We start from the raw sequence: 72,089 nt of genomic DNA on the forward strand, positions 1-72,089 counted from the left end.
TCATCCCAGCACCCACAAAAGCTGAGACAAAGAGAAACCCTTGAGCCCAGGAGTTGGGGGCAGCTTGCACAACACAGAAAGATCCTACCTCTAAACACAAACAAACCAACAACAACAAAAGAAGAAAAAGAAAAAGGAAAGGCATCAGGTATATTGAGTGTTAATCTGAATTGTGAAATTGAGCTGAGTAAGGAGAAAGTGTTGCTCCTTAGTCTGTACATTTCATCCCCTTGGAAGACATTTGTTCAGCTAGTCCAGGATCAGGACCTGGCTCAGCCTAATGCAGAAGACCAAGAGAAGGAAAGCCACACGTCAGATAGAGAGCCACGCCTGAGAACTGCCTCAGTGGCCTCACCATTCCAGGAAAGAATCTCCAGCCTAAAGAACGGAGAATAGTGGTGGGATGTCATTCAGTGGTAGAGCACTTGCCTGGCACTCACAAGAGCCTGAGTTCCATAACCAGCACTATAAGCAATAAAAATGAAATGAAAAATAGGAATAAATCACACTCTACTCCTAGAGAGAGAAGACCAGTCCAAGACTTTCTTCCTCAGGGCCATCAAGTTAGGCAGTGACAAGAACAGGTAAAGAGAATGTCCAGCATGATGGTTTATTCCTGTAATCCCAAGGACTTGAGAGGCTGGGGCAGGAGCATGTCAGGGCTGAAGTGAGCCTCAGAAAGTGACCAAGACCTCCACTCTCGATGAAAATAAAAGGGATTGATGGTGCACCACAGTGGTGAAGTGTGCCTGGATCAATAATAAGTCATCATTAATGCAAATAAATCAATAAATGAATATATAACAACAACAAAACCCAGAAGAGGGAAGGGGGAAAACAAGTGCTTATTTTTATTCTTTTTTCACATTTACTTTAAAAATGTCTATAATGTAACCTAATTAGCATTTCTATTCTGACCATGAAAGCAGCCAATGCAGTCTTCCTCAGGGGGAAATGAACTTGATTGAACTCTGGATGGTGTTTCCCATCAGAAGCAATGTCTTTGGAAAAGCACGGAGTTGGCAAGAGAATGAGGTTTTCAGATAGACAAGGACTCATTTTCCTATTCAGGTGGCAAACTTATGCTCTTAGGAGAGATCATTTCCTTTCATCACTCTTGCCATCTTTGGAAGAACAAACTTGTTCCTTTGAATCCAGCTTCTATGAACCTGATGATCTCATTGAAGACACTTTGTATCTACTTCATAAAGTTGCTAGAAAGTGAAGTGTTTTCAGGTGCTGGATGCTCTAAGGCAGCCTGCAGCTCTTCAGGAGGTGATGCTAAGGTGAGCTCAGTCCTGAGAGCTGAGGTCAAGACTTTGACTTGTCCATGAACCAAATAGTCTACGTGAATTAGACATACCAAGCGTCTTTTAGAAGAGGAAGCTTTTCATCTTTAGCAAAGCAGTTTGTCATTATAAAAAAATTTCTAAAACAGGAAAATGTTCTCTGAATAAAAGTTGCCCCTCAGTTACATACACATCAGGACTTTGTTGTCAGCAAAATCCACCAACTCTGAGGGTGCACCCATTCATCATGGCTATGAATTAGGGTGGAAAAGATTGGCCCTGGACCCTCAGGTCTTTAAACATGAGGACCAGTGTAGTTGTTGGGGAAATCCTAGCCTCTTCGTGGGAACTAGGTGCAAAAGATCATGGAAATGCAGAGCAAGAGGGACATGTCATAGTGTTCAGTCCCTCCCCACTTATCAGTTGGGCCCGGTTGAGTCTCCCCCACTTGAATTCAGATCCTGACTCTCTGTTTGTGGGAGGGAGATTGTGAAAACAAAGCCTCAGTTTCCCATCAGTGTATCGGGGATGCTCATTTTCTTCCCATTGTGAAAATGTCAAAGTTTGCGTTACAGTAACTCACATGGGGGGACAGAAGGGCCTGAAAGGAAACAGACAAGGTGGCTTCTGCTTCGATCACCCCAATACAGATGTCCTGCTGCCGTGAACACTGGCCTCTGCCCACTCTGTTCCTTCTGCTGGGCAGGCTTGGCTTTGTCTAACTCTAGTCTTCTTCCTGGAATCCTGTCTCCAGCCCCCAGTGGGGCAGTTTCCTGAAAATCTGTCTTGACACTAGATTGACTTGTAGGTATGGCGCATGTAACATTTTGAGAGTTTTGTTTTTCATGGAATTTCACAAGCTAACTCTCCAATTCATATCTGTGAACTGGAGTCAGGGGTTCTAAAATATGCTCCAAAAAATAAATTGGAGGGTTTTCCTACAAGTTGTGGAGAGCTGTTGTAAAGCTGCTCTCACTGCAATGGGATGCTCTGCAGTGGCAGGCCCACATCTGTGCAGAGCCACCTCTGCCCAGTGGCTGTCAGTTGCCAGTAGCTGCTGCAGGTCTGCAGAGCAAGTTGCTTAGGGCCTTGCTAAATTACTGAGGCTGCCTTTGACTTAGCTTCCTGAGTCACTGGGACTACAAGTGAGTGCCAACACACCAGATCAAATTTTTTTAAAAAATTAAAAAATAAAAAAATCCTTTTTCAAAAGGCCTAGTATATGTAATCCAGTTGTTAAGTGCTACAGGGATTAATCTCCAGTACCAAAAATAAAACAAAAAAAATCAACATTAATTTGATGTAGTTCCATGAACAACCACATATGCATTATTAATAGTTTTATCTTCAATTTTTAGACCCCCTCACCCAAGCTCATCCATACCCAGAATCTGACTCAGAAATGAACAGACTTCTAGTTGAAAAGATTAAAGATTTAAAACCAGCAGTTGAGGTGGTTCATTTACTAAGGGACCACAGCCAAAATAAATAAAAGTGACATCAAATTTACTTCAGGTAGGTAGAACCCAAAATTAAGAAAGGAAAGCTTCAGTTTAGAAGCAACACAGCACTGGCCTGTTTCTACAAAGAAGCCATTACCCAGGATTCAGATCCTAAGAGTCACGTGCATTACCTTTCACATTAAAGCTTTTGTGGTTGCAAATGTGATAGTTTGGGCTGGGTACAGTGCCTCTCACTGTAATTAAAGCCACTCTTGAGGCTGAGGCAGGAGGATTGCAAGTTTGAGCCTAGTCTAGGGAAATTAGGGAGTTCCTGTCTCCAAAACTTCAAAGTGCCTTGGAAACAGCCCATAGGTAGAGCTCCCCAGCTTCAACCCCACTTCAAAGGAAGGAAGCAAGATTAACAAACAAACAAACAAAAAACCATGATGCTCTGGGGGAACCACATGAACAATTGCAATGAAACACTAATGAATAATTTCTTAACAATGATACTTTTATTTTTCTTAAGTTTTAATTCATTAGAAAGGAAAACTGATTCTACATTGTTCAGCATAACTTGGGCTGGGTATCTATCTGATGTGGGCAAAAAGTTATGAAGGCGAAATCAAACAGATGTTGTCTGCAGTATGAAGGCCACTGTTTGAAATACATCTTCCCATAATACTGGTATTTTGAATGTTTTCAAGTGGGATTTCTTTCATGAAGACATCAGTGGAATCAAGTTGAATCAGCCATCTACCTACATACACACTTATTTACACATGCATTAGTCATCAGACTCGAATGGAGACAACTTTGCCCAAAAGGAATATTTTACTATGGCAATGGCCTCCCATAAATGTTTTTAACACAAAAATGTGCATAGATTTTTTTTTCCAATTAAGTTCTGGGGTTTGACAGCAGGATGAAAATGATCATTTTGTTGTTGTTTTCATTTTTTGTTTGTTTTGTTTTCCAGAGCTGAGGACTGAACAACACAGGGCCTGATGCTCATGCACACTACCACTGAGCTGCACCTCCAACTCCTTACTATTATGTTTTAAGAATCCTTTCTATAGTTGCCTGCCATGGTGCTGCTGCCCTGTCTCACAGATTCCCTGCCAGTATCTCTGCTTAGCTTCAGCCTGGAGCCTAGCTTTTCCCTGACAGCTGCCACAGGGGGAGTGCAGGTGAGTGGCAGCCAGCTACATGGGGAGCAGAGGTTGCAGGGCAGGGACTGCTTTTGCATCCCTGCACCAGGGCTCTAGTGACCCACTCTCGGGTCCTGCGGTGTTAGTTGGGGACTGAGCAGCTTCACTGCCCCTCCTCATGCCACTGCCTCTCCCACCAGCCCATCTGGCCACCACCTCTCCTTGCCCTACTCCCCTGCAAAGTGAGGAGCAGGGGAGCAAGAATCCACCTTCTGGAAAACGGAAGGCAGATTTCCATGCTTTAAAAATATATATCCAGCTAATGGGTGGCACACGCCTGTAATCCCAGTGACTCAGGAGTTTAAAGCAGGAGGATTGCAAGTTAGAGTCCAGCCTGGCAATGTAGTGAGATTTTGACTGAGAAGAAAAGAATACCAAAGTCTGTAAGTGTCACTTAGTTGTAAAGCATCCCTGGGTTCAATCTCCAGTACCAGTAAAAAAGAAAAATATATGTATGTATATACATACATAATAATATATACACATTTATTTATTTCCAGGGATTAGCAATTTTAGGAATTTAGCTCAATGGCTGACCCCTCACCTAGTATGCACAAGGTTTTGAATTCAATCCTCAGCACTGGAAAAAAATAAATATATCCAAGCTGGGTTGGATGGAGTCGGTGGCAAGAGAATCAAAAGTTCAAGGCCAGTCTAGGCAACACAGGGAGGTCCTGTTTAAATAAATAAATTAAATTAAATAAATAAGTAGATTTCTTCCCCTGAAAAATTTTCCACCCTGTACACTTATAGGGACATATACTGTCAATCATGAAAGTAGGGATATTACATGTACCTGGCAGGCTGATGAGGAATAAGTGCTCTCAGATTATTTTTCCAAATTAATATAGAATTTTAATATGCATAGCTATGTTTTAATAGTTTGAATTCTCATGTTTCAATGTGCAGTAACATTATGGTGCTAACCACTGAGCATTGGTTATATACAAGATTACAATTATTATCCTGGTTTGTCTTAAACAGGCTTGGTTTTTGCCTTTTATCTTGGCATAATTATTAATAGTGCTTCCTTTCACTTTCAAAAATCCCGTTTTGCTTGACATGTGCTCACTTAAGTTTTGTATATTGTTTCTAATTTTTCCCTATTATGAACAACACTTTTCTAAATATTCTTCCAGCCAAGTCTTTGTGTGGAACTTTTATATGACTTGATCAAAGAATGTGTTACATTTTCGGTTTTTATATATATTGCTTTTCCTTTCAGAAACATTATGTAAATGTATGCCTCCAAAACCTTAACAAACTGGGTAGTGCTGTTAATTTGTGTCAAATGCATAATTGTCCTCTAAGAGGAGGGGGTTACCAGAGGGATGCACATAACTAATTACCCTGAGCTAGCTGCCAGGAGCAACTGCTAATCATGGGGAACTATTGCACATATTTTTTTTTCCTATTTTTTTGTGGCTCTGGGGATCAAACCCGGGGCCTCTGACATGCTAATAAGCATTGTACCACTGCTCTATATTCCCAGCTCTTTGGAAAATTTTTTATTTTTTAGTCAAGTTTTCAATAAAATGCCAAGGCTGGCCTTGAACTTGTGATCCTCCTGCCTCAGCCTCCTGAGTAGCTGAGCTTATAGATGGGAGACTCAGTGCTGAACTAAGATGTTTTTTGTTTTGTTGTTTAAATCTGAAACTTGCTGACTGGTGGTGCATGCCTGTAATCCCAGCAGCTTGGGAGGCTGAGGCAGGAGGATCATTGAGTTCAAAGTCAGCCTCAGCAATTAGTGAGGCCCTAAGCAACTCAGCAAGACCCTGTCTCTATCTAAAATATAAAAACCGGCTGGGGTTGCTGGGTTTATGGCTCAGTGGTTGAGTGCACACCTAGCTCATGAGAGGCCCTGGGTTTGATCCTCAGCACTACATATAAATAAACAAAATAAAGGTATTGTGTCCAAATACAACTAAAAACCAAATATTAAAAGTGGGGGCTTGGGATGTGACTAAGTAGTTAGTGCCCCTGGGCTCAGTTTCCAGTACCAAACACCACCCTCCCAAACCCAAAGAATAACAACAACAAAAACTGCAACAAGTAGTTTATTGATTTTACAAGGGAACAGTTGTACACATCAGTAAATGACTCAATAAGAGTAAAAATACAATGAGACTATCAAAATTTATAGGATACTCAAATTAAGTTACAAAGTCCAATGACCATAAATCTCATCTTGAGTTCTTTGACAAAACCAGGAATTATCATTCAAAATAGCAATATTTATCTGCTAATACAAGGAATAAAAATTCTTATTATCACTGTGATGTTGCTAAACTTTTCAAAGATAGGAACTATCATGAAGTTTTCATATTTAATTTGAATATTGCTATAAATAGCTATGATTCAAACAAAAAACATACCAAGAACAGCTCTGTCCCAAATAGATAAAAGAATGTAGAATGAATCAGCATGGAGCTAACAGAAGTATCCACACAGTCACTTAGGTCAGTTCTGAAACTGTCCCATAAAGGCCTAAGAAGACTTACTTGGCTTGCTAGAGGGAAGCTGTGGCACGAAAGCCTATGTAAATCCTTCCAATAAATCGCTGCCTCAACCTGTATAGCAGTGAGGGGCTGGAGCTGGGGCTCAGCAGTGCAGCGCTTGCCCATCAGTGCAAGGCCCTGGGTTCGATCCTCAGCACCACATAAAAATAAATAAATAAAATAAAGGTATTGACAACTACAACTAGAAAAAAAAAACAAATAAATAAGTATTTTTTAAAAAAAATTATGGCAGTGAGTTCCTTCTTAGCTTCTTCAAGGGCTAATATGAGATTTTCCTGGATATCTGATACTATAAGGGCTCCACCCAGGTGGCCACTACTTTGCCATCTTTGAGGGTAGTGTCTGCCTGGGACAGTCTCAAAAAATGTTATGTACCTCCACACCCTTGGTGTAGGTTCCAGGATAGCCTGTACTTGCCAAGACAGATATGGTGTGGCTTTCTAGTCAAAAGGGCAGAGAGATGCACAGCAGACCCTCTAAGGTTTGAAGAAGTGAGAGGAAGCTGGGTGTGATGGTGCACCCCTGTAATCCCAGTGGCTCCAGGAGGCTGAGACAGGAAGATCCCAAGTTCAAACCCAGCCTCAACAATTTAGCAAGGACGTAAGAAAGTTAGGGAGACCCTGTCTCAAAATGAAAAATAATAAAGGGCAGGGGATGTTGCTCAGTGGTTAAGCACCCTGGGTTAATTCACTGGTACAAAAAAAAAAAAAAAAGTGAGAGGATTATTTGGCACTCTGGCTCGCCAACACAGCAATTGAACTTCAGAACTTTGGGACTTAAGCTGATGTAATTCTGTACTGCAATCAATAAAAATCTAAGATTTGGGGGTGTAGCTCAATGGTGCAGCACTTAAGTGCCCACCAATGTACGAAGCCCTAGGTACAATCTCCCTCACTGCAAAACAAAACAATAAAAATTGAATGCCTATAGCGTCTGTGTGATATACGACTACATGCAAAAGGAGCAGTAAATCAAATTGTTTTTGTGCCCCTGGCTGCGACATGAAAGAGTGACAGGACCCTCAGTTACTATGGAAACACAAATAGAACTGACAGTCAATATAGTCCTTCTTCCTTCACTGCAACTTAGAAGTTTTATGTGTGGAAGCCTTTTTATTCTTGAGTCTTTTGCTGCGCTTTTGCTCAGACAGTTCTTTCATGTACTTCTTCCTCTTTTCAGAAAACCATTGTTGTATCTGCAAAAAATGAGGCAGGTGGGGTGATTAGTACAGGAATCAAGATGCTGGTTATATGCATAACAGTGCTACAGAAGTGACTTTGTGAAGAAATAGGTCGTTATACCTGTTTATCTGTCATGCTGAATTCAAATGAGAGTGACAGCCTGTCTTGTACTGTGGGCCACGCGCTTAATTTAAACTTTGCCCAAAGAGTGTCCATGAGGGATTTGCTGACTCGTCTCTTCCTGGGACACAGCTCATCATGTTCCTCTGCATTTTTCAGGGTGTCTTTTAGCTTCGTTTCTTCTTCTTCTTTTTCTTCTTCTCTGGCTTCTTCTCTCCAGTTGCGCTCCTCCTTTCCTTCATCTTCACTAGGACACTCGGGCGAATGCTCTGGACTTTGGCTCCGTGGCGTAGCTGGTTCTTTGTGAGTGACAAGATCTGGGAATAAAACCAACAGACACATGGGAATGTGTTTGATTTTTGTATCAATGTTGTGTATTGGTGGAAAGCAGAGAGGAAAGGGAAAGTCCATTTTCAAAATCGTGGAATATTTTCATAAAAGGTACAAATAAAATTAATTCACTTATGTTTTCTTTATTCTTCCCCCCTCCCCTTTTTTGTTTGTGATTGTGTGTGTGTGTGTGTGTGTGTGTGTGTTGTATTACTAGGGGTCTAACCTAGAGCCCTGTGTGTGCTAGACAAACACTCCACCACTGAGCTATCCCCCCCAGCACATCTCCTTTTTAAAAATTTCCACTTTGAGACAGGGTTTCACTGTTGCCCAGGCTAGCCTGGACCTTGCTATGCTCCTGCCTCAGCCTTCCAAGTAGCTGGGACAATAGGCACACCTCCTCACCCAGATCTTTCTTTTCTGGGGATTGAACCAGGGAGATTTTACTATGAGCTACATGCCTGGTCTTTTTTATTTTTTAGTAAGACAGGGTCTTACCTAAGTTGCTGAGTAAATTGCTGAATATGGCCTCAAACTTGTGATCCTCCTGCCTCAGCCTCCTGAGCCACTGGGTTACAGGCATGCACCACCACACCTGGCTGCTGTTGGATTTTTAACTAATGTTCATAATGGAAGAATGCATAAGTATTTTATACTTATTCCTATTAAATAGGTGTTTTGCAAATTACAAAGTGTTTTAGTAGTATCTCATGGATGCAAAAGTTTTGAATAACATGACTGAATAAGTATGGAAGGAGAGTTGAATGACATCCACATAACTCTAACAGTGGTTATAAAATGGGAATGAAATGAAATGAAATGGAAGTGACTGAGGGACACTTTTGCACTGTACACCAGACACTTCTGTATTGTTTGACCCACATACAATGTCAGTGCATTTGTTTTTAGGTATATTAAGGAAAATGATCACATTAATGAGCCCCATACAATACCTGAATGTGGAGAAGCACTGGAGTGCTTTAGGAAGCCTTTTTTACGTTTCTTTGTGCTGTGGAGATGTTGCAGGCAGTCCATATATTGTGCATCTTGAGCTAAAAATTGTAGAACTGAACTCAGGGTCTCTTCAAAGCTCATGCTATTAACAACATCCTCCAAAGGCAGATTTACATTTTGGTTCAGGCCCATCCAATTATTCTGTGAACTGGATATGCCTGTGTCATCTAAAATGAGAGTAAAGAATTTCTACAAGTTGGCTTTATTATTATTATTAACAGTATTATTATTCTGGGTATTGAACCCACTGTCTTCCACATGCTAGGTGAGTGCTGTACACTCCCACTGATATATGCTTCCAGTCCTTTTTTTAAAAATTTTATGTTCATTTATGTTTTGCAGTACTAGCAATTGAACCCAGAGATGTTCTACCACTGACCTAATTCCCAGCCCCTGCCCCATTTATTTTTTTTAAATTTTGAGACAGGTTCTTTGTAAGTTGCACAGGCTAGCCTTAAATTTGCAGTCTCCTGGTCTCAGCCTCCTGAAACAATGGAATTACAGGCATGTGTCACCACATTTGGCATCTTCTCTTTTTTCTTTTCTTTTATCACCTATATTGCCATTTTTATATAAAAGATTTATAATAAAACCTGGAAAAATAATCAACTTGGGAGGCTGAAGCAGGAGGACCACAAGTTGGAGGCCAGCCTCAACAAATTGGTAAGAATCTGTCTGGAAAAACAAAAATAATAATGAGGATGTAGCTAAGTGTAAAGCACTGCTGGGTTCCCCAGTACTAAAAGACAAATACATAAATAAATAAGTAAATAAATAGATGTGTGGATTTATCTCAGGGGTTAATCTCCCCTGGGTTTTTATTTTTGAGCTGGTACTAGGGATTGAACTCAGGAGCACTTGACCACTGAGCCACATCCTCAGCCCTATTTTATATTTATTTTATTTTTTAAAATATTTATTTTTTAGTTGTAGTTGGACACAATATCTTTATTTTGTTTATTTTTTATGTGGTGTGGAGGATTGAACCAAGGGCCTCACACATGCTAGGCAAGCACTCTTCCACTAAGCCACAATCCCAGCCCCCTATTTATATTTATTTAGAGACAGGGTCTCTCTGAGTTGCTTAGTGCCTTGCTCTTTGCTGAGGCTGGCTTTGAACTCATGATCCTCCCTCCTCAGCCTCTCAAGCCACTGGGATTACAGATTTTTTTTTTTTTTTTACTTACTCCAGCTTTTTGGTTTTTTGAGGTTGTCATCAACTTCCAGCCCTTGCTGATAGTCATTCATGATTGCTTTGTTTTGGATCTTCTCTCCCAGAAGCTGATTGTTTTAGAGATAAAAATATTCTTAATACCAGATGCCTTTACCTAAGAAAAGTCCTAAAACAGATTAAAAGTAAATAAGTAAATTATAACTGTCCAATACATCTGTATTTGATAAAAATGAAAATCGTTGAATTTACTGAATTCCCAATTTGAAATTCATTTCTCTAATTTTGTTGAAAATGAATTTTCTTGTGGTTGCTGTTGGTGCTGGGACCAGGGCTTTATACACAGGAAACCTGTGCTCTACCACTGCAAAAAATAACCTGTCCAGCCTGTGTGTTATGCCTTAATTATTTATTCATTCACATATTCTGTTTCATAGTGTATATTTGAATAATCGGTAGTTCTTATTTTGAGAATTCCATGGTCAAAGTTCTATCATGTTGGAAAATGCACATGCACATCATAGAGTCAGTTTTGTTTGCTTATTTGTTTGTTTGTTTGTTACTGGGGATTGAACCCAGGGGTACTATATTATTGAGCTACATCCTTAGACTTTATTATTTTGAGAAAGGGTTTGAGTTCTTGAGGCTGGCCTTGAACTTGGGCTCCTCTTGCCTCAGCCTCCCAAATCATTGAGATTAAGGCCTGAGCCACTGGCCCCAGCCTTTTTAAATTTTTTAAAATTTTGAGACAGGGTGTCACTAAATTACCAAAATTGACCTCCAACTTGTAATCCTCCTGCCTCAGCCTCCCATGGAACTGGTATTACTGTGTCTGCTATCTTTCTTATTACAATGTACATGTTGAAGCCTGGTGCAAGCCTGAGCAACATAGTGAGACGCCATCTCAAAAAAACAATGAATAAAAGGGTTGGGGGCATTGCTCAGTGGTAAAACATTCTGGGTTCAATCTTCAATACAAAAAACAAATGTTTTTGCATGGTGACATTTCTCATTCTGTGGAACTTTAAAAAAAGCCAACAATATATTATAGTCATTTTGATCAGCAAACACGTTGTTAATCACACACCAGCTAAGTGAATAGAGAGTGTCACAGAATCAGTCTGAGAGATTGACTTTTGTGTGAGCCTACAGGGGATCTGACATCTGATTCCAGTTTGTTAATGCCTAAAGGAGAGACGCAATTGGATCTGTCCGCAGTAGCCGAATGCGCACAATTCCTTGAGGGTAGGGGCTTTGCTGGCACGCAGATCAGGTAAACCATGTGTGCAATCACCTGAAAGGAGCTAAACTGGGGCTGTCATTGGGCATGTCATTGCTGCCTATAGTGTAACAAGCCTTTCATCCCAGCAGCTCTTCTTCTTCTTCTTTTTTTTTTTTTTTTTGGCACTGGGGATTGAATCCAGGAGCACTTAATGGTTGAGCCACATCCCCAGCCCTTTTTATTTTTTATTTTGGGATAGGGTCTCCCTAAGTTGCTAAAGGCCTCACAAAGTTGTTAGGACTGGCCTCCAACTTGCAATCCTCATACCTCAGCCTCCGGAGTTGCTGGGATTACAGGTGTGCACTACCACACCCAGCCCAGAAGTTCTCCTTGAAAGGAACACTGACTTGATAAGCCTGGGTTTCAGAGGAAGTTCCACAGGCCGCCATGAATTCTGTAGGAGTAGGGATTGGATGGATAATCAATTTGCAATGGACCTGAGATTTTCTAGGTTTGGTTTTCTGGAAAACAGAAGCTGTCTCAAAAAGAAAAAAAAAAAAAAGCTAGAAATGCTGTTTAGTTGGAAAGCACACTTGGGTTCAATCTACAGTATCAGGAAAAAAGACACACACACACACACCCATACACATACACTACATATATGTATTTATTTCCAAGGGTTAGCAATTTTAGGAATTTAGCATTTAGCTCTGTGGCAGAGCCCTTATCTAGTAGTACTCATGAGGCCCTGAATTCAATCTTTGGCACTGAAAAAAAAATTCAAGTGGTGTTGGGTGGCATGTATCTGTAACCCCAGCTACTCTGCAGTCTGTGTCAGCAGGATCACAAATTCAAGGCCAACCTGGGCAACACAGGGAGGCCCCCTTTAAATAAAACAGACAAACAGATTTCTTTCACTGGCAAAATCCAGCGAAGTTGATACAATTTAACTACTCTCTTTAGAATTTTTTTTTTTTTTTTTACCCTGGGCACTCAGGGGACATATACTATCAATCCTTAAAGGAAAGCTATTTTCTATGCCCGGCAGGTTGGTAAAAATAAGTGCTCTCTGAATTTTTCCACAAATTGATATAGAATTTTAATATATATAACCATATTTTAACAATTTGAGTTCTGGTGTTTCAATGTGTGGTAACATTATAGTGTTAAGCCGTGATCATTGATTATACACAAGATAACAATTATTATCCTAGTTTGCCTGAAACAGGCTTGATTTTTCCCTTTTTTCTTGGCATAATTATTAATAGTGTTTCCCTTTAGTTTCAAAAATCCCATTTTGGATGATATATTATTTTTGCTTAAATTTACAATTTGTTTTTGATATATATTGCTTTTATTTCCAGAAAGATTATATAAATTTACACTCTCACCAGTAATTATAAGAAGAGTCATTTTCTAAAACCTCAACACACTGAGTAGTGCCATTAATTTTTAAGAATCTTTGCCAGTTTCATAAGTGAAATTGTGATTTACTGCTGTAATAGAAATTTATTTCATTGATACTGTGGGTAAGCATTTGGACAGATTAGTGTTCTTCCACTGCAAGCAACAAACAACAATTTTGTGTGACTTAAATCAACAGGAATGCAGAGAAAGGAAATCAGAGACATTTAAAATATTTAATGCATTTCAGGTAATATTTTTGAAATTGCTTTTGATTATAATAGAAACTTCACTATGAATGACAAGTCTATTATTTGAAGAACATATAGGCATTCTTTTATATGGCTGGGAATGTGGTACATTGGTTGAGCGCACCTGGATCCAATCCCTGATACCAGAAATAAAAAAAACAAAAAACAAACAACTTAGCTGGAAGCTGGGCATGGTTGCAATGCCTGTCATCCCAGCTACTTGGGAGGCTGAGACAGGAAAATCCCAAGCTCCAGCCCAGGAAGTTACTAAGGCCCTAAGCAACTTAGAGTCTTCCTTAATATACGGGCTGTGGCTGTGGCTCAGTGGTAGAGCACTCACCTAGCATTTGTGAGGCACTGGGTTCGAGTCTCAGCACACATAAAGATAAGAAAAGGTATTTCCCATCTACAACTAAACAATGAAGATATTTAAATAAAAATAAAAAATCCTGGGTATATAAAAGGTTAACCACTGAGATCCAACTCTGGGTTCAGTTGGCACTGGGGTTGGCCCTGGGGTTGGCGGGTACAACTCAGCTGGAGCAAATGAAAAGGAAAGGGCAACTCCTGTGCAAAACAGATCATCAGTACAATGGTGTCAGGAGGGCAGTTAGCTGCCTAGTGAAGTCCTGGGGATTTCAAGAACTGAGGGGGAGGGCTGGGAGTTAATGGTAGAGGTCTATCTAGCATGTAAGAGGCCTTGGGTTTGAAACCCAATGCCACACAAAACAAAACTCTGAGTGTCCCCTATTGGATGACCCAGCACCATACACTGGTCCTCATCATCCTCCTAGAAGTACAGGCTAGGAAAGTGCCAATGTTCCCAGCTTGCATTCTGAAATTTGGGGGAATGTTTTCTCCTGGGGTACATTGGTAACTGGTGGGGAATGCCCCGTAGGTGGTAGGATTTGGTCTCCTAAGAAATCACAGAGTAGTAGACATCAACAACTGGGGCACAGGACTGAACATCAATGTGGAGGGTGCAGTGAGTGGAGCAGGGCTTCAGCCTGAGAGTGAAACACATGCAGACTTTGCCTAGAAGCCCTCCTGCTCCTCAATGTGGTGCACCTGCTCTTAAGTAAGAGAGCAGGAGCTGGGCACCCTGGCATGTGCCTGTAATCCTGGCTACTTGGGAGACTGAGGCAGAAGAACTGCCGGCTTGAGGCCAGTTTGGACAACATATGGAGATCATGTTTTCTTTCTTATGAAAAAAAAAAAAAAAAACAGCCACACATGTGGTGGCAAGTGCACACAATCCCAGCAACCATGGAGGCTGAGGCAGGATTGAAGTTTCAGACCAGCCTTAGCCATTTAGCAAGAACCTCAGCAACTGAGAGACCCTGTCTCAAAATCTCAAAATTAAAAGGCCTGGGGATGTAGCTTAGTAGTAGAGCACACCTGGTTCAATCCCCAGTCACACAAAAAAATTTAAATTAAATATATTTTTTTTTAAAAGGCAGAGCATGGTGATACATGCCTGTAATCTCAGCAACTTGCTGAAGTAGGAAGATCTCAAATTCAAGGACAGCCTGGATAATTTAGCAAGACCCTGTCTCAAAAAACACAAGAGCTGAGCATGTAATTTAGTGGTAGAGTGCCCTGGGTTCAACCCCCAGTACCAACACACCTGCACAATTAAAAAAATAAAAGAAAAGAAAGAAAAGAAAGCAAGAAAAGGTAGGAGTCCAACCTCAGTTCAGCCTCGGGGAGCCAGGACTCACAGGAGAAATAAAAGGAAAAAGAAGTTTTTATGTAGAAAACCTGGACCTAAAAAGTGAAGTCCCAGAAAACCGACTGACTCAGAGTGTCACTATTGCAAATTTCTAAACTTAGCAAGAAGACTGGGCCACATTAGAATCCATCAGTAATTCATTCATTGAGTCCTTACTGATGGCTTAGTATATGCTCAGCACTCTCATAGGTCCTTGGAATACATTCATGAAAAAAGCTGACTGAGACCTTACATTACAGTGAGAAAAAGGTGTTTACAAGATTACTGGATTTTCTTCAGAATATGAGAAGCACAGGAACAAGTAATTGAAAGGAAATCTCATAGTGATTTTTAAATTTGGAGGTGGGATTCTTTTTCCCTGGAAAACTGGCACCATACAGATTTTTGTTTTTGGTAGGGCTACGGCTTGAACCTAGGGCCCTGCACGCACATGCTAAGCACACATTGTACTAAAGAACTCACCTCCTATCCCTAAAACTTCTTCTTTCTTTTCTTCTTCTTCCTTTTTTCTTTTTCTTTTCTTTTTTTTTTTTTTGGTACCAGAGATTGAATCCAGAGCACTTAAATACTGAGCCACATGCCCAGCCCTTTTTTAAATATTTTATTTTGAGACAGGGTCTTGCTAAGTTGCTTAGAGCCTCACTAAGTTGCTTAGGCTCACTTTGAGCATACAATCCTCCTGCCTCACCTTCCAAAGTCTCTGGGATTACAGGCATGTGCTATTGCACCTGGTTCTAAAATTTGTGACTTAAAACAATGCAGTGCTGGAACTAGAACCCAGGGCTTAGTGCTTGCTACACACTCCACCACTAAGTCACACCCTCAGCCCCATGGCTCCATTTTGAGTGTGAAGCCAAGAAGATCTTCCTCTCTTTTTCCTTGTCTCCTATTTACATGCAGTTATCACCATTTCTTTGCTATGATCTTTGTGGGTGAACACCAAATAGAGAAGACTTAAGCCTTAGGAAGAGTTTTGTTTGGGAAATGACATTTTCAAGAGATTGGTGTTATGATTTAAGCTGCTCCAGTGCTCAAGCACTTCTAAAAAATGTCTTGCTACTTTTTTTTAACTTTTCTAATGTAGCTATATTGAGTTGGGAATGTGATATTCTATGGAACTTTGAGAGATGCAACATATCAGAATCTAAGCAGCTAGGTTGTAGCTCAGTGGTAGAGAAGGTACTTAGCATAAACAAGACCCTGAGTTCCATCCTCAGCAAACCCCTAACACAAACATATATATATATTTTTTTACTGCATACGAATTTAAGGTGACTTGCAACAATATTAGGTTTTTCTCATGAGTATTTAGATATTCTCTCATCTTAAAAGAACAACACTTGGGCTGGACCTGGGGGTCAGCGGTAGAGTGCATCCCTAGCATGTGCTAGGCACTGTGCTGAATCCTCACCACCACATAAAAATACATAAATAAAATAAAGATATTGTGTCCAGATACAAATAAAATTAAATATTAAAAAAAAGCTCCTTCACAGCAAAAGTAACAATTAAGAATGTGAAGAGAGGGCTGGGAGAAAATCTTTGCTACCTACTCTTCTGATAGAGGCCTCATATCTAGAATACATAAAGATCTCAAAAATCTTAACATCAAAAAACCAAATAACAAATTAACAAATTGGAAAACAGACGCTTCTCAAGAGAATCTATGCCACTCCTCGGTTACTTATCCTGAAGAATTAAAGTGATCATACTACTGTGATACATACATACCCATGTTTACAGTAGCACAATTCACAATAGCCAGCCATGGAACCAGCCTAGGTGTCCATCAATGGATGAATGAATAAAGAAAATGTAGTTTAGCTGGGTGGGGTATGCTTGTAATCCTAGGGGCTCCAGAAGCTAAGGCAGAAGGTTTGCAAGTTCAAAACCAGCCTTAGCAATTTAGTAAGGCTCTAAGAAGTTAGGAGACTCTTTCTCAAAATAAAAAATAAAAAGAAAGGGCTGGGTATGCAGCTCAGTGATAAAGCACCCCTGGTTCAATCTTCAGGCACCCCCCCCCAAAAAAAAGGAAGAAACGAAAATGTGGTATATATGCACATGGAATTTTACTCAGCCATAAAGAAAAATGAAATCATGTCATTTATAGGAATCCGAATGGAATTAGTGACCCTTAGGCTAAGTGACTAAGCAAAACAGAAAGTAAAGGTAAAATGTTTTCTCTCATATGTGGAAGCTAGAGAGGAAAAAGGAAAAGTGTGTGTGTTGGCGGGGGTTGAGGAGGGACAGGGAATCTCATGAAAATCAAGGGAGAACAGTAGAGGAAAGGGACTAGGGGAGGTAGGTGGGAAGGGAGTAGGGAAGTGGTAGGGAGTGATATTGGCCAAATTTTATTTTTATATTTTGTTCATGTATGAACATGTAACAAGGAATGCCATCATTATGTACAAGGATAAAAAATATGGGAAAAAAAGAGCTGGGGATGTAGCTCAGTCATAAAGTGTCCCTAGATTAAATCCCCAGTAACTGCCCCCCACAACAAAAAAGTGTGTTCTATTTTATGTTAATTCATTCCCCCCTCCTTTTTTTTTTCTTTTTTAACTCTGGATGGAAACCAGGGGTGATGTTTGTCTTATTTATATTTCAGTAAGTTACATAGGGCCTCACTAAATTGCTGAGGCTAGCCTCAAACTTGTAATCCTCCTGCCTTGGCCTCCCAAGTCACTGGGATTGCAGGCTTGTGCCATCACGCCCAGCCTTGTTATGAATTTTTACATAAAAATTTCAAAAAGTGAGAACTTAATGTATTTGTGTTTGACACTGCTCAAAAGTTATCTGGAGTGGATGCAGGAGGGTGTATGCTTTTAATCTCAGCCACTACAAAGGCTAAGACAGGAGGATCCAAAATTTGAGGCTAGTCTGGGAAATAAAATGAGATGCTATCTCAAAATAAAATTGAAAAGGCTAGGGTATTAGGACATTGGTAAAGCATTTTGCTTGGTTTGAAGAAGTCCCATGTTCAATTACCATTATCATCAAAACAAAACATAACAAAAACTAGTCAAGAAATATGTCAGAAATAAAGGAGATCATATTTGTTTTTTTGTGGTATTGAGTGTTCCACTCACAACCTGTGCATGTTAGAGAAACCCTCTAAGTCACATCCCCCAATAAAAATATCAAAGATAAAGCAATAAGAGTGACACTGGAGTTCACTTTCATTGAATTCAGCAGTCACGGATTACCATTGACCAAAAAAAAAAAAAAAAAAATCATAGTCAGACATAGTGGCACATGCCTATAATCCCAGCTGCCTAGTAGGCTGAAGAAGGAGGATGGAAAGTTCAAGGCAAGCCCCAGCAATTTAGTGAGGCTCTAAGCAATTCAGCAAGCGCCTGTCTCAAAATTAAAAAAAAAAAACAGAAATAAACACTGCTGAGGATGTCACTTGGTGGTTAAGTGCACCTGGATTCAATTGCTGGTACCAAAGAAAATCAAACCAACCAAACAAAAATCCTATTATTTCTCAAAAAAATTCCAAGAAGTGGTGGGTGCAGGGGTGCATGCATGAATGCCCATCAGTTCAGGAGGCTAAGGCAGGAGGGTCAGGTTTGAGACCACCCTTGACAATTTAGCAAGACACACCCTCAAATTAAAACAAAAACAAAAAACAAGCTGGGCTTGGTGGCCTATGCCTATAATCCCAGCAGCTCAAGAGGCTGAGGTAGGAGGATCATGAGTTCAAAGCCAGCCTCAGAAATTTAGTGAGGTGCTAAGAAGTCAGTGAGATCCTGTCTCTAAATAAAGTACAAAAAAGGGCTGAGGATGTGGCTCAGTAGTTGAGTGTCACTGAGTTCAATTCCCCAGTATCCAAAAAAAAAAAAAAAAAACAAGCAAAAAAGAACACCCAAAAAATAACAAGAGCTGATGATATAAAGCATCCTGGGGATTGTTTTGCAAATAAAACACAATAAAAGAAAAATAAATTTTCAAAAAGTAATAAAATAATAGAGTAGCTATTTATTTATTTCTGTTTATTTACTTATTTTTCCCTGCAGTACCAGGTATTGAACCCAGGTATGCTCTACCACTGTGTTTCTCTATCCAGTTTTTAATTTTCAATTCTGAGGTAGGGTAGGGTCTTTCCAAGTTGCACAGATCTGCTTCAAATATGTTATCCTCCTGCCTTAGCCTCCCAAGTAACTGGGAGTATAGGTGTGTGCCGCAATGACGAGTTCACTGGAGCTATTTCTGAATCACATTTTTCTTCTATAAAATATCAACCAGGTAAACTTTGAATTTTTGTTAATGACCAAATAGGCATAAATTTTTAAACATGGTCTTTTAAAAAATGAGTGTTTAAGTTTTGAGAGAAAGAGACTATGCTCAGATTTGTATTTTAGGGAAAAACCCCTAAGGAGTACGGGGAGAATAAAATTGAGGACAAGACTGACAGTGACTAAACAGAACTATTGTATAAGTCCATTTTCTGTTGATAATAACAACACCACAGACTAAGTTACAAAGAAAAAGGTTGTTTTGACTCACAGTTCTGGAGCTCTGAGGTCCAAGTTCAAGTGTGGCTTATGGTGATGGTCTTCTTTCTGGCAGAGTCCCCAGGTGATATGGAACACCCAGTGTTAAGACACAGGAGCTCAAGACCTTATGCCTCTTCTGGTCTCTCTCCCTCTTCTTATAAACCATCATAACCCAATCAGGAAAGCTCCACCCTAATAGCTTGATCTAATCTTCATCACTTTGTGAAAGCCCCACCTCCAAACCCATGAGCAGATTAGTAGCGGTGGTGCATGCCTGTGAATCCCATCATCTTGGGAGGCTGAGGCAGAAGGATCCCACAATGAGGTGCTAAGCAACTCAGTGAGGCCCTGTCTCTAAATAAAACATGAAATAGGGCTGGGTATGTGGCTCAGTGGTAGAGTGACCCTGAGTTCAATTCCCAGTTCAAAACAAGCCTCAGCAACTTAGCAAGGTCCTAATTTAGTGAGAACCTATATCAAAATAAAAATAAAACAGGGCTGGTGATGTTGCTTAGTGGTTAAGCATCCTTGGGTTCAATCTCTAATACCAAAAAATAAATAAATTTTTTTAAAATAAATAGTTGCCTGAAGCTGATATAATCATAAATTTTCTTTGGTCAGTGAGATGTATTCATTTATGGAATTGGTTTGAGTGACGGTAAGATCTAGGCTGACCAAAAGCTTTATAGAAAATAGTAGTATATCTGACAAATAAAATAATAAATGGGCATTAAAGAAAATGGAGGAAACAAAAGGAAAATAAAATTATAAATCACCTTTACCTCACTAATCAGTTAAGAAGTCATTAATTTGTGTTTTTTCTCTTTGTTACTTTTAATATGTATATACAAACTTGTTTATATGTGCAATATAAATAACAGTGATAAAGCATTCTACACTCTGATTTTTATACTGCTTTGAAAAATGATTTTTAAGTGCTGAATATCTAATTTAGAATCCTGCCCATAATAGATACCTGTGGTTCCACAGTACCATCCCTGTGCCTCCCCAGAACTTTTCAAAATTATTTTTAGGAAGTACTAGGGATTTAAACCAGTGCCTTGAGCTTGCTGAGCAAATGCCCCACAACTGAGCTACATCCTCAGCCCTTTTTTTATTTTTTACTTCTTGTATATGTGTTTCTCTTGCCTCTGCCACCTACAATGACAGAGGTGTGCCACAATGCCCAGCAAGAATTTTTTTTGTATGTGCTAGAACCATTTTAATATAATTATACATATCTGCCAAATCCAGGAAGAAAAGGTTTATGCATATATAACTTCCAGTTAACATCTGCAAGCATAAACAACAATGATCTCAGTTTAAAATTTCATCAGGGTCGGAGCAATTGACCAATGTCTCTTTACTGCTAGGCTTACCAACAGTAAAATACAGATGAATTAATGTCCTTTATTTCTCTTCTCTCACTCTCCTTGTCCAGACATTTTGTTGTGAAGTTTCAGTGCAGCACACCTCCAGCCAAAAATCATCTTTTAAAAGCAGTACTCAGTTGCTCTGAATTTTGCTTATAATTATAACCCATTTAATCACGAAGAACTCCTGGAGAGGTGGAGTTCAAGGTTGCACACAATAACAGGAGATCACAGTTTTGAAGTCTAGCACAGATTAAAAAACACAGATGTACCATTTATATAAGACACACACTGATTGTCTCTTAAACTACATATTGACTACTTATGAACATTATTTTTTAAATAAAGTAGTGCATCTAGGACAATCAGTCCCACAATTCACACAGCCCTGAAGTTTTTCAGTGCCAACTACCAGTTGGTCATGAAACGTGAATGAGTTGAGACACTGTTCATTCCTAAGGTTCAACCAAAGATTGGCTAAAACATTGGATCACCTCTGCTTATGAAGGCTAGGACCTTCCCTCCCTTCCCTCACAACTTGTTGTGTGATTTTTTTTTTTTTTTGGTTGTGTTTGGTTGCACATGGCTGGAATGCATTTGATAGATCACTTGGTAAATCAGGAAAACCAATGATCTACAACTATGAGAGGATCTTAAGCAGATTGGTTTGTCCATTTCAGGTTGCTGGTTGGTAGGCCCCTTTAAGGTCCTTCATTTTTCCTTCTATGCCTCCTGGAACTTTCATCAGAGGAGTCTGAGCATCATCCCATCTAACTCTTTTAACCAATGCCTGGCTAAAACTGGAACGTCCAGCCCAGCATATTTAAAAATCACCCACAAAAAGAGGTTCTGTAGGTCTTCACAAAACCTGGAATTTCCATGAGGATGTCTGATCTTTATAATCCAAGCAGTCAGCATTGAAGTTAAGCTTCCAGGAGGCAGTTTGGTCCTTATAATCCAAGCAATAAGTGGTTGAGTTAAAACCCAGCTTGTAGCTCCATATTCCTGGGTGGAAAGAGAAGCTGGGGACTGATTGAGATGGCTGGTAACTGCATTGGTACCCATGGGACTCAGTGTGGCCCCTAGTCCAGGAAGCTGGTGATGCATAGGGGTCAAAGAAGATCCACAGTCCATGCCCTCAAAGTAGGAAGTTGAGCCAGCATATCCTTGCCTATAACCTGAAGCCTGAGTATAGGTCATGGGATAGGACCTCTGCATGCAGGAAGAGGAAGTGGACAAGGGATCTGACAGTGGGGAGATGGAAGCTGGGCTCCAGATAGACACTGGAGCATTGCTGCTGGCAATGGTAGGGACTGAGGTGCTAGAGGGGGGAGTGAACTGGCCACTTGTTCCACTCTCTGAACTCACTTCCCCAACTGGAGATGTCTTCTTTTTGGCAGGTGTCACTTTATTTTGACCTCCATTCTGTTGTTGCTGCTGCTGTTGGCGGCACTTTGCTCTTCACCATACCTGCACCCTGGATTCGGGCAAGTTGATTTTCAGCGCCACTTCTTCTTTCATGAAGATGTCTGGGTACCCGGTCTTGGCAAACAGCGCTTCCAGGATGTCTAGCTGAGCTCCAGTGAATGTGGTCCTTTCCCTCCACTGTTTCGGCTTGGGGGTGGGGGGAGTGGGGGGGTGGGGGTGGGGGGAGTGGGGGGGTGGGGGTGGGGGGAGGGGTGGGGGTGGGGGATGGGGAGGTAGTTGCAGGCCTGGAAGCCCAGGGCCCTTTAGGGTGGGGGAGCAGTTTCTCAGTCACAGGGGTTTCCGCGGGTCCTCCGACTATCCCACCTTCCCCCCTGGTCTCCCCTCCTCCTCCCAATGCTCTCCCCTCCGCTTCCAGGGCCTGGGCTCCTGAGACTCAGGACATACTGTCCTTTTCAGAGTAGCATCCAATTCTGAAATGCAGCAAGAATTTTTAAAATTAGGGATATTGGTGGGGGAATATTAATTAGTTATTTTTTATAGTGCTATAATTAAATCCAGGGCCTCAAGCACGCTAAGCAGGTACTCTCCCTGAGCTCCTTCCCCAATCCCTTTTTATTTTTATTTTGAGACAAGGTCTTGCTAAATGGCCTCCAACTTGCCCTTCTGCTGCCTCACCCCCAAAATAGCTAGTATGGAGATGTAGCTCAGTGGTACAGCACCACTGAGTTTAATCCAAGCAACACACACACACACACACACACACACACACACACACACACCAAGAGAAAAATTTTTTAAAATTAAAATTTGGCAAAATCTAAACATAGGATCATATTCAGAAGCACCAATGACCATTCTTTGTTAAACAGTATTATAGTGAAGGTAATCCTGTTATTTGATTGTTTGATTGTTTGTTTCTTTGTTTCAGTAGAGGAGATTGAATCCAGGGGTACTTTATTACTGAGCTGCATCTCCAGCCTTTTTCTTTTCTTTTCTCTTGAGACAGGTTCTGACTAAGTTGCCCAAGCTGACCTTGAACTTGAGATTCTCTTGCCTCAGTTTCCTGAGGAATTGGTAGGACAGGTATGTGCCACCATGTATAGCATTACTGCTACTTACTAAACACATTAAGTTTTTTTCCTCCTGTACCAGGGATTGAACCAGTGGTGCTCAACCACTGAGCTGCATTCCCAGCTCATTTTTTTTAATTGTTTTAATTTGAGAAAGGCTCTCAATATGTTGCTTAGGGCCTCACTAAATTGCTGAGTCTGGCTTTGATATTTTGATCCTCCTATCCCAGCCTCCAAAACTGCTGGGATTACAGAAGTGCAAAACCAAGTCAGCTAAACCCACTAGTTGTGTTTTATTTCAACACAATTCTTATTTATTACTTCAGATATCTTTAATGTCCAGATGTGAGTGTATTTGGTACTGGAGTTTAAACCCAGGGGGTTTTCACCAGTGCTCTACATCCCCACCCCTTTTCATTTTCTATCTTGAGATAGGATCTCCCAAAGTTGCTTAGGACTTCACTGAATTGCTCAGGCTGGCCTCAAACTTATGATCTTCCTGCCTCAACCTCCGAGTTGCTGGGATTACAGAGTAGTACTTATGCACCCAGCTCAAACATATTGTTTTTTAGCAAGTCAAAGTTTATTCCCTCCTTCATGAGGAATCTAATAAGGAGATAATAGTGTGTGCCTCTCACAGTGGCCTAGGAAATAAGAAGTTTCCATAAGGAATTAATATCTAGGTTTCCCCATGCAGTACTGGTCATTATTGACTGCTGCTGGCCTTTCCTTTCCTTTTTCCTTTTTCTTCTTCTTTTTAGTGAATCTGGGGATTGAACTCAGGTTCTCACTCTCACACATGCTAGGGAAACACTCTCTACTGAGTTACTCACCCAGCTTTCCATATATATATATATATATTCATTAAAATGTCATGTTTTTATTAGCTGATATAAAGTAAATTTAGGACATGATGATTTGGAGGTATTTTCCCAGAAATACCATTAGCAGAAACAATACATCATGTATCTGAGAAGCAAGCCATAAATAAATTGACCTGAGACTGTTTGTACATCAGTCGCAGGCATCAAGGTCCATCTTCCTGGCTGGGTGTTCATTATCTGAGAAGCACTGAAAAGTGACAAGGAGAGTCCTTCTAGCAGAGGCATGTAGTTTCCTTTGCTTTCTAGTAGCTTTCAATTTCTTCATTAGTCAGTATAAAATGTGAGACCACTAATTTTTCATTTATTTTGTTTTAATTTGTTATATATGACAGCAGAATGCATTACAATTCATATTACACATATAGAGCACAAATTTTCATATCTCTGATTGTACACAAAGTAGAGTCACACCATTCGTGTCTTCATATATGACTTAGGGTAATGATGTCCATCTCATTCCCCCATCATTTCTACCCCCATGCCCCCTCCCTTCCTCTCCCTCCTCTTTTCCCCTTTGCCCTATCTAGAGTTCATCTAGTCCTCCTATGCCCATCACCACCACATTATGAATCAGCATCCTTAATCAAAGAAAGCATTCAACATTTGTTTTTTGGGGGATTGGCTAACTTCACTTAGAATTATATTCTCTATCTCCATCCATTTACCTGCAAATGCCATGATTATATTCTGAATGCTGAATAATATTCCATTGTGTATATATACCACATTTTCTTTATCCATTTCATTAATCTACTGAAGGACATCTAGGTTGGTTCCACAGTTTAGCTATTGTGAATTGTGCTGCTATAAACATTGATGTGGCTGTGTTCCTGTAGTATGCTGTTTTTAAGTCCTTTATTATAGACGGAGGAGACGGATAGCTGGGTCAAATGGTGGTTCCATTTCCAGATTTCCAAGAAATCTCCATACTGTTTTCTATATTGGCTGCACCAATTTGCAGTCTCACCAGCAGGTATAAGTGTGCCTTTTCCTCCACATCCTTGCAAACACCTATTGTTATTTGTATTCTTAATAGCTGCCATTCTGACTGGAGTGAGATGAAATCTTAGAGAAGTTTTGATTTGCATTCTTCTAATTGTTAGAGATGTTGAATATGTTTTCATTATTTGTTGATTGATTGTATATCACCTTCTGAGAAGTGTCTGTTCATGTCCTTGGCCCATTTATTGATTGGGTTATTTGTTTTTAGGTTTTTTTTTTTTTTTTTTGGTGTTAAGATTTTTGAGTTCTATATATCCTAGGGATTAGTGCTATATCTGACATGCATGTGGTAAAAATTTGTTCCCAAATTGTAGGCTTTCTATTTACTTCTCTGAAGTAAATAGAAGCTTTTTCGTTTGAATCTATTCCATTTATTGATTCTTGATATTAATTCTTGTGCTATAGGACTCTTATTAAGGAAGTTGGGGCCTAATCCGACATAATGGAGATTTCAGCCTACTTTTTCTTCAGTAGCTCAGGTCCGTCATAATGAAATCATTCTGGACAATGAGTAGTTGCATTCTTTGAAGAGAGAATGTCAGGGAAGCCCATAAGCGTGTAGGGCTCTGGTCAAAGCTTCCCAGGGAGAAGTAGAGTGCAAAGTACACTATAGAAGTTTCACTGGTACACCTGACTTTATTTTTATTTTTCTGTAATGGGGATTGAACCTACGATGCTTAACCACTGAGCAACATCCCCAGCCATTTTTATTTTTATGCTTTTAAATTTTGAGACAGGCTATCACTAAGATGCTTAGTGCTGGCTAATTTTCTGAGGCTGGCTTTGTACTCTCGATCCTTCTGCCTCAACCTCCAGAGTGAGTCAGTGTGATTACAGGCAGGCATGTGCCAGTACACTGGGTTGACTTTTTTGTTTTTTTTGTTTTTTTTTTTTTTTTTTTGAGAAGGGGTCTAACCATGTTGCCCAGGATAATCTCAATCTCCTGCCTCAGCTTCTCAAGTAGCGGGAATATAGTCATGCACCACTGCACCAGGCTGTTCTAGAGGCCAGCCACTTCTATCTTCAGAGTTAATGCCACCTTTCGAAGAGGATACTGGTTTTACACTCAGGGCCCATGGTCACATTTCCAGGAAAGACAAAGGGGTCAGGTTCCAGAGTCAGGCTTTTGATCACTACAGGGCCCTTACCTTGGTTACAGTTATCCCAGTAAAAGGTAATGATTCAGACAGACAATTTCAAAGACCTCAGGATCCCAGAGAACGGGGCCCAGGGCACTCAGGATCAGGTCCCTGTAGGGATGCATTGCAAAGGATGCATTAGCACTGGCAAATTTTTCATCTATTAACATATTATTCATATAGTTTTAAAGTCTGATTCTATCAACTCTGTTCCAGGATTTTATTTCATTTTCTGTTTTAAATGAGATCTTGTCTTTTTTTTTTCTTCTCTCTACTTAAAGGATAGAAACCAGGGGCTCAAGTATGTTAGGCAAGCACACTACACTGAGCTACATCTCTGGCCCTTTTTCTTTTGAGAAAGGGTATTACTAAGTTGCCAGGAGTTGGCCTCCAGCTTGTGAACCTCATGCCATTCACTCAAGTTGGTGGAATTACAGGCTTGCTCCACTGTGCCCAGCTAGATCTTATCAATTTTTTAGTACCAGGAATTGAATCTAGGGGTGCTTAAACACTGAGCTACATCTCCAGCTATTTATATATATATATACACATACACACACATATATATATATACTATTGTTAATATTTATGTGTACATATGATATTTCAATATATTTACACATTAGGTAATGTTTCAATCAGGTAATATTCAACATGTCTATTTCTTTAACATTTATCATTTCTTTATGATGAAAACATTCAAACTCCATTCTTCTAGGTTTTTAAAATGTGTAGCACATTACAATTATCTACAGTCTACTCAGCAGTGGCACACCAGAAATTGGCTTATTTAATTTAACATAATGACCTCCAAGTTCTAACCATGTTGAAAAAGGGCAAAATTGCATTCTCCCTCATAGATGAAGAATAGTCTATGGCATATTTATACCAATTTTTTTTACTTATTCATCACTTGATATACACTTAGGTTCATTTCTTAGCTATTTCTTAGCTATTTTTGAATAGTGCTGTGTTAACATGTGAATGTAGATATATCTTCACTGATCTTATTTCCTTTGGATATATATTCCTCATGGTGGAATAGCTAAATCTTAAAAGTTTTTTTGTGGGTTTTATCCATCAACGAGCAAATACACTTTCTTCTCAGCAGCACATGTATCCTTCTCTTAAGTAGACCATTGATTATGTCACAAAAAAATCTTTTTTATTATTTTTCAGCTTTATTAAGGGTTAATAGGAAAACAAAAAATTATATTTATGGTGTACAATATAATGTTTATACATATATATATATATATATTACAAAATTATTAAATCAACCTAATTAACATATTCATCATCTCACATTTTTTTTGTAGTGAGAATGTTTACAACCAACTCTCTTTTTTTTAATCTTTTATTGATTTTATTTTTTTAAATACACGACAGCAGTGGAATGCATTACGATTCTTATTACACACATAGAACACAATTTTTCACATATATGTAATAAAGTATGTTCACACCAATTCATGCTTTTATACATGTACTTTGGTGGGTTTTTTTGCATTTCAATTCTTAATACACATATATACCATGATTTTTCATATCTCTGACAAAGCAACTCTTAGTAAATACAAAAAAAAAAAAAAGTAGAGATACTACCCTGCATTCTATCAGACCACAATGGAATGAAATTAGAAATTATTGATAAAATAAAAAATAAAATCCAGTATCAAACAAACAAACAAATGAAAAAGCAAAAACAAAAACAAAACACACATATACAGAGACACAAAATCCAAGAGAAATCTGAGAAACTCTTATAGGTCAGAGAAATCTAAGGAGATCTGATTATTAAATATACCCTGGTATCCTGGTTAAATTCTGGAACTGAAAATTACATTAGTTGAAAATTTTAAAAATCCAAATAAAATATGAACCTTAGTTAATAATAACATCTCAATGCTTGTTTATTAGTAGTGACAAATGGACCAAACTAATGTTATTAACAGGGGAAATTGGATCTGTTGTGTCTAGGAACTCCCCATGCTATCTTCTCAATGTTTCTGTAACTCTAAATTCATTCTGAAAACTTAAGTTTATTTTTTGAAAAAACATAAATTCAACTTCTGCATTGTAGTGAGGAGTTGTTGGATAATCTGACCTTTTCCCAGAGATAATTTACTTTCAATTTGGCAGCTGGAGTTAAGGTAGATTAAGGCACATTTTGCCTTAATACAGTCAGGGATTGGGTGGTTTTCAAAACTGCTTTTCAGGGCAATGGTAGAGTGCTTGCCTAGTATGCACCAGGCACTGGATTCTGTCCCTAGTACTGCAAAACAACTAATTGAAAATTTTACAGAGGAACAAACTGCATTTTAGCCTGAGATAACAATCTATTTTCAGTTCCTCATTATTCCTAGGGCACTGGTGGGTTGGATCCTAAATCCCCTTGCTCTGGGACATCTTCTAAATCCCTGTTTTTGAATTTTGGTCTTTCTTGTCACTTTATGTGCAGATTCTCAGTCTTACAATCAAGGGGTTTTGTTTATTTGTTTTGGTACCAGGGATTGAGCCCAGTCATGCTCAACCACTGAGTCACATCCTCAGCTTCTTAAAAAAAAAAAATTGAGACAGGGTCTCAGTAAGTTACTTAGGGCCTCACTAAATTGCTGAGTCTGGCTTTGAACTCATGATCCTCCTGCTTCAGCCTCCAGACTTGCTGGGATTACAGGTGTGGTCCACCACACCTTGCTGCTCTCTATGCTTTCAAATGGTTGTTTTTGTGTTTTACCCAGCTTCAATAGTTGGTCTCAGCAGAGGATTGATCTGACACTAGCTATTTAGCCACAGTCCAAACTGGAAGTATCTGCTTCTTATTTTGAGTGTGCCTTTCATATCCTGATTGATTGAACAATTTTAACAACAGGATTTCCATTAGTCCTGGTGCTGCTTCTTAGGATCAGACAATAAAATAAATTTAGTAGTGGCATTTTAAAAATCAGATAAAAAGTCACATAGATAATAAAATAATAAAGAACTAGTTAGGGAGTAAATCTAGAAAATCAAGAAGAATACTACTGACACATCTCACATTATACTATGGGAAGGTAAAATACTAGTTAGCATGTTCCAAAGTAATCCCCAAAGTGCTGGCAGGAAGTGCTAACACTGGATCTAACACAGATGTATCTTTTTTCTCTAAAAATGATGATGATGATGATGATGATGATGATGATGATGATGATGATTGTTCTCAGAACTGAATCTGGAGCATGCTAGGCAAGTGCCCCATCACTGAGTAACATCCCCAGTCCTTTTTAAATTTCATTTGAGTCAGGGGCTCATTAAGTTTCCCAAATGACTTCAAATTTGGTGTGGTACTGTCTCAGCCTCCCAAGTCACTGGGGTTATAGGCTTGTGTCACTGTGCCTGACTGACTACCTGTGAGAGTTGCCCTCTTAATTCTCAGCATTATTTATGTTATGATACTGGCAACATGTCTTACTCTATTATTTATTGATCCATTTTGACAAAAAGAGATGTGAGTTAATTTGCTAATTAATTTTTAATATCTGTCAATTTGGAACCACTGATAATTTAAGGGCCTTCTTTAGGGCAAGAAATACATGCTGGGAAAAAAGGAAGGGGGAATAATTCATCTTTTTTTTTTCTTTTTTCCAATACTGGGGACTGAACCCAAGGGCACTTTACCAAGGAATCACATCCCTATCCCTGTTTTTATTTCTATATTGAGACAGGGTCTTGCTAAATTAGTTGCCCAGGCTGGCCTCAGATTTGTGATCCTTTTGCCTCAGTCTCCTGGGTTGATAGGCAGAGTACCACTGCACCTGACTGTGGGAAGCCATTCTAGCACGTGATTTGAGTTACCTCCCTAGCTGGGTGAGAGGCACTTAGACACAGCTGTGTCAGAGCCTTCCCCACCCTGTTCCAGGTGCAAGGTCTTGTCCATGTGGGGGTGTGCCTGACCACTGACCCCAAGAGCAATCACTGACCCTGACCTTGGAATGCTGCCCCTGTTGACCTTCATTGGATGGAATTTTCCCTTGAGTTTTTGTTCCCCAATAAAAACGCAGTCCTTGACATGTTCCCTCTCTCTTGTTTAACCTCCCACCGCATTAGGTGGCTGGAGGCAGGAGCTAGGAGAAGCCGTCTCTGAGCTGGGCAATAAAGGTAAAGAGAATTATGTCTCTTTAATTTTACAACTCACTAGTTAATTTTTATGCTTCGAACCTCTATTATGAAGCTAGCGTACTGGTCGAGTGGCTGACCTGATTAATATTTCAGCTTTGGCGGTCATGAGCAAAAATATTAAAAAATAGTAGTATGGGGTCCAGGGGTATATTTCAGTGGTAGAGCACTTGCCCAGCATGCATGAGACCCTGGGTTCCATTATCAACACACACACACACACACACACACACACACACACACACACCTGTATTAATGATAAAATTTACACAAAACAGCACTGCTTCAAGAAAGAAACAGGACTTTTCCTCAACATGTTTCCCTTCTTGAGGGGTGACACCTATTCTCCATATCTAAAAAATACACCCCATGAGAAAGTGTACTCAGCTAGGTTAGTTGAGCCAGACAGGGAAGGCTTAGAATCTAGTCTGTCATGTTTCCTCACAGATAACAGTAGCTTCATCTGAGTCTCCTATATTAATCTTATGTTTTCTCTGTTCTGAAATCAACTCTCCCTTTCTGTATCTGCCATTCAGACTGAAAAAATGGGTTTTGTTGTTGTTGTTGTTACTGTCATTTGTTTGTTTGCAGTGCTGGGCATGGAACTCATTGCCTCCCATGTTCAAACAATTCCTCCAACAGTGAGCTGTATCCACACCCAAGATGCATAGTTTTATCAAGATTGATACCAGTTTGTGAAATTCTGAGTTGGAAGCAGCAACAGAGTGTATGGCACGGCTGCCCGCTTCCAGGTCTTGGGACTGCACATGTGGCTGGGATGGCTCCTGTTGATCAGCCAGGAGGTGGTGCTGTGGGTGGTGATGGAGGAGGCGGACCACCTCCAGGATAGGTCTGGGACTCTTCCACCCTCTTGGACTGCTCTTGGCTTCCCTTAAGGACTATGGGATGGGTGTACATGTGAACTCGCTCCACCCCTCTGACCTTTATCTTGATTGGCTCCTGTGCAGTATATAAACTGTGTGTACTTCCTTGTGAAACGAGATCCTGCTTCCACTCATCTCCCTTGTGAATCTGATTGCCCTCCCATGAGGGAGGGCTGGGTGCAGGCCGCCAGCCAACCTTTGCCTCTCTTGGCTTGTTCTGGTCGGGCCTGCTTTCCCATCTTCTCCTGCCGGTCAGGAGAAGGGAGGGGGCTAAAAACCCCGACAACAGAGACTGCTGAATAAAAGAGAAAGGAAAGGAGAGAAATAACAGCATTCCAGAGTGAACTATCCAGACACTAAGAGAGAATAGGCTAATGGTAATACTTGGAGCTTAGCTAAGTAAGAGCATGAATTAACTATTTTTTTCAAGAATACATAGCACTTTTATGGGTATTTGCCTTTTATCAGATTATAGCTCCTTCCCTGGTCAACATTAACCAATTCACATATAATGGAAACATGAAAAACAGGCAGTCTAATACACCCAGTATCCAAGACACCCCTGTGTTTCCTAGAGGAGTAGTTTGCAGTGTTGGGGATCCAAGTGAGGTCCTTCACATAACAGGAAAGTGCTCTACCACTAAGCCACATCCCCAGCCCCAAGATAGTTCTTTTTTTTTATGAGGATCAAACCCAGGGACATTTATAGCCACTGAGCCACATCCCCAGCACAATTTAATTTTATTTAGAGACTGGGTCTTGCTAAGTTGATTATGGCCTCACTAAATTGCTGGGGCTGGCTTTGAACTTTTTATCCTCCTGCCTCAGCCTCCTGAGCTGCTGGGATTACAAGCATGTGCCACCATGCCCAGCTCCCAAGATAGTTCTTAAGAAAGATCCAGACAAGTGAAACTAGTCTTTGCTTTCCTTTTGCAGAGTTTCAAAGGAACTTACCTTCAAAATCAAAAGATACCATTAATAAATCTTTACTAAAATATGAGATAATAGATGTTATTATTATCCCATTAGTATATGCATTTGAGACTCATGATGTTTTACAATAAAATTTTATTTTCAGTAGGACAAACATACAGAATTGTATCTACAGGCAGTTTTTGGGTGCAGAGGTCCGCCTGCACTTTGTGAAAAACAACATATTGCATGAGTGAAAAATTTATCAGCTAATGAATAATATTACTGTGTTTGAACTTGGTTATTTTGTAAATGTAGATTTTTTGTTGTTGTTCTGTAGTACTGGGAATTGAATTCAGGTGTGTTTTACCACTGAGATACAATTCCAGCCCTTTTTGTGTTGTTTTGAGACAGGTCTCACCAAGTTGCCAAGTCTTGCCTGCAACTTGTGATCCTCCTCTCTCATCCACTGGAGTTCCTGGAATATTAGGTGTTTGCCACAGCATCTGGCTTGGAAATATTTTTTAATGATGTAAGATTTGAATTTTTCTGTTCACTTTCTTGACATGTGGTGCTGTGGTAGGAATGTGCCCCTGCTGAAATTAATATGTTGAAATCCTTACTCTCAAGGTGATGATCAGGAGGTGGGGCCTTTAAAAGTTGTTTAGCTCACAAGGGTTCCCCCACATCATTGAACTCAGTGCTCTAACTAAAAGACTCAAGCCAGGTGCCATGGAACATGCTTATACTCACAAATATTAGGGAGTCTGAGGAATTAAGAAGGGTAAGGCAGCAGGATTACAGGTCTGAGGCCAGCCTGGGTAAATTAGCAACACTCTATCTCAAAATAAAGTAAAAGTAAAAATGGGCTGGAGACGTGGTTCAGTGGTAGAGTGCTTGCTTCATATATGAAGGTCTGGGGTTCAATCTCCAGGATACCCACCCAAAATGAGATCTTGAGAGGGCTGAGAGTACAGCTCAGTGGTAAAGCACTTGCCTTGCATGCATAAGGCCCTGGGTTAATCCCCAGGATTTCAAAAAAAACAAAAACAAACAAAACAAAGTTTAAAAATAAAAACAGAAACCCAGAGAGCTAGCTTGTCCCTTCACCATGTGAAGACACAGTGAGAAGACACCATACATGAACAGAAAACTGTAACCAACCTGCTGGTACTTTGATCCTGAACTTTCTAGCCCCCTGAACTATCAGAAATAAATTTCTGTTTTTATAATATCCCGTTTACCCTATTCTATTATAGCAGCACAAATCGACAGACGTTGGCTTTTCTTCTACTTTTCTGGACATTTTTCTTTTTCTTTTTTCCAGAAATTATAATGTTTTATTCATATGATATCATTAGCAATGGTTTTTATCTTTTAAAAAATGTTTACTTGTTTTGCAATTGTTTTAAATAGGAAATTGTGAAAGGTTTTAACAAAGTCAACAGGTAAATTTCATTAGCAATTCAATTAGAATGACAGAAAGTTTATAGAATTAAATTTGAGGAAAGTGCTGTGTTTATTGAGTATTTCCACCTAGGAGATGCTACATCATTCCTTTTAATAAGATCATGTTTAGCCTGTCAGTAAAGTTTGGTGATTTACTGCATGTTACTTTTTTTTGTGAAGTTTATGGTTAGGTGTGGTTTATGATTTCAGTTACTATAAAATGAGTACTAATTACAATATAATTGTGGCTCTAGACTAGAATGTCAACAAAACAGTGATACAGTTACCTCACTCGTCCCTATTGTTATAATAATTTTATTAATTTCCTTAGAATTTTGAAATTTTATTAGAGTTCAGCTATGTCATTTTTTGGAGGATTTCAATGAAATGTTTTGAATGTTATATTCTTTCATTGAGATATTTAGCTGGTAGAAGTGTAGTTTATATACAACAAACTACACCCCATTTAAGCTTCAAGTTCAGTCTTGACAAACATCTACAACTATGTAGCCATTGGTCCAGGAAAGACAGAATGTATTTAACGCCATTAAATGCATTCATGCTCATTCTAATCAATGATCCCCAAAGGCATCTGCTGTTCTGATTTTTCTGACCATGGATTAGTTTTGCTTCTTCCTGAATTTTACACTCATACACCATTTTGTATCTGACTTCTTCTGCTCAGCAAAGTGTCACATTTTTTATATTTATCCATGTTGCTGCACATGGTGATTGTTTGGTTGGGTTTTTTAAATTTTTTTAAATTTTGATTTGTTATCTATGACAACAGAATGCATTTTAATTCATATTACACATATACAGCACAAATTTTCACATCTCTGATTATATACAAAGTAGAGCAGTATGGAGAATACTTGGAAAATTGGGAATGGAACCACCATTTGACCCAGCTATCCCACTCCTTGGTCTATACACAAAGGACTTTAAAAAACAGCATACTACAGGGACACAGCCACCTCAATGTGTATAGCGGCACAATTCACAATAGCTAAACTGTGGAACCAACCTAGATGCCCTTCAGTATATGAATAGATAAAGAAAATGTGGTACATATACACAATGGAATATTATTCAGGATTAAGAGAGAATAAAATCATGACATTTGCAAGTAAATGGATGAAGCTGGAGATTATAATGCTAAGTGAAATTAGCCAATCCCAAAAAACCAAATGCCAAATGCTGGAATGATTTCTCTAATCTAAGTATGCTGATACATACTATGCTAGGGGTGGGAATGGGAAGATTAGAAGAACTCTAGATAGGGCAAAGGGAAAAGGGGAGTGAGGGTAAGGGCAAGGGTATACAGGTAGGAAAGATGGTGGAATGCAATGGTCATCATTACTCTAAGTACGTGTAAAAGACATAAGGGATGTTTTCTGGACATTTTTATGTGTCCCCTTTGTAGTCTCATCCTCTACAAACAATACACTCAAAAACCTTAATACTGAAAATTCTCTTCTCAGTGTGCACTCCAGCACAGACTCTGTGCCCAGCAACCCATTGTGTGTTCTCTGTCATGAAAGGCAGCCCAGCCATCTGCTCATGCATTCAGAGACTTGGAAGTTGTCCTAGAAACCTTATTTTCTCCAATCTTCCCTTTCCAATCTGTCACCAAATCCTGTGGATTTAACCTCATAAACAACTCTTGAATTGGTCTACATCTTCCCATCTCTTTTCCACCTCTGGTTCAGGCTCTGGGAACTTTGGCAAAGAATGGTAAAATCCTCCTCATTGCCCTCTTCACATCTAGTCTTGCCTCTCTTCAACAAATTCTCTCCATTTAAGCCAGAGACAATTCAAAAGAAAGCCTGATCCTGTCACCTCCTTGCCCTGGTGCCTGTAATGGTTCTCACCTCTATTGGATAAACTCCAATCTCACTTTATACTGCAGGGTCTCACTGCTAACTTCTCCTCTGACCATGGTTTAGCATTTCCACCACCTTGCCAGATGTGGAACACCTAAAACACTAAGGGCTGCTGTTCTAATTGACCTTCTTTCTTGGTAGAATGTTGCAAAGGTAGCAATATTCACAAGGAAATCCATTTTTCTGAATGCATAAGCAGTAATAGATTGGGAGTGGGGTACTTTTTACATTTTGGTTGTTCTTATTATTTGTGGGTTTTTTTAAATTAGAGATTGAACCAAGGGTGCTTTATCACGGAGTTACATTCCAGATCTTTATTTTGGGACAGGATCTCACAAAATTGCTAAGGGCCTCCATGAAGTGGCTGAGGTTGACCTTGAACTTGTGATCCTCCTCCCTCAGCCTCCAGATTCATTAGGATTACAGGCTTACACCATTGCACCTTATTTTATTGTTTATCTTAATCAGAATAGTTTTACATATTGCCAACAGTAATTTTATGTCTTAGGAATATAAGTTCAAAGTAGTAAACTTCATTTATTTTTTTTTACTTTATTCTATTCTATTTGTTTATTTAACTGGTTATTTGTTTTTGTGATTCACAGGATCAAGTTCACCCTGCTAGGCAAATGCTCTCCCACTGAGGTCCATTCCCAGCTCAGCAGTATAATTTTGATTTTTATCTGAAAGTCACTTAAAATAAGCAGAGACTCATTTTTGAGATTGTCTCTGAAAGCAAGTTTTAAATGAGATTAATATATACAAATATCAAAGTTTCAAGACCCAATAAGGGGAATACTATTTATATGTTTTCCACAACAGAATTACTGGGTTAAAAGTGATTTTCATAGGAATTAATGGCAACACTGTAACCTGTTTTTATAATTAGCCTCATTTTATCACATAGATTTTTTTCACATGAACTGTGAATGATATATTTATTTGACATTTTAATATGGAGACCTTATTTTCATTCTTTATACTAATATAACTTAAAGTGCATTTATTAGTATTACTGTACTATATAAACAAATGATAACCATTATTTTAAAGATTTGTCATGTAACTTTTTTCTTAATAAATGTGGTTCTGCCCACAGGCCTCTCTTTTTATCCTAATATAATTTGGGTCACTGTGTAACTCATGCTGTTGTTGTGGGTGTTTTCCCATCTCAAAGATGGAGACAGTGATGAGATACCCAAACAATTCAGCCTGTGTGGAGTAGCCAGACCAGTGCCTGATAAGCACCTGATGGATATCAGGTATCCTTGTGTGGACATTAATATTAACAGTAATATGTAAAACTCCACATATTTTCTTTCATATAAATTTTATCTCATTTGGGGTCTATTATATGTTCTTCATTCAAAACAGGACTTAAGTATAAATTTATAATTATAAATTTTAAAAATTGGATATAATTTTTTCCTTTTTGAAATATGAAAACATACAGGGTTTAGATAGTTATTTTCTTACTCTTTGTTAAAGATTTTAGTTTTAGTTATATCATTTTGTTGTTGTTGTTGTTTGTTTGTACCTAGATTCTCAAATAATGTTAAAGAAATTACCCATCTTAGGAATTATTAAACCATTTATAGTCCTCTAAGTATCTAAACTAGCTGTTCATAATAGCACAAGCTTGTAATCTCAGCTACTCAGGAGGCTGAGGCAGGAATTTGAAAAGTCCAGGCCAGCCCGGACAATATATATATATATATATATATATATATATATATATATATGTGTGTGTGTGTGTGTGTGTGTGTGTGTGTGTGTGTGTATGTATTTTTATTAGTGCATTATAGTTATGGTAGGATTCATTTTAATATACTCATACATGCATAAAACATAATTTGCTCCATTTCAATCCCTTGTATTTCTCCTTTCTTTTTCTACCTCTCCCCTGCTGATCTCCTTCCTCTACTTTATTGGTCTCCCTTCTATTAATTTATTGTTGTTCTAATTGGTGCATCATAAAGATATGCATAAACTTGGGATTCATTGTGATACATTCATATCTGCACATAGCATATTTGCTCAATTTCATTCTGCAGTTCCTCCTCTCTCCTATTCCTCTTCTCTCCCCCACAGTCCCTTTCCTCTGCTTTACTGTTCTCCCTTCTATTTTCATGAGATCCCTCTACTTTAAAATAATTTCTTATTTTTCTTCAGCTTCCACATATGAGAAAAAAAATTTTGGTTGGCCTTTGCTTTTCTGAATTTGGCTTATTTCTCTTAGCATGATGTTCTCCAGTTCTATCCATTTACCAGCAAATCACATAATTTCATTCTTTTTATGGCTGAGTAAAACTTCATTGTGTACCTATACCATATTTTCTTTATCCATTTATGTGTTGGCACCTGGGCTGGTCCTATAACCTCATCTTAGGCAATTTAGTAAGCTCATATCTCAAAATAAAATAAAAAAGGCTGGGGATACAATTCAGTAATAAGCATTTACTTCCCAAGTAAGAGGCCCTGGGTTCCATAAACAGAAACCAACAATAATTTAAAAATGTATAAGTGTGGGCTGGGGATATAGCTCAGTTGGTAGATTGCTTGCCTCACATGCACAAGGCCCTGGGTTGAATCCCCAGCATTGCCAAAAAAAAATTATAAGTTATTCAGAGTACTAATAAAGTAAAATAATTAATGCTATAATAAATTCAACTTTCAGCTCAGTGTGGTGGCACATCCCTGTAATTCCAGATACTTGGGAGGTTGAGATAGCAGGGTCACAATTTTGAGGCCATCCTGGGCAAGTTAGACTCTATTTAAATATAAAATTAAAATGTCTGAAATGAAATTATAGGGTAGAGCACTTACCTATACAAACATGGTTTGGGGTTAAAATTCCAGTGCTGGAAGATGGAGAAGAAGAAGAAGAAGAAGGAGGAGGAGGAGGAGGAGGAGGGGGGGGGGACAAAACAGAAAGACTTTAGATTATTTCATTTGTTTAATTTTTTCTCCCAGAATGAGAATTGAGTGCAATAAAGTCTAGTGTTTTCTCAGCTCCATTTCTTACTTCCTCCTTCATTCAGAACCTCACTAATCCTTTATTCTTATTTTCATACTAAGATTCTTGTCTAGAGTTGTAGTTCAATGTAATTTTTATTTTTCTTTTTTTGCAGTGCTGGGGATAGAACTGAGGGGCTCTTGCATCCAGGCAAATACTCTATCACTAAATTGAACCCCACCACAGTGACAGGTCATCCTCCTAGTGTATGTGAGGTCCTGGATTCACTAACCAACTCAGTAAGGGAAAAAAAATATTTATACATTTATATTTTCTAAGTGCTCAAGTTAATATTATTCTGGGTTATTTTACATGATCATTCATGGAGTTATGATGGCTTGTGCTTCCAGTGCCTTTCACAGACAAACTATTTTAGCTGTGAAATGATTCGGGTCAGGCAAACTATGATTCGAACTCATAACATGACTATGTTAGTGTCTCACTCTTTGAGCTACTGGCCTTTTTTTTTTCTTACTGAACTAGACCTCACTTCAGCATAAATATAATTTCTGAACTGGTAGGTAGGCACAGGAATAAAAGATATGCTGGGCAAGAACATGACCCTACCACAAAGGTCAGTTGTAATCCACACTCTTCTGCTTCAGTTAGGGTTCCAGTAGTACCTTGGTATCTTCCAATAGCTTGAATATCAAAACTTGAGGATGCTCAAACCCCTTATATTAAAAATGGTGTACTATTTTCATATAACCTACCCATCCTCCTGCAGACCTTGTGTGTGTGTGTGTGTGTGTGCATGTGTGTGCACACACCCACCTGCGCATGTGCTGGGAGTCCAACCCAGGATTAACCTCACACACATGAGGCAAGTGCTCCACCACTGAGCTACAACCCAGCCTTAGCTTTATAGCTTTACATGTTCAAGACTCCCTCAATATTTAACCATATATAAGCTTAATTTGAAATTCTTTAAGATAGAATCTGTGTTTTTCTAACTTTTGTTGTTCTGTCATAGGCTCCCTTACTTTTGGGTGACTTGGAGGAGGGGTTCCCAGGATTTAAAGTTCCTAGTACATTGACCCAGGAGCTCTGCTTATTTCAATCATGAAGGACCCCTTAATATTTTTTTAAGTCTTTTATAGAAAAATCTCTGACTGACCAATAAACACTTGGGTTCCCCCCACCCAGCAAGTTGTACATGTCCCAATGTCACCATTTCCTGCCAAGAAAAAAAGCACTTCATCCTTTATGTTTTAGGACAACATCAAGTGAGGACTGGAACTATCTCCCTGCTTTTTGCTGCTGTATATTCAAAATCCACCTGCATAGAGGAGGGAGAGAGTAGCATCTGTGGCTTATCATGGTTTAATTATATTTTAAGTCTATAACCGCTCTTCTATTAACAGTAATCCAAACTATTTCATTACCTTTGTAATAAGGCTTTAATTACACTCAGTAAAAATGCATATTTCAATCCATATGTTTTTCCCTCTTCAGATAGTATTGATATATTTTGATTCCCTGAGAACTTTTAATTTTTAAAGTCCTCAGAGCAAGAAATGTATAATATACATAACACATATAGCTGTGTGTATGTTTGTATATGTATGATTTTCGTGATTGAACCTGGGGGTACTCTACCACTAAGATTTTTCCCATTCCTTTTTATTTTCATTTTTTGGTATCAGGGATTGAACTTGGGAGTAGTTAACCACTGGGCTCATCCCCAACCTGTTTTAATATTTTATTTAGAGACAGTGTCTCACTAAGTTACTTACAGCCTCCCAAGTTGCTAAGACTCACTTTGAACTTGTGATCCTCCTCTCAGGCTCCTGAGCTGCTGGTATTACAAGTGGCAATATGGCAAGCCCTATTTATCTTGCTAAGCCTTTAGATTTATAGCAGCAAACTACCATGCCTGGTTTCTCTTGCTATCTTTTAAAAACTTGTTAGATAAATAAAAATGTCATGTCTTTTATTTCTAAACTCAGAATTAATGCCTTATCCTTTTTTTGTGGAGCTGTTTTAAAAGAATACAGGTCCTTATACAGGCTAAGCAAGTATTCTACCATTAAGCTACAGCCCCAGTCCTAACCATTTTCTTTTTAAATTAACAGTGTCCCTGGACATTTATCAATTTTATTAGATATTTTAAAGAACCAAATTAGTTCTGTAATGAATTTTCTTTTTGTGTTGATTTCCCATTGCATTGATTTCTTTGTTTTGGATAGTGCTGGAGATTAAACCCAGGACCTGGAGTATACTAGTCAAGGACTCTCTCTACCTCTGAGTGACACAGGAAAGGAGTCACTCTTTAAAAAAATATAAATAAATAAATAGACTTACTCTGTAGAAAAAGTTTCTTCCTCTATTATTCATAGGAGGAAGAATCTGTCAACCAACACATAATCATACTTTTAAAACATACAGTTTGCATTCCCCTTTTCTTAAATTTATTTCTTCATAGAAGATTTGAAAAATAAAAATAATCAAGAAATTTTTTACTGAATAAATAAAACTCCAACCACATGAAATGAATTTCCAGGAGTATTTTCTTTCTTTCCAGCCTTTTAAGGTTTTCTCTCAGTATGTGTAGTAAATGATGTATTTATAGTTATGTATATTTTAGAGACATCTTGGAAATCGTAAATAAATAGCTGGCATTCCATCAGGAAATCATAAGCATCTGCCTCATGCAGAAGTTTCCAAACATCAGTTACACTGGAATCACCTGAAGAACTTCTAAAAATAGACTGCTGCCCCCTATATCCCAGAGTTTCTGACTCAGTAGTCCTGGGGTATAGTGCAAGAATCCTGTGTCTGACAAATTCCCTAGTGACTTATTCTACTGACCCAGGGACCAATTACAGAACCACTGATCTGTATCATCCAGCTCTGAGCAATCAGGTGGGTTCCAGAGCCAAGCAGAAGTATGCAATTGTCCTCACAGTCTAACAAGAAATCTATTTTGCACTCAAGTTAGTAACTTGTTTTTCCTGTTATTAAAGCAGGGAATTTTTTCATTAAAGTATATGAGGAGCTTTCATCAGTGGATGAAGTTTGGTTTTTTTAATTAATTTTATTTTTAAAATACATGACAGTGGAATGCATCACAATTCTTACTATACATATATAACATGATTCTTCGATCTCTGCTTACATATAAAGTATGTTCACATCAATTCATGTCTTCACATATGTACTTTGGATAATGATGCCCATCATATTCTTCCATCATTGCTAACCCCCTGCCCCCTCCCTTCTCCTCCCACCCTTCTTCCCTATCTAAGTTCAACTATTCCTCCCATGCTCCCCCTCCCTACCCCATTATGAGTCAGTCACCTTATATCACAGAAAACATTTGCCATTTGTTTTGGGGGAATTGGCTAACTTCACTTAGCATTATCTTCTCCAACTGCAACCATTTACCTACAAATGCCATGGTTTTATTCCCTTTTATTGCTGAATAATATTCCATTGTGTATATATGTCACATTTTTTTTATCCATTCATCTACTGAAGGGCATCTAGGTTGGTTCCATAGTTTTAGCTATTGTGAATTGTGCTGCTATAAATATTGATGTGGCTGTGTTATTATAGTATGCTATTTTTAAGTCTTTTGGATATAGACTGAGGAGAGGGATAGCTGGGTCAAATGGTGGTTCCATTCCCAGATTTCCAAGGAATCTCCATACTGCTTTCCATATTGGCTGTACCAATTTGCAGTCCCACCAGCAGTGTATGAGTGTGCCTTTTCCCCCACATCCTCGCCAACACTTATTGTTGTGTCTTCATAATAGCTGCATTTCTGACTGGAATGAGATGGTATCCTAGAGTAGTTTTGATTTGTATTTCTCTAATTGCTAGAGATGCTGAACATTTTTTAATACATTTGTTGATTGATTGAATATTCTCTTCTGAGAAGTGTCTGTTTATGTCCTTGGCCCATTTATTGATTGGGTTATTTGGGTTTTTTTTTTTTGATGTTTAGCTTTTTAAGTTCTCTATATACCTTAGAGATTAGTGCTCTATCTGATATGTGAGAGGTAAAAATTTGCTCCCGAGGTGTAGGCTCTCTATTCACCTCACACAGATTGTTTCTTTTGCTGAGAAGAAACTTTTTAGTTTGAGTCCATCCCTTTTATTGATTCTTGGTTTTAATTCTTGCTCTATAGGAGTCTTTTTAAGAAACTTGAGGCCTAATCCCCCATGATGAAGATTAGATCTTACTTTTTCTTCTATTAGATGGAGAGTCTCTGGTTTAATTCCTAGGTCCTTGATCCATTTTGAGTTGAGTTTTGTGCATGGTGAGAGAGAGGACTTTTTCTCCTTTCCTCGTTCAGGTATTATGGTGAATCAATCACAAAGATTCATCCTCCATTAGAACTTAATCATTGCCAGTTAGGCACAGTGGCATGCTCCTGTAATTTCAACTGCTGGGGAAGCTGAAGCAAGATTATCACAAATTTCAGGCCAGCATAAGCAAATTAGAAAGTCTCATTTTTATTAGAAAAATAAAAATGGCTGGGGATGAAGCACAGCGGTAGAGTCCCTGGGTCCAATCCCCAGGACTGCAAAAATAGAAGAAAGAAGGAGGAGAATGAGGACAGGAAAGAGGAGGAAGAGGAGGAGGAGGAAGGAGAGAGGAGAGAAAAAAATTATCATTGTCATGAAGCTACAGGGTCTGCTCTCCATAAAACCAACTATGAGATATGTTTTAATAACTTCTCTTGGCACTTTTCACCAGCCTATGTGAAAATATATCTTCAGTATTTCTGCTGGTTATTGGTGGATGGGGCAGTTTTAAGAGGGTAGGGTGGAGTATAGGAATTGAAGAACTTATCAGAATTTGAGGAGCTGGCTAGAATGTTTGATAAAAGATCACTACATGAAAGACCTGTAAATTCTTCCATTACATTTGTTTCAGTGCAGCAAAGTGCCTTGTCTTTTCCAGAACTTTCTAACGTAAGAGAACCTCTGTGTCCACAAGAATAGAGGGATTTGGGGCAATTTTTTTTCTGCTTCAATTACAACTTCTAGAACAGTACCTGGCACATCCTAGGTGCTCAGTAAGTATTTGTTATGTGAATAATTAAAATATAAATTCCTAAAACCATAAAAATTTATATTAGTATAATCTCAGTTATCTTTGTATTCCATTTAAATCTCAGTGCATTTGCTCCAGAGTTTATAATTTTATGCCTTTCCAACTGTGGACAAACTTTCTGTGGTGTCTTTTGGGGAACCAAATGTCACTTCTACAAAGCAGAGCATTATAAATAATACATAACCTGCTTTCCCTAAAGAATCATCCCATCATCTTATGCAACTCCAGTGGGCTTGTAATGTGGAGAAGCAGGCTGGGAAAGCATGTGCTCTTTCAGAGGTAATGCTATCAGTCCTGCTTCCATATTACACTCTCTTCTTAAATCAATGAAGGATAAGGTGCTCTCTGGCCTTTTCACCTTCCTCCATTGAATCATGTAGCAGGAAGGCCCTTGATAAATGCTCACATCTTGAAATTGGACTTCCCAGCTTCCAGAATCCAAGACAATATATTTCTGTTCATTACTTTTACAGCAAGCTGGACATGGTGGCCCACACATGTAATCCCAGTGATAGAGGCTGAGGCAGGAAGATTGCAAGTTTAAGGTCAACCAGGAAAACTTTGTGACACCCTGTCTCAAAATGCAAAAAAAAAAAAAAAAAAAAAAAGTTGTGGGTATAGCTCTGTGGAAGAATATCCCCAGGTTCAATCTCCAGTACCAGAACTAGAGAAAAGAAGATAAGGGTAGAAAAACATACTAAAAAAATCTCTGTTCACCCAGTAAACTGATAGACTTACCAAATTGGTACCTTACTCCATTTGTGCTGCTATTATAAAATACTTGAGACAGAGTAATTTATAAAGAACAGAAATATATTCCAGGCATGGTGATACACTCCTACAATCCTAGCTACACAGAAGATTGAGATGGGAGGATTGGGAGACTCCATCACACCAAAATAAATAAATTTTAAAATCCCAGAAATTAATTACTTACATTTCTGAAGCCTGGAAATCTAAGAGTAGGGTACCAGCATTTGGTGTCTGGTGAGGTCCTGTCTTGTTGCTGCATTTTCAGTGGTGGCTCATACTGTGTTCCTCATATGGCAAAAGAGCAGGAGAGCACAAAATGGTCTATGTTTGTCTTCTTTAGTGATTCTATTTTACTTTATTTTTTGGTACTTGGGATTGAAACCAGGGATATTTAACCACTGAGCCATGTCCCCATCCCTATTTATTTTTTATATTGAGACAGGTTCTCACTAGATTGCTTACAGCCTTACTAAGTTGCTGAGGCTGGCCTTGACCTTGTGATCCTCTTGATTCAACAGTTGCAGGGATTACAGATGTGCACCACAATGCCTGGCTTATAAACATTTTTTTGATAAGTAAAAGGAGTATATACTATAACAGATAGTGTAATAAATACATCAAGCAGTACAGGGGTGTTTAATACCATTATTACCCTCTGCTATACATAATTATGTGTGCTATACTTAATTTGTTTATTTGTTTGTTTGTTTGTTGGTTGGTTTTCAGCTCTTAGAAGTATACCAAGGGCCTCCACAGGATAGGTATTTATGCTGTACCACTAAGCTACATCCCAGCCCTGGGCTATACTTTCACATGACTGGCAGTATAGCAGGCTTGTTTACACAGGCACCACTGTACACACACAAGTAAAGTGCTGTGCAATGACACAACCACAGCTACAGCATCTCTATGTCATGGGAAATTTTTAGCTTCATTGTAATCTTTTGGGACCACCATCATATATGTGATCCACTAGTGACTGAGACATCATTCCTAACCAAGCACAAGAGAGAAAAAAAAAACTCAGTTCTCACATTAAGCTAGGAGAAGTGCCTGTCCCCACCACCAGTCAGAACAACAACCATATAACTCACAGGCATGAGGTAGAATACGCAAAATGACTGTGTGTTAGTTGTGCAGAATAGCCAGCTCTCCTCTCAAACCTCTTACCTCAGCAAGCCTGAAGGAATAAACTGTTTCCAAAAGATGAATCTGTGTCCTATAAAATCAATTCAAGGATATTTATAGGAACATAAAAATATCCTGTATTCCCCAAAGAAAAATTCATAGAGAGGCATAGTGGTCCACACCTATAATCCCAGCAACTTGGGAGACTGAGGCAGGAGGACCTTAACTTTTCTAGGCCAGCCTGAGCAACTTAGAAAGACCCTGAATCAAACATAAAAACAAAATAAGTAAAAGGCCTGAGAATGCACCTCAGTAGTAGATCACCCCAGGTTTCACTCCCCAGTACCAATAAAGAAAGAAAGAAAGAAAAGTAAGATTGCCCCTATTGGCTAGGGATGGAGCTCAGTGAGAGAACACATGTTGAGCATGAGTGTGTGGCTCTGCTGTTCTTTTCTTTTCCTTTTGTGGTACTGGGGGATTGAACCCAGGTTTGCTCCACAACTGAGCTGTACTCTCAGGCCCCTCTTTAAATTTATGTTGAGGCAGATTCTCACTAAGTAGTTGAACTTGCCTAAAACTTATGATACTCCTATCTCAGCCTCCCAACATGTGTGCGTATTTTTAAACATGTGAAATTTCTTCCTCCTCCTCCTCTTCTTCTCCTTCCTCTTCCTCTTCCTCTTCTTCTTCTCTTCTGTCACTGAACTCATGTGACAGAGCCATCTCCACTGCCTGGGCTGGGTGTGGGCTAGAGAAAGGCCACCCTGGGCCCTGGGCTCTCCATGGGCCAGGACCAGCCTATCTGTGGGCAGGACAAGGCTTTTCTCCAGGCAACAGAGGCAAAGGTTCATGGAAGTGCAGATCCAAGAGGTCCAAACCAGGCACACAGTGCATCCCCTTGTCAGGTTGGCCTCACAGAGCCTCGTAGTCTTTGGATCAGATCCCAGCTCTACCACTCTGTAAGGCAGAGAGGGCTCATTGGCAAAGACTTAGTATCCCCATCAGTGTAATGAGGATGCTCATTTTATCTCCTGTGTGGTGTCTGCAAAGCACACAATGCAATAAGTCACAGAGTGATTTCAGGATTCCCTTTGAGGGAAACAGACAGCCTAGGCTGTTCCTGCTGTCTCCCTGCAACCAGCCCACTACTGCCATGGGCTCTGGCCTCTGACCACTCTCCTCTGACCTCTGCTGGATAGGCCCACGTTTCTCTGACTGCACGTTCTTCCTGGAAGTCTGTCTCTAGCCCAGGTGGGGTGAGGTGTCCCTCAACTTCACTCACATCATAAGACTCCTACTTCTGAGTCCTCACAGCAGCATGCAGCTCCACTCCTCCTGCTTATGGCATCCACTGTCCTGAGTGCTGGCACCTGCCTGTACGTGGCCCTGATGTGTGTAAACTTTCCCAGGTCACATGGCAGGGTTGCCTATGGTGGGAACTCCCTCCTTCCCTAGACACTCAGACAGAGCTAGCCTGTGACCTTGAGAGGGCCCTGTCCTTACCAACTCTCCCCATTCCAGGAACACAGAACCCAGTGTTCTCAGAGTGACAGGTGCCAGATACTATTTGATAGTGGTAATCAATGGCCTTTTCCTGAGGAGGGTTCTTGTGCATCAATTGCTTTGCTTCCAGGACATTGCCAAGAGCAAATGTGTGTAAATTGCTATGGGGGCTTTCTTATTGATAGTCTACCCCTAACACTTCTGGAAATGCTTAGCAGTGTCAGAAGATCAACATGGTTTAGCATGGTGGCGCACACCTATAATCCCAGCTACAGAATGAGGCAAGAGGTTCCTAAATTTGAGACCACCCTTGGAAAATTAGTCAGACCTGTCTCAAAAGAAAAAGATTAACAGGGCTGGGAAAGTAAATGACTTCCAAAGCAGCCTTGGCTTCAATTGACCATAACACAAAAAATATAAAAATAAAATGAATTTTTTAAAAAGAAAATTATTGTATAGATATTAAAATACCTCCTAAACATTGACTTCTCTTCACTTCAAATTCTGCATTGTGTCTGTGTGATTTCAATGGGTGTGTGCACACAACCTTAGACCCAGGTTGGCAGGGGAGCTCCACATTCAGTCACATTCAGTTTGTATTCAATTTGTATTTGTACCACCCTCGGAGAGGGCTACAGTCCCATTCCACAGATGAGGAATAGGAGGTCCAAATGAGACCAGACTTCCAAAGATACCTGATCTGTCTGACTCCAGGTCCCATGTACCTAATCTCAGGGGCACTACCCAGGGAAGACAGCACCCTCTGGTGAGTGGGATTCCTCACCACCCTCTGGGCAGTCACCTCTGCCCCATACACAGGGGCTTCTATCTCACCTCCTCTGAATGGCCTGTGTATGTCCACCCCACAGGATCCATGTGCTCTACTGGGGGCTCTATCTGTAGCTACACAGTGATGATGATGGCACAGCCTGGTGAATGGATTGGGCATGAAACTTTAAATGAGTCAATAATAAAATTTATGACTACAGATACCTAACATGTCATGATAAAAATTGTAAAAAACCCAGAATGACAAAAAATAAAATTGACAATTCACAAGGGCAAGGAAAGGACAGCTGTGGTGGGGGAACTGCCACTAGGTCACACTCAAGAGCTGACAGGGAGGGAAGTTCCACAGAGTCTTCTAGAACAATGACAGCTGGAGTCGCTTCTGGATTGAATGTTCCTGTACATCCTACCTCTGGCTTTTTGGTGCATGCAATGTCTGCTGCTACATGGGGAAGTAGCTGTCTTTCAAGAGATGAGGAGACAGATGACTTACCATTCATAGCAACTGGAAGGCATCATTCAATGTCCTCTGGCTTGCTTACTGGCAGCTTAGATACCTCCTGGCCCACAAGTATCACAGTGGCCTCTGGAAGTCGAACTCTCCTTCTGTGGATGGTATCAGAGTTGATCCGTCCTCCTGCATTGATTACTGATCTTCTTCCAGCTCAGGGGATGGCTATGTGCTTCCCCAAATGTTAGAATGCAAATTGGGGTTCTGCTGCTGGAGGCAGTTCTCTAACTTGTGGTGGCATGGAGCTGCAGGATAAAAGACCCCAACATGACTGCCTCTCCCTGGGCTTTTCCCAATTCAAAAAAGATCCCCACTTCTGAGAGTGGCCCCAGGTCCTATCTCCACAATATGATTTCTTTCCAGAGTAGGTTCTACTACCTGCAGGATGCTTCTTGTGTTCAGGATCATATGCCAGTCCCTGGTGGGACCAGCATGCATTCTTCCTCATACACTTTGTCAGTCACCCCAGGTCTCCTCATCCCTGGACTCAGGCTCACTGGGATCTGGGCCCTCCAGCTGTTCAAGGAGTTTATGGACATGATCACCTGTGATTTAGGCATGGTGAACGCCAGGATGGTCCTGAGATGCTTCAGGTTCTTCAGGTTTGGTGAGTCACCAAAACCTTCTGGATAGCTGTACGTCCGTGTTTGCACTAACCAGCAGAGGGCACTGGACAGCAGCCAGGGTCTTGGCCTCTTCTTCCCCTGGAACCCCTTAAGGCCCTTGCCTCATGTACTTACCCTGCAGTGACTACCCATTTCACATGCAGCTGGGCACAGAGGGCAACCATGTGAAACACGTGTGTGTAGGTGCCTCCCTGCCTCTGCTGTCCAGCCTCTAGACAGGAAAGTGTGGGCAATCAAGGCTGGGTTGGACTATGCTGGGGAGAGATCCAATAGGCTCTAGCTCTGAGCCCCCAGTCACTCCTCTGCTCCTTGGGGCCTGGAAACCCACCACAGCTCTCCATGTTTCTCCTCCTACAGGCAAAGTCCCAGATGTAGGCTCTCTGCTGGAAAGAGATATTACACAAGAATAGAACTTGGGGTTTGCCCAGGCCTCCTCTATACCAGCCTCCCAAGTACCTTGCTCTGGAGACAAGAGCCCTCCCTCTTGGCCCAAAGTCCATTCACTTCTTTACTTGAAGGTACTCCTCCTGAAAATATGGCAGGAAATTTCCATAACTAGAAAAGGCCAGAAGGACATCACCTCTTACATTTTGTGCCACTCATCTTCCTAGATATGCATAATGGGATTGGCTGACTTCCTGGCAGGGATAGAAGTTTATGAGGGCGGGGAGTTTTGTCTGCACTGCTGCCTAAATGATAAGCTAAGATACTGCAAATGCAGGTGATTCACATATGATTGTACTACAAAAAAACCAAACCAGCTCCTTTTAGATGGCTTAGGGTCTTGTCACCCTCAGTTCACCCCAGGGTTCCCTACTCCAAGTACATGTAGGTCAGTGTCTCCCCATGAAGCAATCTGAAATGTCCACATACCTCCCATGAGGAGGCACCTGCATGTTGCCTAGCTTCCTTCCTGACAGATGGGCTAATGCTCATAAAATGCACTCCTAGGTCCAAATCCTGGCCACATGCTGGATACTGTCTCATCCTGGACTAGGTCAAGATGCGTGAAAATATTCTGCATAACTCTTTTAACTTTGGGACTCTGAATGTGTAGCAGAGGTCAGCAATGTACAAGAGGGTTCAGACAATCGCCCTGTTAAACATCCTGAGCCTGCTGCAACCCACACAAAAGTCAGTAAATGATTCTGATATGAAACAAGCCCACTTCCCACATGCACAGCACACCCTGGCAGAACCCCCAAGCCTGGGCACCACTCAGTTGGAGCTACTATGTGTTGTCTCCTGGACCAGCTGTGGCCTTGATCTCAGGGAACTGCCTGAATGAACAACAGTTCAGCTCCAGAAGGAAGGCTGACTCTGAACACACATTCTTCACTGGTCCTCCAAGAAATAAACTTGGCAGTAGCCTTCAAGACTCCCAGATTTATATGCCAACATCTTCAAAGTGTCCACCTTAGAAGCTATTAGGGAAGATGTTCTGCTCTTTAGATCCATTTTGAGTCCCTCCTCCACCACTTACTGGTGATGACAACTTTACTGATGATAACTTTATTCCCTACTGTTCAACAGTAGCTTCCCCAAAAGGATTGGAAATGGGGTCAGGGCCTGCTTGCCTCTCAGAGGAAGTTGGTTGTGATGTAGGAAACCGGAACCTGAAGTCTCTCTTCACAGCAGGGGGATGAAATTCTACAGGTGTGAGTCCTTGAAGAAAGTGTAGACTCCTTCTTGTGTTGGGGAGAGTTACATAAAGATCAGAGAAATTTTGAGTCACTTCCCCAGAAGTGGCCACAAAAGACAAAAATCGCCAGCTGCCCTTGTCAGCTTCATGGTTGTATTTAGTGGCAGGGATCCTGACTGAACTTCCTCCTATCACAGGTCCCAAAGGGGCATGAGAGGCTGGTCCAGGGCACTCTCTCCTTCCCCAAGAAACTGAGTGGCCCAGGGGATGTGATCACCTGAGGCCAGGAACTGAATGCCTGTAGCTTCAGGACACAAGAGGGCAGGATTTTCCATTCCTCTGACTTCTTAGTGGCTTCAAACTCAGGGGCCATTGACTGTTTGCCAGTGGAATGAAGCCTCAGGGTGGACCAAGCCCATCACCCTTCTGAGTGGCTGCTGGTCTTTCTTGTGGACATCCCTTTCCAAATGCCACTCTCCAGCATCTATCTTTCCAAGAACACACAGGCAGCCAGGGATGCCCTGTGCTAGGAGCCCTCCCCTCAGGGGTGATTTGGCATGTGAGGAGTGATCTTCCAGTCTTTTCTGGCCAGTGGTCTATGCTGTGCCTCTGACTTTGGCTGGCAGCAGGATGAGCAGCCTCTTAGCTCTGCTTGCACCAGGAAGGTGGACCTGAGGCTCCTGGCATGGGTGGCGAATTCTTGAAGTTCCTTGGGAGCAGGGAAAGGCCTCGGCCTCTTGGGTTGCACTAAATGGTGAGCACAGGGTGCTCAGTCAACAGGCATTTGGTGAGGGAGTGCCCTGCCAGGAGTGGCCTCCTGTTCCCTTTCCATTCCTCCACACTGAGTTGTCTGTCCTTGGACCTGCTCAATAGTCTTGGCTATTGTACGGATATTGCCTTCTGGGAGGCTTCTTTGCTCCTAATACTGGGGCCTGCTTTCCTCTGTGTTGAAGGAATGGGAGATAACAGTCTTGTCTTCCACTATGCACCAAATAGACCAAAGTGGCTTGCTGCCACCCTGAAAGAAGCAATGTGGCCTCTCCCTAGAGACGTGGAGGAAGGGGCACTCACGCCCATGCTTGAGACCATGATACTGCACAGACTCTTGACCACTTGACACCATCCTCATTTTTGATATATTTTGTGCATCAGTGAATTTTGAAACCCCAATATTTTCACCTATGTGGGGCACTAGGAAACGGAAGCAGAGAAATGCCAGCTCCTGGTTATTTTCTGGGGCCCTGGGTCTCTGCCTGCTGCCACGCCACCTATTTTTGTCACACAGCTAGAGAATCTCAGCAGTCCCTCCTGCTGTGAGGGGAAATTAACCCACAGAGTCCTGAGACTTCTCATGAGACCAAGTTGCAAGCGATACCCCATGACCCTGACTGTTGCCTCTTTCTCAGAATCCAGGTAGAAGTGATGTGGATCCCCCTAGAGGGTAGGGAGCGATAGGACTTGGGCACAGGGCTGCTTTGGAGATTGGGAGCCTTCCTAGTGTATCCACATGCTACCATGGAAAGAGACATGGGTACTATTCAAAATCTCCCAGAAGCCCCTGGCAGCTCTGGGGTAAATGAAGGCTCTCTGAAAATCAGTCCCTACACGCTTCCAGTCGTGCACAGTCAGGAACAATCAGAGCCAAGAGAGGAGTCCACTTTCCCTCTCTCACTGTAGAACTCAGGGTGGGGTAGAATTGCATGTCATCGCTGATTCGCCCCCTTCCTGTGTTGTGTCACCTCTGTGTTTGTGCATGACAGACACATGACCCCAGCATGAGGGTTGCCCAGGTGGTGGTTCACACATGCATGGGCACATACAGCTGATGACCATCTCCAAAGCAGAGGGTGGAAGGAACCGAGGATACATTAGGAAGCTCTGGAGAGCCTGTGAGGCCCCCTGGATTCTTGAGACTCGCACCCATGGTCAGATGGAGGAGATGGGTCTGAACCCAGCTCTGTCTCCCCCAACCAGGGGAGCTGCTGGCAGGACCTGGATCTTCCTGGGGAAGAGATCCAGGCTGTATTGGCAGAACTCTGTCCACTTGTGCATATGCCATGGGAAGATGGCAGCAGCCAGCACCCCAGGTGGCCTTTGGAACCATCTTGTGTGAAAAAGGGACTCAGGTAAGGAGTCCCAGAGGAAGTGACCTCACTTCCTTGGCCATGGAACCTATAGAACTTGGAACCCTCCTAGCTAGGTCCCAACAGTCCACCTCCAGCCCCTGTCCATTCACTTGCGTTGACAAGACAAGCAGAGAGCCATGAGCTCTTGTGGTCCAGTCCTCGGTGGACACCCTGGCCTCAGGAAAGCCCTTCATAGTGGCCTTTCACGTGCGTGGAGGTGCTGGGTCAGCTGTGGGTCCAGAACACCCTGGCGATTTTTCACAAGGACACTGGAGGTGAGACAAGACAGACAGTTGCAGGTGACCAGAGTGTAATCCGCCTCTACAACTCCCCTTGGGATAGCCTCAGACCCTCACCAAATGCGAGTGGGTGTGAGTGCGTGTGTTTCCCTCATTTCAACTGAGAATTAGAAGGGAAGGAGAGCCTTTAGATTAGATTTTTCACTTGACTGTTCGACACTGAGACATTTTGCAGATGCTACTGTTTCCTGGTTGAAATGTCCCTCTTTGATCCCTGAAACTAGGGAGATGACAATCGTTCGTCCCTGGCTGTGTCCCGTCTGGTGGACAGCTTCACCTCACTGGTCCGCCAGGAGTTGGAGAAGGACCTCGTGAACGTCCTGCAGAGGGGGCACTCCTCCTGGGTGGAAGGATTGTTGTGCAGACGCCCAAAGGTGCTCAGCATCCAGAAAGTGCTGGAGCTCCTCAGTCAAACGTGTGTATGACCTCCAGGCCCCGGGACATGGCCATCCCTTGGCATGGTGGGTGGGATGCCGGGCACCACTCTGGACCTCTGGCAACTCTGTGGGATGTAGGATATTCGCAGGAGAACCCCACAGGGGTGTCGAGCCAACCAAGTAGGATGAGCCTTAGGAGTGTAGGTCTCAGGCCTTGTCCACTGGGCCTGGCTTCCAAGGCCTCAGGACTTCCCCTGGGGTGCCTGTCCTGCCCCTGTGGGGAACTCTTGTGCCTCAGCCCAACTGGACAGAGGCCTCAGGAAGAGCCGTTTGCACACTGGGGAAGGAGCATGTGGCTTGCATGAGGAAGGCCCCCTGACCTGCCTGGAGGCAGAGCAGGGACAGCTGGGGTGGATGGAGGGGGACCTGGTTGGGTTCACTCATGGGCCCAATAGATGTGAAGCACTTGCCCTTGGCAGGCACATGGCCTATCCATTAGGAAGCAGTGCACACACACCTCCCAGCCCTCCTGAGCTTTCATTATTGGCAGGAAGTTAGTCAAAGCCACCAGGCGTCTTGGTGCATGCAGGGCACAGGATGTACAAGGTGACATTCTCCTGGCCTTCTCTAGGTATCAGGACCAGCAGCTATGCATGGGGGAAGTCTTCCTTCCGGGACAGAAGTGAGTGGTTTGGGGGCCAGGAGAGTGGGCTTCTGACTCCAGGGTCACTTGGGGAATCTTGGCAGTGGATGGATGGGCAAAAACGCAGGCGTCCACCTTCTGTGATTTGTGGCACACGGATGTGGTCTGGTGATTTCCCTCTGGAGTGGGCACAGATAGCTGTGGTGGGATTCTGGGTAGCTAAGGACTGCAGGTGGGGCTGGCATCTCAGAGCCTGGCCCTGTGAGCATCCCTCCCCTCCACAGCCAATCCCAGGCACGATGGCCCTCACTTTTCTCTATTGAGGCAAATTTGGGGAGTCCCCGATGCACAGGAGAGGGGAGCCTCTTACCCACACATGGCCCTCACAGGACGTCCCCCTTCTCGCCCTGCTGCATGGGACTTGGCCACTCTCTAGGAAGCCCATCATCCAGGTGGTCCAAAGGGGCTTCCAGCTCAAGGCGATGCCCAGTCGCTCATGGCTCCCTGCCCCACTCCTGTGTCCCCAGGGCCTTCTGCTCCACTGTCCAAATGTGGCTCTGCCTGTACCCAGAAGATGTTGTGGGGTCCATGGACAGCCTGAGGAGTCTCAGGACCTTCTTGCTCCACACCATGCCGGAGTCAGTGCTGACAGTCCAGGTGGAGAGCCTGCTGACAGGGCTGGAGAACACAGAGCCCCGTGAGTCCGAGGCCTGTGATGAGGGGGCCTCGGGTGGGTGACTGCATGTGTGTGTCCTGGAACCTCTGCCGCTCCTACTGGGAACTGGCCTGTGGTCCCCAGCCCGATACGCCTGACCCCCTGCAGCTGGAGGGCCCTCGTCCGGGAAGAAGTCCTGATGCCAGCATAGGGGCTGGGCTCTTCTCACAGCCAGGGTTCTTCTGAGAATCGGGAAAGACCCAGGGAAAGGAATCATGTTGGGGCTCTTTTCTCTTGCAGCTGCCTCTCCAGGAAAAACCCTCAATTAAACACAGCACAACACCAGAGGCACCAGGTCACCCATCTCTCAGGCCAGCACCCACTCCACGTGTGCTGGAAAGTGGACACTGCCCTAGAGCTCATGTCTCCTCTGGCCCCTCTACCTCTGTGAGCTCCTGAGGACCACTCAGTCCCAGGTCCCCACCACGCCTCTCCTCTTCCTCTCCTCTGGAATCTCCTGGATTTCTAAAATTTATTGATTTCCTTATTTATTCACTTCCTTATTTATTTACTTCTTGCTTGTTTATTTATTTCCTTTGTTTATTTATTTAATTAATTAATTTATTCATTGCCTTTATTATTTATTTATTTATATATTTATTTATTATCTGGTTTGGTTTCAGTTTTGTTTAGTTGTTTCAGGTTCTTTCATTGTTGTTGTTATGGTTATTTCTCTATAACTTTTCATTGTTGAGATTGTTGTGTTAAAAAGTATTGTAATAAAGTTTTGCATTGTGTGATATCAAGTTGCCTGCTCAATCCATTCCCAAGGCTGTGCCACCACCAACACTGTGTAGCTTCGATGGGAGAGACTCCAGAAAAGCACATGGGTCTTGTGGGGGAGAACACACACTGGTCATTCTGGAAGAGGTGAGATAGAGGCCTCTGAGTATGGGGGAGAGGTGACTGCCACCAGAAGGGGCTGCTTTTCTGGGGGCAATGCCCTTAAGACCATGGACATGGAATGTAGAATCCAACAGAAGAGGTGTCTTTGCCAGTGTGGTCACACTTTGTCTCCTGCTCTCCAATGTGGAGTGGAACCCCTGCCCCCTACTGGGTGGTAGGAACCCAAATGGAAATGTGACAGCAAGTGGAACTCCCCTGCCAACTCTGGGTCTCAGGCTTTGGGCCCATGTCATGGAATCCATGCCAACACACCATGCAGAATTGGAAGAGCACACGAGTTCGTGTTCAGGAGCCACATTTTCCTCATGCAAAGCCCTGAAAACGTGATGGTTGACCTATTTCAAACAACATCTTTCTTCTTTACATTTTTCTTTGTTTTTGTTTTCTTTTGCAGTAATGTGCAAGGAAACTAGGGTGCTCTGCTACCGAGGTTCTTGGGTAGGACTCTTTCTTTGAGCATTTTGTGAAAAACTCCCTCATTAGCAAAGACTGGCACAGATTTTGAGATCCTCCTGCCTGGATCACGTAGGACGTTGATAGCCACAGGCCCAGTATGAGGATCGACTTAGAGCACTGCTCCCGATGTCCACAGAGTTTGAGGGTGGAGTGTATGTGTCAAAGCCCTCGTCTAAGGAACTTGCACTCATTTGATCCTGGTAATGTCATGCAAACAAATCCACAGAAGTCGCATGTCCAAAAGACTCCCTTCAGGACCAAGCCAAGGACAGCCAGCCATAATAAATGTTAGAATTTTTCAGATTCAGAACCCTGGGTATTGTCTCTCGAGTCAGGGAGAGCTGCTGTGGGTGGGGCCCTCTCCTGGTACAGTGCAGCCCTTTAGGTGCCTAGGAGGTGAGGATGCCCCACCACCCTATCACCCCAACACCTGACCCACAAGAAGATAACATACTTCTTAGTGCCTTAAAGACAGGGGCCCGCACTCGGGATGCTGAATGTCACAGGAATGGGGGGGGGTGATTTGCAGATGGTGTGCAGTGACCTAGGCAGACGGTCTGAATGGGGGATCTCATCAGAGGAACACTGCAACACCACCACTAAACCTCAGAGTATCCATTTGCTTTTGCTTTTGAGCTCCTGGCTGACTTTCAAGGTGACATCATTGTTTCAGTTGATATGATGGAGGATCAGCAATATGGAATCCAGTGCACTGGATCATCCTGCTTTGTGCTAGATTGGTTCCAGCTCATTAGGACCCACACCTGTATGTGCAGTGAGCAGATGGATGTCTAGTGCCAGCCTGCATCGAGGGCCTAGTAGAGGTGACTGGGTGATGAGGTTGTCTCACCACAGTCATCCTCTATTGAGGTAGCCTGTAGTCAGGGACATGGTGGCAGGTGCGTTCCAGTAGTAGCCATGCATCCCACCCTAGAGTTCACATTCTTTCCAAATGCTATGGGCCAGGATCCAGGTCTTGCTGACACTGAAGACCCTGGGAGGGCAGGATTGCAAATGGAAGGCCACACCCTGCAATTAGACAGACCTGGTCTCAAAATGAAGCATCAAAGGAGCTGTGGATGGAGCTCAGGGGCAGAGCATCCTGGGTTCAATGGTCCATACTGGAAAGACAGAAAATACCCTGTGCTTCAGAACCCAGGCACAGAAGTGCACTCTGCGAACGCCAAACTACTTGGGAATCTAAGGCTTTTGGACATCAGGAGACCCAGGTGAGCCTGGGCAATTGTCCTTATTCTGTCAGAAAAAAAAAAAAAAGTGTGGAAGATGGATCTCACTACTAGAGTAGCCTTGTGTCAGAATCTTCCCAGTTCTTTCAAATGAGAACATTGAAGTGCAATTTCCTCTTAGAGCAAAAGTTTATATTTCTGCCATGTTGAAGAGGCTGAGCTGAAAACACAATTACCTTCAATACCTTACAGCCTAAGACTTGAAGTCAGAAAACCAAGTGCTGGAAAAGGGCAAATCTCAGTACTCATAGGCATTCCCCACATCCCAAGGGTCCTGCTCATCAGAGAAAGAACTTTCAGAAGGAAATTGCCTGTGACCAACACTGCCTGAGGCTCTCCCTGATCAGGGCCTGCTCTTGTACTTGGGTTCACACCTGGTCTTGACTCTGCTGATTTTGACGAAATACCAGAGGCAAGGGAATACCAAGATTTTCCTTTCCCCTTCAGTCCTCCACAGGCCTAGATGTGGGTTTCCCACTCTTGCAGCTTCTCATCATGTGCTCTTTCTTGTGCATGCTTCTCCTAGTGACCACATACTTATCTGGCCTTGCACACTAGCATGTGGAAAAGAAAAAATCTACAACATGCAGAAGAAAAAGTATGCATCTGGTAGAGAGGAAGGCAGGGCTGTGGTTACCCCTTTGCATAGGAATGCATTCCATATCAACTCTCTTTATACCTCCTGTCAGAAAAAATAATGGAGATTAATTTTTTTATTTTAAATTTATATAGAAATGCCTCCCACAAGTGAAATCAAAAGAGAATCTTTCCCAGTCTTCCTTTATGTCATGCAATACTCTGTAGACCTGAGGAGACATAGAAGCCCCCTGCAGCACTGAAGTGTTTGCCGTGGTGGCCAATGGACTCTTGTCTCTGAACAGAGGTTATGCCCCAGTATGTCACTGAGTTTGTGTGGGTACTGGAGCCCTGTGTTGATTCTGTCCATAAGTTTGCACACGTGTGAACAACACCATTAATGGTTGTTGTTTTGCCTGCTTCCACATGCACGCATTCTGTCTCACCTGTTTTGAAGTGAGTGATTGGAATATTGCACTTTTCATTCCTTGCAATTCCTTCAAGACCCACAAATGCATTCCTGTATGGGAATCAAAAGCCTTTTAAAATTTGTATTAAAGTATGACATTTGGGGAAAACATATGAGACTCTACAGTTCCTCTGTAAGTTGTTCTACCTTTCATTAAGTAATGGATCTCTTTTCACAATACTAGTGAATGGGGCCTGATGCTCTCATCCAATTTAATGTTATTTCCACAGAGTTAGACCCCTTTTCCTCTCTCTCTCTCTTTTGCTTGCTCTTGCTCTCTCTCTCTCTCTCTCTCTCTCTCTCTCTCTCTCTCTCTGTGTTGAATGTATCCATTTACATACTTTTTTAAAAAATTTTATGTCGCGACCCCTCGCCGGCGAGGGAAAAAACGACACAGGATTCTTCCTTCAGCAGTTTACTCATAATGAAAAGACAGGAACAAGAGAAGAAAGCGCGCGCGCCGAGCGGTCGGTCTGCCCTAGCTTAAGTACCCAGCCTTGCCAATGAACCAGCACCACGTAGAAGAGTCTAATAGGTGCAGCGCAGCGGAAGCAGGCCAGAGCCCAGCCCACAGCCCAACAAGGAGTTGTTTAACAACTCTAACCACTGAGTCATCAGAAGCAGGAAGCCAGCGCCATTTTCAGGGTGCGGTCGCCGGCTCCCAACAATTTTACATTAGATTTCCTTTAGTTTGCCTGGACTGGCCTTGAACCTGACATTCTCTTGGCTCAGTTCCTCTGAGTGGCATTAGAGCTGGGTGCACCTCTCCCTAAGCACACACTCTAAAGCTGAGCCCAGCATCAGGTTGTTGTTTATGGAGCACCTCCTCTATGTCTGCAGTCTGCATGCTGGACAGTTGATTATTCCAAACAAACTAGACACTATTGCTTTGCCATGCAAGATGATGCCCATTTTAGTTCCAATGACCATGTTTGCTGTTGCAAGAGGACTATGAGTCCCTGGACTGTCATGATGGGACTCTTTTCTCTTTCACCTATGTCTCCTGGGTAAAACCTCAATTAAACCCAGCAAACATCACAGGCACCAGGTCCACAATCTCTCAGGCCATCACCCTCTCCACCTCTGCTGGAAAGTGGACACTGCCTTAATGCTCATGTCTCCTCTGACACCTCTACCTTTGTGAGCTCCTGAGGATTATGCAGTGCCAGACACCCCACTTGGCTCTCCTTTTCCTCTGCTCCCGAGTTTCTGAGTTTTTCTGTTTTGTTGTTTTCTTGTTTGTTTTATATTTTTGTTATTGTTGTTTGTTTTTATGATATGATATTTCATTTTTGAGAATAGTATGGTAAATTGGTAAATTTGGGGGTATATGATTTTATGTTGTGATATTAAATATGTCATTTTTCATAATCTTAGATTCATTTCTATGTGCAAATTATTTTAAAATCATTCAGAACAAAGATAGTTGAGAAAGAGATAAAATATTTACAGTAAAATTGTAATAATTATTGTATCTAAATAGTGAAAATACTTGTGCTCATCATCAGGCGCTCAAGTGCATGTGTAATCCCTGCTGCTTTAGACTTGGGCAGTAAGATGGCAATTTTCAAGAGAGCCTTTAACTTAGCAAACTCCTGTCTCACAGTAAAGCTTGACGATGTAGCTCAATAATAGTATACTAGGTTTAATCCGAAGTAACACAAAGAAACAAACAAGAACTGGTGGTCTTCCAATTATTCTTAAACCTTTGTTTAAATGGGAAATCCCTCCAACAAACTTTCAATGTTGTAGTTGCGCATTATGGCCACATGGTGGCAATAGACTCACTTTGGAACTTCTGTAAGAGCACTCCCGTGGTCAAAGGAGTAGTAAGAAACCAATACTTCAACAACATCTCTTTCATTGCTTCCTCTATGAGGAGAAATGTGTAAAACACTTTAGAAGGCAGGCATCCTTGAGAAAACTTAAAATACATATGAGAGATTAACATTCAAGTTGGCATATTGGAAAGTAGAAGAAACACTAAAGAAAGGAGGATTAGTAACCCAGGAGAGATCTGGGTTCTATACCTGGCTCTGCAGCAGATTAATTTTGTGACATGACCAGGAAACCTGTGACTAAGTCTCACACATGAAATGAGGATCTTTGGCTTTCTTTCCACTTGTAAAAATATTTGCTTTCCTTTTATTTCTACTTGCATATGTTCATTGTCTAATAATGTATTTTCTGAGTGTGGAGATACAAGAATTACAGATGAGCCCTATTTTATGATGTTGATGTAGAAATTTTATATATATACACACACACACATACATACATATATATGCATTTATGCTTATAGATGCCTTAAAATATCTCTATGAAATGAATCTCTTTGCAAAACAGAAGATTTTCTACAAACAAAACAAAACTAAGTTTAATTAGTGGGTACTAAGTTCAGAATAAGAAGTTCTGTTGTGCTGTTGCATAATAGGGTTACTATAGATGTGGATAATACAGTGTATATTCAAAAAGAAAACTAGAAGAAAGGATACTGAATATTTTCACCATAAAAATAATGCTTTAGGAGACAGAATAAATTTACCTTGATGTGAACATTACACAAATACTCATGTATCTAAACACTACATGTCATCCACTAAATATTCACAATTTTTGTTTTATTTTTAGGTTAAAAATTAATGTAAATATCCAACACCCGAATATCTGCATTTTTTTATAGAAGCAAGCTAATTAGAGCCAATTGCTTCTCCTCCTGCTTCTAGTATCCTGGTCCTGTATAGAAGAGTGATGGGACCAGTGAGGGACAGAGTGGAGCAGGGAAATAATGAAGCAGGAAGAGGCAGTGTGCAAGGGAGCATGAGGAAGCAGCAAGATTTAAAGGATATTCGTCTTGGATGAGGAAAGAAAGTCCAACTGACTGAACAAATTGCCCTGTGAACCTCATCCTTCCCAGGCCACAGTCAGTTCATTTTGTCCATGATCCTCTCTTACTCTCTACCCTGCCACTTCCAGGATCCTGCTGTCCTTTTACTGCCTTCTGGCAGCCTCAAAGACATCCAGATCTTTCCTCCTTTGTCACGCCCCTATTATACACATGTTGTCAACTTCCTCCTTAAAGTCCATTCCTGGTAAAAATATTTTCAAATGAATTGACATACATTTCATTGACTAAAATCACCCTTCCCCCACTCCTAATTTTTGTGGGTGAAACTTACAATTGTGAATCTTAATATTGGAAAACATTTGAGGCCATGTAGTCCTAATGTTCCAATTAATAAATGAGATTTTTTCACATATATTATATTATATCTGATGTAATAGAAAATAAATAATCTTCAAGTGTCCTACGTTCAGGTAGAAATCAGTCCCATGTCTGCTTCTCTACCCTCTCCTTATACCTGGGCCCTTCGTAGTGACTTTGTGCCCAAAAGACAAGCCAGTTTCCCTTGAATCTGGGGATATTCTCGGCTTGATTTGTTCAATGAAATATGAGAGAAGTGAATGTTCATTTGCAATTGAAGATCTTTCCACCCCTCTGACTCTGCCCAAAGATCATGTGAAAAACTTGGAATAATCAGATGGAGATTTAGAAACACATACTTCTGCTTCTCTCAGTCAAGTGGACAGTAAGCTAACTGTCCTTTGTCTGACTCACTCAGGCCTCAGAGGATAGGTCAGCTGCCCACAGGCATGAGTCAATCTGGGAAAAATCACCTAAGACTTGACTAGTAGAATTGTTGAGCTGATCTACAGCCTCATCAGCAAAGTGGAATCATTGTGATTTAAGTTACTGAATATGAGTTTGATTAGTCATGCAGCAAACCACTAACCCTGATGGCAAAACACAGTTATATTTGTGCTTATTTATTCTAATTTTATTTCAGCACAATTTTAATTAATCCCTTGAACTAAATTTAAAATGGTTTTGAACAATTTGCTATCATTTTGTTTGATTTGATTTATTTGACAGTTTGGAGGCTTTGCTTTAGCTATTATTCTTCTGCATTGGTTTTTATCTGTTTTCAGATAGTAACTGCAATGGATCCTAATTTAGGAAAGAACACGGACAAACCAAAAGCAGCTCAATTAAGTACTAAAAAAATGCTAAATGTCATGAAAATATTTTTAAAACAAATCCAAGTAAATGACTGTATTTATCTTAGTGCAATAACAATATTGACGGACAATGAAATTGAGAATACATTTAATACAAAAAATATACCCAAGACCGGAAGTGAAATAAAATTTCAAAGAAAACAGTATTTACTACATTCTGAAATAATAGGCAGCTCCATAGAAGACAGATGTAGATTCTTGAAAATTACTGCAGTTGTCAATAGTTAAAGAAGAAAATATATAAGAGGTAAGGAGGGGTAAGTCAAGAGAATACAAATGGAAGACATGATTTACAGTAGAAGGGGTAGAGAGAGAAAAGGGGAGGGGAGGGGAGGGGAGGGGAGGGGGGATAGTAGACAATAGGACAGACAGCAGAATACATCAGACACTAGAAAGGCAATATGTCAATCAATGGAAGGGTAACTGATGTGATACAGCAATTTGTATACGGGGTAAAAGCGGGAGTTCATAATCCACTTGAATCAAACCGTGTAATATGATGTATTAAGAACTATGTAATGTTATGAACGACCAATAAAAAAAAAAAGAAGAAAATAAGAGCATTCAGTCAGAAAAACAACACAAATGAAAGCATTCTTGTCCCATAAAGCATCTTCTAAAATTATCCTATGGATTACCAAAAATTTCCTACAGAGCTTAAACCCTGACATGGAAGAGTTAAAGTTTTTTTTTTTTTTTTTGTATATTCATTCTTTCAGTAATCACTGAGAGTTTACCATATGCTAGGCATTTTCCTGGTTTTTATTATATATCAGTGAAGAAAGAGGCAACGATAATTGTTATGGAGCTACTTCTATGTACATATGAATCCACCTTTCTAATGTTTTTCCACTTTTCTAGCTTGTTTTCTTTACATTAGCTTCTCAAATTTAAATGAAACAGTATATAATAATTGGGTATATTTTTCATGCTTTAAACCTGCAAAGAGTGATGGATAAAAATATATGAACACAAACTTGTGAATAAAAGTTTACCTGGAGAGTAATTTCACTCAGAATTGGCATTATATTTAGTGGTCAAGTACACTCTGGTTTTACAGCATTCTAATTTTTATTTTGAAAGCGCCCTGAGCATGTTGAGAAAGAGTGAAACTGAGTGCAAACTTCAGTTCTATTTCCACTAGTGGACTACCTCCAACATGTTGACAAATCATTCTGTGTTTCTGCTTTACTGTTTGAAAAATAGTCCTTTTGGGAAAACCACTCTTGCCACACTGTTGAGGCTCTAAGCAAGTCACATGTGTGAGGAACGCCTTGGGACCCAGTCACCACCACATGTTAACTTACAGAGAGTTCAGTAGATAGATGAAACTAATTATATAACTATTCATTTGTAAAAAATAAAAAAAATTGAGCATCTATTCTGTATGTTAACCATTTATTGATAACAATACAAAGAAGGACCTTATTCTCACAGAATTTACATTTCCCTGGAGAGGCCCTCATAAAAAGATTGGCAGCAGCAACAATAAAAAAATAAGTTAATAAAAACAAACAACTTAAAATTAATGAATAATCCAGTTTCATTTGTTGTAGAGAAAGTAGATGTTGAAAAGGGACAAAATGGGTAAACATGTTCTGACTAATATCACTTTTGTTTTTATTCTGTTTAGCTTGTTTGAAAGGGGAAAAAAACCAGTCACATTACCAAAACAAAACAAAAATTAAATTAAAAAAATAGGTGAGGTTATAAGGTAACAGAATGGAGTTTATTATAAAAAATCAAATCATATTCCAGAAAAGGAGAAGAAAAAAAATAGATTGCATATTTTTAAAAGATATTTAGAGAAAAAATCATTTGAAACTTAACATTTAATTTGAGCCTTCTCCAATTACTAGCACCTGTGGCTGGGCTGATATGGGGAAGGCAGCTCAGCCATCCCTGAGTGGGGGAAAGAATGAAGGGACTGGATGATAGAGAGTCTTTGGTTTATGCATTAAACTGTAAAATAAGAAAATGTGAGGATGTGTTTGGAGAATGATGAGGATTCAGTGTCCCTGGACCATGTCTTTAAGTGGAAAGGGTCTTTTTTCCTTTGTAAGAAAAATGGAGTGGTTCCGCCTCCCTCATCTCACACACACATAAAAAAGCTGAGTAAAACAGAAATTGGTACCAGGAAGCAAAGTTGTTGCCATGACTAACCTGAACATGTGTTTCAAAAATCTTTGGAGCTGGTGTGCTACATGTGCAGGAGAAGGGGGATTTTGAATAGTTTAGAAGTGTAAGTTGGCAAAGCTTTAGATTGTTGTTAAGTGGAACTTCAATGATTCTGGTGGGAACTCAAAAGACCAAAATACCTATTGGACATATCACGGACAACAAAGGCTGGGCTTGTGAGGTTTCAGAGGAGGAAGATTCTATTGGAAATTGGAAAAGAGGCAATTTATATTGTATTTTGTCAAAGACATTATCTACATTGTGTCTGTTTCCTGATATTTTCTCTGAGTCTGAATTGAAAGACTAACTTATTTGGACTAACTTATTTGGCAGAGGAAATTTCAAGGTGTCACAGCCTTCAGGTGGTGATATGGATATGGCTGGCAGCTTTTAGCCAAGTTTACTGTGATATCAGAAGCAGAAAGAAGAGCAGCAAGATTTGAAAAACTTCCCATTTGACCAGAAAGGTGTGAGTAAAACTGTTGTTGAAGAAGTTATGGTTGTTAAAGACGTTACATTCAGTAAAGAAATTGTGACATTAAAGCAATAGGTATGTGTGCAGCTGCTGAATTTTGTAGGTCAGACCCGACAGACAATGAAAACACTCTTTAAACAAGATAACATTTATTTTAGGAACAATATGAAAGCAAGAGCAAAAAAAGCAAAAGTGGTAGGCAAGAGAGGAAGAAAAGAAAATACACCATCATTTCAGGGGAAACAGCCACCCCTGAAGGCACACAGCTGAGGAGTCCTGGGCAGCTCTTCAGGTCCTGACTGGGAAGTCCTGGGCAGAGTGGCTTTTCCATGGGTGAAGCTCCAAAGTCTATTCCTCCTTAAATACAAGGTAGAACAAAGAAAGCTCAGTTCAAACAACCTGCAGGACCTAGTGATCTGCTCAAGGACACTTATCCCCACAGCCTGGGAGCTCCTGGAAGGGAGGGAGTGATAGCCTTGAGAGAAGTGAACAACTCAGAGTGCTCAAGAGTGAGCCAAACCCACCCAGAAGGTGAGTAGAGTGCTCTCTCTCTCCTTCCTGGTTGCCCTGTCTTGAGCAGCTTTCTGCCTGTCCTCAGACCCAGAGCAATGGAAGTGGCCATCTAGGAACCGAGACCTCTGAGACCATGAGTGCCAAATAAAACTTTCCTCCTCTGAAATTGTTCTTGTCAGGTCTTTTGGTCATAGCGGTGGAAAAGCTGACTAAAATAAAGGGATCACAAAAAGTAGATGAAATTTTGAGATCAGATGGAAGTCCACAAATAGAAGTAATTGTTGCTTCTGGATTAATTAGATTTAGTGTGGAAAGTGTATAGGAAGGAGAGGAGGTAGCTTCAGGGTTTGGCCACTAGGGGTCATTAGTCAAGGTTTTAACAGATATTTAGGAAAGTGAAAGTCTATTCTTTGGCTTTGGCCTATAATTAGTTGTTCATTGATTAAGTTCCCTTATATTTCTGCCACCTTCAGTATACCAGCCTTTATGATTATGTTTGGTGCATCTCAGATTTTTGTCTTATATCAAGAAGTGGAATTACTGGATCATTTGGTTGTTCTATTTTTTTTTTTTTTTGGAAACTCCATAATATTTCTTATAAAGGCTATATCAGTTTTCATTCCCACCAACACTGTAAATTCTTCCCTTGAGTGCTTTACTAAGTATCTTTTATGGTTATGACTTAGCGTTCCAAATCATTTCAATGAACATTTACTCAAATACTGCAACCAAATATTTTGCCCTAAGACCTAATGTTTTTTAAACCTACTTAGAGATGGTTGGACATGAAAGTCATGTAGATTTCACTTCCTTTATACTCTGAGTTTTACTTCCTTTATTGTTTGAGGGGATCTCAGCAGTATAGTATCTAATATTAATTTAGTTAATTATTTAACACTGAAATAGAAATGACAATGATAGATTATTTAACTTCTTAAGTTAGCTTCACTGGAAAACTTGCTTGTAGATATATGCGTTAGGTTCATTTGCCTTTAGTCCTAAGGAGGGGGTGGAAAAAGTCAATGTGTAGAATAAATTCTGAGCTAAATGAATGGACTTACAGAGTCTTATCCTAAATCATTTTAGAATGTTATTATGGTCACCTTTCCAAGAGGTGTGATTGCACATTGTCAGTTATGGAAACATTTCTTCAGATTTCTATTCTGTTAGTGTCATTACAGGTCTTATCCCAGAGGTGTCATAAACTTTAAAATATCACTATTATTATGTGCTGTTTTGTTTTATAATGATGTTTTCACTTAAGCTGTTTTCCTAAATAATTTGTTTCCTGTGTAATTTTCATAAGATAAATTATACTTAGATTTTAATATACTTATGGCATGTGAAAACATATTAATAAGTATTATAAATTTTCTATCTTAGGAAATAAAATCAAGATATTTTGGCCATTATACTACTTGAATTTATATAATTTTATTTGGCATTGAATGGTTAGGGTAAGTATATGTCTACTTTTACAGAAATGTTATTAATTTATAGAAAATTCAATATCATTACTTGTCTCCACAGGAAAATGTGCATATTTTTAGAGAAGTGAACATTCAAGGGATCTAAAAGAATAAACACTTCTTTTGGGGTTTACTTTAATTCACCCAACTGAAGAGCTGAAGAAAACATGTCATTTTTTTATTAGAATAATGAAAGATATGATTACATTTTGGGTATAGTTTGTGAGCCATAGTAAGAAGGAGATGTGGAAGAAAGGAAGTGTTTAGAAAATTAAAATGGGAAGGCCTGTGAGAGAGTGAGAAGAGCCAAAAACCTGTATTAGTCCATTTTCTGTTACTATAACAGAAGACCTGAGAGAAAAAGAAGTTATTTCTCACAGTTCTGAAGGCTGGGAATGCCAACACCTGGTGAGGGCTTCTTGCTGCATCATGACATGGCGGAGGGCACCACGTGGAGAGAGCTCAGTTTCCCAACAACCACTCCCATGGTAACAGTATTAAGCTAATTGGTGATGGTGGGGCCTGCATGGGTTAATATCTTAAGGGGCTTACCTTTGAATACTGTTGCAATGGCAATTAAATTTCAGCAAGAGTTTTGAAGGGGACATCCAGACTACAGTGGACTCCTTCCCAGACTCCTTTATTTATGGATCTGGTGTCAGTGTGGAGAGAAAGGATTTTCATCGTGTTCTTCCACAACTCAGTTGTGTGATAGTACAGAATAAGACAGACTATAAGAGTTGCATAGGACTTTGGGAATAATTTACTACACCTCATCTGAGCTGAGGCTTAGGGGGATTAGCAAAGGCCACATTTTCTCTTCAGGATTAAAATTCACTTCCTTTCAGCTGTCCTGGGCTGCTTTCCAAAGAATATCACTGTCTCTTAAAATGATATGTCTGTGTCTTTTTTTTTTCACTTACAGAATGCATGGATTGGACATTCTGTAAGATTCCTTATAGTTTTAGAATTCTCTGCAGTTGTTCACTTTATGCCTCTAAATCTACAGTTTTTACAATACACAGAATTAAAATCACAGAGATCTGTAATGAAAATTTAAAAAAAAAAGAGAGATGGGCTTCATAGTCAAGATACTTTATTTCTGGCAGGCTTTAGTTTCTTTTCACAGATCCATTTGTTTTCTGAATTACAGCTCTCAGAAAATACCTTCATCTTGAGATAGCAGCACAGCTGTTTTCTTTATTTTCACCAAAAATTTGTAATCTGAGGAGAAAAAGAAAAACCTCTCTTACTGTTTGGGATTTTCTCAAACATAATGATATAAAATTTTAAGATAAAGTTAATATAAATCTCTGGAACTTCATCTTCACTTGGAAAGAATCCTTCTAACAAGAAACTTGAGAATGAATACACACATATATAGAAGCTTTGGAAACTGGGAATTAAACCTCCCTATTTTATAATACATTGTGTGAAGTCTCTTTACTTCACTGAGCCTCATTTTTCTTAAATATATCAGTTATAACCACATGTTTGGGTGAGGCACTGAGAGGAAACATAAATGTATGACAATGCTAAAACAAAAGTCTGTTTTGGTAACTGAGACCTGATGAAGAAAGCCTATGTAAGGTCTGTAGAAGTGGATGCAGGGGAATGGAGATGCAGTTCATGTGCATGTAGTCAGGGTTCCTTTCATCCTCATTCCAAGCAGAGGTTGGTGGGTATCTGCTTCAACCTACTTAACTTCCAACAACAATGGATATTGTGGTTTATTGTAGGTGGGGATGAGAATAAAATTTGAACAATGGGAAGGGCTAATATGGGGTTGGCTGCAAGGGAGAGGTGAATTTAAGGCTCCCTTATGTTTGTCTCAAACAGAAGGTGGTAGAGGCAGTGGTCAGGGCTCCATCATGGCTTTTGTTTTTCTCCTTTGTTCCTCTTCTTCATGTTCCCATTGGGCCTGAGCAGCTAATCTGATTTATTCCAGTGCCAGCCTTCTGGTCAAACCGTGAACTTTCCTTAACTGGACTGTTGGAAACCCCCTAGATTTTATGTCTCACATCCTTCAAAGTATTTCTTCAATTTTGGGGGTAATTTCTTTAAGGCCAATCTGGCCAAGTCAGTGACTCTCTTTCAAAAGGCCCTCAATGGCTTGCTGGTCCTTCCCTAACCAGATGTCTGATGAATTCTCGGACATTATCCTCTTTAATTCCCCAATAATTCTATAGAAATATATTATCCTCTCCTTTCTTTCCCTTTATTTGAAAACAAGGTTCTAGAAAGTTGAAATCAATTCAGAATTTAACTGGATCCCCTTCTACTGTACCACAACAGCTTCCAAGGTGGACCTGATGACTACATCTCAAAGCCTCCAATTTTATCCTCAGGCTAAAGTAGGAGGCTCACATGAATTTAATCCATCCACTGCATATATTTCTTCACAGACACTTACATGTTTTGAAATTTTATTTTTATTATGACTACAATGAAATAAGCCTTTTACATCATAGCCCAGTTAACTAAAGGGACTTTAATCACTAAACTACATTCCCAGACCTTTTAATTTATTTTGAGACAGGGTCTTGTATGTTGCTGAGGCTGGCCTTGAACTCCATCCCTTTCAAATTTAAATGAGTTGCTTTAAATTAATTCGAGGACTATGTGTGGGGGGGGGCATGATTGGGCAAATAAGAAATGCATATGAAACAAGATTGCTTATATGTTGATAATTTTGAAAATTGTTGAAACGGTAATAGATACATAGGCACTTATTATATTTTTTTCTTTTTGTATATGCTTGAGTTTTTTTAAATGTCAAAAAAGTGAGTAAAACAAAGGAAGAAAAGATACATTATAAGGAAAAGAAGAAGAGCAAGGAGGGAATTTTAGAAGACTAGTCAGAGGGGCAAGTTGGAGCTTTACTGAAATTCAAGGGAAATTTTTATACTATTCTAATGACAATGAAAAAAATTATAAAAATTAGGATGTACTGAGTTATTAAAATACTTTTACTATAGAACTTTCACTATAGAACTAAAAATAATGAATTTTGAGATTGTTATGTCAAGCCAAAATCCAAATGACATAACACTGTGCTTAAAATCAGCTAATCCTACATACCTTTGTCCTTGTGTATGGTTTAAGCTAGAGCTCCCTGGTTTCTTTGGAGATGCATGCAGAATGAGTATAATGTAATAGAGAAACAGAACTCATCAGGAACTTTCCTAAAAACATAACTTTTATTCAGTAAAACTAACTTTTTTGGTGTATGGATTTTGAGTTTTGACAAACACATATAATCATGAAGTCACTGTCACAATCAAGGTAAAGATCCATAACCCACTCCCAATCCCCTCAGGTCCCTTTATAGACATTCCCCTCCTCTGCTCCCAGCCCTTACCAACTGCTGGTCTGTTTTCTGTTTGCTTTTCCAGAATGTTGCATAAATAGAATCCTGCAGTAGAGTCTGTAGTAATGCATTTGAAATTGATCCACACTATGGTATGGATGGATAGTTTGTCATCTACAAACAAATTTGGATTTAGAAAAAAAGAGACTTCATTCAAAAGAATCAATGATATAGGAATAATACTCTTATTTCAATATATGCAGTGTCTCAAAAATCAAACAGGAAGAGGCCTTGATTTTATAAAAGAGGTTAAAAAATGTTAGCAAAAAATATGTGAGTGAGAGAGCGTGAGATGAAAGAGAGCAGCTTTGTGGTTAAGATCATCCAAGTGAGCTGTAAAGGACCTTTTGCACCCTGGTGCTCTGGTGCTTGTTTAATCTTTTGAGCAAGTCTGACTTTAGGAGCCTCTGGAAAAGATACTTGAAACATGACATAGATTTGGTCAAGTCTGTACAAGGTTGTAATAAAGTGTTTTTTTTTCTCTTTGCTTTGCTTTTTCTTACCACCCCCTTTATTTTTTACTTTTCCTCATTTTTCCCACCATAAATACTGATGGAATTTTTATATCTCTCCCAGCTGAAGAATATTTGAATCATTGCAAATTTTTCAGTTTTTACTAATTATCAATAAAACTACAATAAATATTTATGTATAGGTTTTTATGTAAAGTCAAGATTTTTCCCTTTGTGTAGAATACCTAGGGGCAAGCTGCACAGGGCATATGGCAAATGTATGTTTACCATTTTGCCTTTCTAAACACAGTAGAAGGACATCCATTTGCATCTGTTCTTCACCAACACTTGCTGTTTTGACTGTGTTTAGTTTTGTTTTCGACTCTAAGAATCATATGGTGATCTCAAAAGTCTTTCATCAAGCATTTCTCAAAAGTCTTAACATCAAACATATTTTATATGTTTATTTACCACTATGATATTGTCTTTATTGTTGTTACTTTATAAGTCATGAAATCTAGAACTCTGATTTCTCCAAATTTGATCTTTTTTTCAAAAATAATTTGGCTATTGGCTCTTTTACCTTTTCACATAATTAAAAAGTGATCTTCTTGATTTCTACAAAAAATAAAGTAAATCATGCTGAAGTGTTTACTGCATTGCACTGGATTTATAAACCTGTTTGGAAATAGTTTGAATATTCCATCCATGAGTTGAATATTCCAATCTATGAACATCTTTTATTTCTTTATTTATTTAGATCTTCTTTGAGCTATTTATTGTTTTTCAATATAGTCTTTATTATACTGATTATGAACATATTTTGATGGGTTTACAATTAAGTATTTTATCTTATCTGGTGTTACTACAAATGGTACTGATTTTGATTCTATTTTCATTTGAGAATTGCTAGTATATGAAAATTGAAGTGACTTTTAAAGATTAGCATTATATCCTACAGTTTTGTAAAAACTCATTTATTACATCTAATAGCATTTTGGTCGATTCCTTGACGTCATGGTCACAGACCAGGCTGAATGGGATACAGCTGCAGGGATAAAATGTTGCTCTTGCAGAGGGCCATGCTGAGCACCATCAACCAGACACCCGTGGTGCTGCAGGTGCGGGGCCTGATGAG

General features: G+C 40.4%; 1 pseudogene; it reads right to left on the minus strand.

Moving 5' to 3' along the window:
- Positions 1–21,617: 21,617 nt before the first annotated feature.
- On the minus strand, positions 21,618–52,524 carry LOC144255019 (homeobox protein OTX2 pseudogene; annotated as a pseudogene).
- Positions 52,525–72,089: the final 19,565 nt, after the last annotated feature.

This window comes from Urocitellus parryii, chromosome 5 (assembly GCF_045843805.1).
Source record: "Urocitellus parryii isolate mUroPar1 chromosome 5, mUroPar1.hap1, whole genome shotgun sequence".
NCBI classification, from domain to species: Eukaryota; Metazoa; Chordata; class Mammalia; order Rodentia; family Sciuridae; genus Urocitellus; species Urocitellus parryii.